We start from the raw sequence: 72,089 nt of genomic DNA, 5'->3' as shown, positions 1-72,089 counted from the left end.
AGCAATGTACGTAGCTGAGTGCATTATGCTTACGCAATGCAATCATACAGTTCCTTGTTCGTTCATTGTTTATGCTGTATTCCTAAACAAGCTTTTATGTAAGCCTACTGTATTTCCATGATTACAGGTAGTAGTCACCGGAAAATTTTGATATAACGTGTCAAAATAATTAATTTTTTGTCCTACATATAACCTAATGAAATTAATATAATTAAACTATTTACTTATTAAATGTCCGGTGGCGGAGGTAAGCGGTGGCGATGGGGTTGGCCCCGGCACTTTGTGAAGAAACCAGTACGTTTGTATTCTATTTCAACTGGCTGAAAGTATGAATTATAGGAATTGTTCTTTTAAAGCAATTGGTACCAGCCCTGTTGTCTTATCAGCTAATTCTTTCCCTTATTTTCTCTATTTATTAACAAAAATGTTAGCGGAATTTCGCATAAAATGTCGTTCGTACCGGCTAACCGATTTGTATAGCGCCACAGCAAATAGTGGACACTTTGCATTGTGCTGTGAGGAAGGGTAGCAGGAGTATATTGTTTTTGCCAAGGTCATGGACACTGAAGTGTGATTCATCCGCTTGCCGCGTGTATTCGTTAGTCTGGCAGTCTCGTGTTCGCTTCTTAGTTTTATAGTCAAAATATTAAATGAATTTTAATTGTATAATCACGCCATACTTCTGTTGTGCTTGTAATACGTGTGTTATACTTTTCTTTCGGTGAACGTTTTATTGTATGGTATTCAATCAATTTCTCTTTCTTTCTTAATCTGTTTACCCTCCAGGGTTGGTTTTTCCCTCGGAGTCAGCGGGGGATCCCACCTCTACCGCCTCAAGGGCACTATAGGTACCTCGCCCAGGCGGCCTCACTTGCTATGCTGAACAGGGGCCTTGTAAGGGAACGGGAAGATTGGAAGGGATAGACAAGGAAGAGGGAAGGAAGCGGTCATGGCCTTAAGTAAGGTACCATCCCGGCATTTGCCTTGAGGAGAAGTGGGAAACCAGGGAAAACCACTTCAAGGATGGCTGATATGGGACCCCGTTCTAGCCCTCGTACCACTTTTCAAATTTCGGGAATCGAACCCGGGCCTTGGGGGGTGGCAGCAAATCACGCTAACCACTAAACCACAGAGGCGGACTAAATACTAAGAATGGGAAAATAATGTGAAGTACGGTATTCAGAAAGAAAAAAAATTATTTACACAGACAACTGAAAATATGACGAGCACAGTTGGAGATTTGCAGACCTAAACTAATGATGTGTGCATGAACTTTGCCATTCCAGCATCTAACTCTTCTGAACAGTTTCTAAGGCTGAATATTTGATTTTATCTAGTGAAGTCTGAGGTGTGTAGCATGCTAAAACTAGACGTGGAGGGTCAATATTACTGTCAGATTCTCAACTTCTAATCTACAGAGGCTGTAACTTGGATAGCAGTACACAGTATATCCAACATATCATCAATTATGAGGCAAGTTCCTGGATAAAATCACATTAATCCCTCTTTTCAGAGTAGCAACTTAGAATATTCATAGCAGAGGTGAATGGATGCGACGAACATTTGTAGAATTGTGGGGGGGATTCGTTGTTACGTGCAATGTGTCTGTTCAATGGTCGTTACGGATGGAATACCAGCTAACACAAGAGACTGTGTTCAAACGAGCTAACAACGACTATTCTTCACCAGTCTATTCATTCTAGCTCGAGCGATACTATTTTTGGATGTATGCAGCCAGTTTGTATGAAAGGGGGACATATCTGTACGGTCTCTTCTTTGTTCCCGGCTACATTCAGCATGAAAAAAACTTCTCTGGCTAGATTGTAAATTTCGCTTCCATTTATATATTGTCGGTCCGAGCCTTCCTTTGACTTCCTATACTTTTATTTATTTATTTGTAACTAATATTCCAAGTTAGGCGTCAACACTAGGGTATTATAATTTGCTTCACGTCGCACCTACACAGATAGGTCTTATGGCGACGATGGGATAGGAAAGGATTATGAGTCGAAAGCAGGCGGTCGTGGCCTTAATTACGTTACAGCCCGAGCATATTCAGGGCTGCTGACAGCGGGATTCGAACCCACTAAATCCCGAATGCAAGCAGACAGCTACGTGACCCAAACCCCGCGGTTTCGTCACGATTGCGGACACAAAATATTTGGGAAGAGTGCCAGCTCGTTCCAGGGTTTTCCCCTTTCAGTTGCATCTTTATTGTGGACAGTCTGGATTGCGGACACGCCATTAGTAGTCTCGATGTGCCTATTTCCTACAGATAAGCCTTCGTGAAATAAAGTATCTATATTGTACTTTTATTACTAGTGCAAGTGCGTAAAGGTTCACTGTTAGCGCTAACTGGGACTGCGATCCCCTTTCCTTTAGAGCAGCTCGCGTATTTTCGAGGTAGGCCTGCCGTGTAGTGTCGTACATGAAGTTAACGGCGTAACGTTGAAATGAAATGGTGTGCGGCTTTTAGTGCTGGGAGTGTCCCAGGACATGTTCGGCTCACCAGGTGCAGGTCTTTCGATTTGACTCCCGTAGACCACCTGCGTATCGTGATGAGGATGAAATTAAGATGAAGACAACACATATACACAATCCCCGTGCCAACGACATTAACAATGATGGTTAAAATTCCCGACCCCGCCGGGAGTCGAACCCGGGATCCCTATGACCAAAGGCCAGCACGTTAACCATTTAGCCATGAAACCGTACGATGTAACAGTAATATTTCATTAAGGAAAGTATAGTTCCGATCCCCAAGTGCACATATTCAGACGAATGGAAAATTATTTCTAGGAGAGAGAAAATCCACTAGGGTAGTCGGCCTAGAACAAGGGGCACCGTACGGTAACCGCCTCACGTTGGTAGAAATTTATTAATGCATTTCCAATGTTTACATTATTTATCTTACGATAAAATGAGCTTACATATTTTTTAATTTTGAATTTCCTCCTTTGTACAGTTGTCCCCGGCTAAGAAAACTTTATTTTCCTTTACATATACCGCATAGGTGGTATTTCATCATCATCATCATCATCTGTTTACCCTCCAGGTTCGGTTTTCCCCTCGGACTCAGCGAGGGATACCACCTCTACCGCCTCAAGGGCAGTGTCCTGGAGCTTCAGACTCTTGGTCGTGGGATACAACTGGGGAGAATGACCAGTACCTCGCCCAGACGGCCTCACCTGCTATGCTGAACAGGGGCCTTGCGGGGGATGGGGAAGATTGGAAGTGATAGACAAGGAAGAGGGAAAGAAGCGGCCGTGGCCTTAAGTTAGCTACCATCCCGGCATTTGCCTGGAGGAGAAGTGGGAAACCACGGAAAACCACTTCCAGGATGGCTGAGGTGGGAATCGAACCCACCTCTACTCAGTTGTCCTCCCGAGGCTGAGTGGACCCCGTTCCAGCAGTCGTACCACTTTTCAAATTTCGTGGCAGAGCTGGGAATCGAACCCGGACCTCCGGGGGTGGCAGCTAATCACGCTAACATAAGTGGTATTTACCTAGACATATTTATAATTTAGAATAAAACTGAAGTTGTGTAAATTTCAAATACTTTTAAGTTCCAAAATTATTTCAATTTATTTTCCTATAAACCCATTTGAGCAATTTTTTTTCCACTGATGAGAATCGCATTTTATTTCTTGAAATTCCCATTTTAAACAACTTATATGATTGGGTTCATGTTTTATTTCTGTCTAATATGTACTTTACATTGTGTTTAAATTGACCACCTGTTCATTTTATTTTAAAATATTGGCAAACTGAAAAGTTCAAGCTATAAAATTACCTCAAACTTCTTAAGAAATGAGTCTGAGTGTGTATAGATGTTAAAACAGAGTAGATTTTTTAATAGTAATAATAAAGTTATTGACTTTACATACCACTAACTACTTTTATGGTTTTCGGAGACGCCGAGATGCCGGGATTCAATCCCGTAGGAGTTCTTTTACGTGCCATTAAGTCTACCGACATGAGGCTGACGTATTTAATCACCTTCAAATACCACTGGACTGAGTCAGGATCGAACCTGCCAAGTTGGGGTCTGAAGGCCAGTGCCTCAATCGTCTGAGCCAATCTGCCCGACACAGTAGGTTTCATTGTAGTCAAAATGATATATACATCGAAACTAAATATGGATTTAATACGGAAGCCTAATTGTCTACCCGAAATTTATATCCATTGTAAAGTCACAAGATAGATTGCACATTCATTATGAAGACAGAACCCCACTGACGGCAACCTTGAAGATGGTTTTCGCCCGGTTACCCATTTTCACACCATGAAAATGCTAGGGCTGTATGATAATTAAGGTCATGACCGCTTCCTTCCCACTCCTAGCTCTTTCCTGTCCCATCGTCGTCATAAGACCTATCTGTGTCAGTGCGACGAAAAGGAACTTGTAAGAATAAAAGAAAAAGTAAGAAAAACGAAATGTAGGTCACTTTGCTCCATGTCGCATAAATGATGTGAAAACAACCACAGCTTATTACCGTACCTTAATTTCGCTGGAGTTCAAGGGGAATAAAGGGCTGCCTGGCCGAGGCGGTAAAGGCGTGCTCGGTTCGTCCAGAAGAACGTGGGTTCGAAACCTCATCAGGAAGTCGTAGAATTCAAGAAAAGAGATTTCCACTTCCGGAGGTGCATATGGCCCTGAGGTTCACTCAGCCTACACCAAAAATGAGTACCAGGTTAATTCCTGGGGGCAAAGGCGGCCGGGTTAACAATGGTGGAAGCCTTTACCTTCCACTCCTCCAAGGGCCTTCATGGCCTGTACGGAGGTGACTTTGCTTTGCCTTTTCAAGGGGAATAGCATTATTATTAAGTTTCAACTTGACTATACTTGGAACGTTCATCAGTCATGCCAGAAACTAATCAATTGTATTTCTAAAGATAATCGTTTTAGGTACAGGTCCGACTCGTTGGCTGAATGGTCAGTGTACTGGTCTTCGGTTCAGAGGGTCCCGTGTTCGACTCCCGGCCGGGACGGGGATTTTAATCGCTTCTGATTACTTCTTCTAGCTACGGGATTGGGTAGGCCTATATGTGTTCGTCTCAGCACTCTCCTCTCCTCATACTCAGACAACATACCACACTACCAAACACCACAGAAACACGCAATAGTGGTTACATCCCTCCATATAGGGTTGGCGTCAGGAAGGGCATACGACAGTAAAACAGGGCCAAATCTACAAGTGCGACGCAGTTCGCACACGTGACCCCGCAGGTGTGGGGGAAAACAGCGGTAGGAAAAGAAGAAGAAGAAACGTTTTAGCTGTAGGAATTTACACTGATTTTGCCTTTAAATATGAAAATGAAAATCTACAGCCTGTTTCCAGTCACTTGACCGGGTCAGGAATGGAATGAATGAAGCCGCCATCTAGCGGCGAGAATAGGAATTGTGCCGACTGCCGAAGTTTTAGCAACAGTGCCTCGCAAAGCATATGTGAATTCACCCGCGAAGTGATCTGATTGGCTAACTTCAGCAGCTGAAAAAAAAAAAAAAAAAACAGAGCGAGATATCGAATTACTTCTTTCATATTATCCATCAGTATGACCAACCCTCTGAAGCTGACATACCTGGTTCTCATTGTTTCCGACTACCCTGTATAGGAGTCAACTCTATCTATACGCAAACAGTGAGCTATCCTCTTCAAGAGAATAGTATTTGAAGTTCCTGTTCATTTTCGAGTGCTTGATTAATGTAAAGAAGAAATTGGAAGCTAGAGATGCCAATTATATAGTTTGAGCCACCTTCCCGTCTGAATATTGTTGTGTTATCCAATCTCAAACTGAGCGTCTTACTTCTCCATCAAGTGGGTGAGCACATCTCTGTTTCCTCTCAGCAGAAAACATCGTACAATCTAAACCACTCGAAGCTAAGAGGAGTTGGTGCCTAACTTCGCGATCTCTTTCACCAACCAAACTTCGAAAACATTTGAAACTGCAATAAATCCCGAGGAGAGAAAAAGTAGACCGAGTTAACAAAAAAGCATCATCCCTAACGAGATCTCCAACAAAAAAACCCATTCAGATTCAAAAAACCGTGCCGTGAAAGTGGTGGAACAAACGTAATTTCTATCTAATTGCCTCTCAACGGATAGTGTTTACATGGGAAAGGGTTTAATCATGTACAGTTGCCAGGATAAGCAACTCAGGCGCTGGTGGCTTTCGTCCCCGTTTTGCCACAAACCAGTGTTGTTAACCTATGTGAATAAAATTAGGTACTCTTGACTGCCCCAAAATTCCCACAAACTTAACCAGCTGAAAATCCTTACAGACTCATATTTCTCCATACATTGTTCTAAAACAGTCAAATAATTTGCAGCAAATTTCACTTCAAATTCTATACTACTACTTTAATAAGCCGTAGCCGTGCTGTAACACCGGATCCCGTGAGATCTCCGAAGTTAAGCAACATTGGGGGTGGTCAATATTCGGATGGGTTGCCACGCGCTGTTGGTGGGGGTATGCGAATGGAGGAGCGGAAAGGAACTGGCCAGCCTACCGTACGTAAACTCCGGCTCAGGCACACCTCTGCCTTACCTTACTGTAATAAAACAAGTTCTTAATAATGTAAGCTGATTGATATATCACAAGTTTTGAACGTTGCATTTCAATAGTAACCATTTTTCCACTTTCTGTTTCCAAATTTACTAATACCCATTTCCTTTCGTTGAGAAATGTCGCCACGAGCAATTGACTGCGTGGTTTGACTAACGTAGCTGTGAGCTTGCATTCGGGAGATAGTGGGTTCGGACCCCACTGTCGGCACGGACGCTTCCTTCCCATTCCTAGCTCTTTCGTAAGCCATTTCCGTCGTAAGACCTATCTGTGTCGGAGTGACGTAAAGCAAATCATTAAAAGGAACCACATTTCCCTTTGCGAAAATCATATGATCATAAATATGTCTCCCGGTCATGGCTATTCATCAACATCTGCTAATTTCAGATGACCAGCTGCCATAAGACATAGTCTGCATGGTTGCTAGGTAACACTGTCTGACCATCCATCTACAGTATACCTTAAATCACTGCCTTCACGGTTACTATGGTTACACTTCCGTCACACAGTTTGTTGCGTTACGTTACACATTTTTTTGGATGATTCCCAGGTATTTGACACATGTATGTTGTGCAGTCAATGCCTTTGGTCTGGAAACTCAACTAAGAGCTTCATCACCAAATGTAGTTATTCTGGAAGGAGGCTACTATCTAGCTTCACTTACCGGAAAAGGCTAAGGCTTCGCAGTTCATTCATTTATCACCAGTGATAATAATTTCAGTTAATTGTAATTAATAATGTACTGTAGACGTATTACGTTTAACATATACTTATACTTTTTTAAATGCCAGAAAACTTAATTTCAAAATTCCCCATGCATTTTAGTTCTCATTCAGGTTCTCACCCTTTTTCCTCATGTTGAAGAAATGTCCTCATTTGTACATAGTTGTGAGAAATTTCTCACACGTTGGCAACGCTGCCGCGAGCTTTTACCCAAACTTACCACGCCAGTATTAAAGGGGCAGTGAATTGAGGTTGGCCATAAGTGAATAATTGTGTATAATTACACTTATGAAATACGCGTAATCAGTATGCATGTCGGTTGCACGCCATGTAGCAAATACGTGCATCATTATTATTATTAAGAACGTATGTTGTATACATGTGTTTGACCCTGTACATATTCTCTCAGAATAGCGGCAATTAAGGACGGGGGCAAGAGGGGGCAGTCACCCTCACTTTTTGGAGAAAACGTTACATTTTTCTTCTATTTTAGCCGGTTGAAACAAGGCATTATGAAATAATTGTACAAGCTCTGCTGTATTACCAGTTAATATTTACCTTTATTATCTTTAATTATTATTAAAATTATTTTCGGAAATACGCATAAAGTGTCGTTCGTCGTGGCTAACCGATTTGTTAGAAGTGGAAACTTTGCATGTCCTGTGAAGAAGGGTAGCAGGGGTATATTATTTTGCCAAGGTCATGGACACTGGGGTATGATTCACCTGCTTGCTGCGCGCATTCGTAAATCTAGCAGTCTCTTTAGTGCCTGTTAGTTTCTTAGTTTGTAGTCACCGAGCTCGATAGCTGCAGTCGCATAAGTGCGGCCAGTATCCAGTATTCGGGAGATACTAGGTTCGAACCCCACTGTCGGCAGCCCTGAAAATGGTTTTCCGTGGTTTCCCATTTTCACACCAGGCAAATGCTGGGGCTGTACCTTAATTAAGGCCACGGCCGCATCCTTCCCACTCCTAGACCTTTGCTCTCCCATCGTCGCCATAAGACCTTTCTGAAATTATTGATAAAAATCTGCTATGCACTTTTTTGGAACACACAAGAGTATTGAACGAAATGCTTGACATATTCTGCATGAAAACGAATACGGGACAAACTTAAATACTTAAAATCTGTATTTGTGGTTTGGAAGGGAGTTTAATTTTTGTAAATCTTTCTACTGCGCCTCTTGTCTATATCTGTGGTTCATTCGCTCCACCGTGTCGAGAGGATTACGGTAATGGACAGTGCACTGCATTTTTTAACCCAGAAGCTCAATTTGAAAGTTAAATAGGAGAACCTAATGCCACGATATTCCTGGGAGAACCGACAAACCTTCAGGATTTATTTAAATGTCGTTTGTTATGAATGAGTTGGAGTGGAAAGTCTGCGTGTTTGTCCCATTCTTCCTTCCTCCTCCCTCCCTGCCCCTCGTCCACCCCAACCCCCTTCCAGATGAGTTTCCTGTGCCTGGCACCATATTCGAGTTGCAAGTGGATTTCGTCTCCCTTTTTGAATCACTCATCTCCCTTCTTCCTCCCCTCGCGGCGCTCCGCTTCTGCTTTTTAATCGATAATTCCATGTCGTCACACGCGACCAAATATGTACGACTGGTGGTTAAAGAGGTAAATTACATGTTTAGCAGTACTGTGCTGTTCCCAGTAATGTGGTACTTACATCTAACTTCCAAATCAATAAGAAGTAGACTAAATTATTCCCTCGTTAATTCATAACATTCATTTTCCACAGTGCAGGAAAGATGATGATGATGATGATGATGATGATGATGATGATGATGATGATGATGATGATTGTTGTTTTAAGGGGCCTAACATCGAAGGTCATCGGCCCCTAATGGTACGAAATGAAAGAACAAAAATTGCAAAGGCATCCACTGACCAAAATAAAAATAAAATATGGCATGAAGAATGAATGGATGGACAGGAACTCAACAAAACACCAAACAAACAAAAACCAGTGGATCGGACGCAATACAGATCGAAAATGACATTATTACCGATCAAGGAACCACTTATAAAGCACAATGATGCTTGGTGTCTAAAGGGGGTGCAAAATCCACGTCTATGGCCCCACAGAATGGTACATGTCACGAGTAAAATAGAACCATGGTATGTGTCATGTTGGGGTATTACTCAGAAGGAGCGAAGACTCACGGTGTTCCACAAAAGATGGTACTACTCACAAGTATTGCAATACGTACAAGTAACGCAGACCTATGGTGTGTCTCACACAATGGCGCAACTCATAGCCAACGCAAACCGAGAAGGTTCCCCACCTAGGTGTACTAAACACGGGCGCCGGTATTCCCGTGGTGTTCCTCACATAGTGGATACTAATCACAGGCAACGCAGACCAACGGTGCTGCTCATATAGTGGTACAACTCACAGGCTACGCCCAGACCCGCGGTGTTGCACACATGAGTACAACGCACGGGTACTGGAATCCACCAGGCAAGCCTTTTACTGCTACTAATCACAAACCTATTTCGTACCGAATTTAGTGGTACTACTCGCAAGTACAGGCAACCTATGGTGTTCGCCGCGTGATAGTACGATTCAAAATTAGTTTCATGGTTCTAATTCAGTCAGCCCTTGGTCGCCCCTTTTAGTCGCCTCTTACGACAGGCAGGGGATACCGCGGGTGTATTCTACATGTGCGTCCCCCACCCGCAGGGGGTGTGCAGGAAAGAAGACTAACTGATACAAACAAGGAAATATTCAGTTTTATATGGCTATTGATATCGTGTTCACAGACACCGGACATCTAGTTTTATGTATGATATTCATTAGCGGCGATTAGGGTGGGGGGGGAGGGCGAGGGGTGCAGCCCTCCACTTTGTGGAGAGAGAAAAATCCATTTTAGCCACCGTAAGTTTTTAAGTTTTGGCAGACTGGAGAATATATCAGTTACTTTAAAAAACTGCCTCAAACTACGAACTATGAGAAAGCAATTTGTACAGTCCCTATTGTGTTTTTAGGTAATTCCTTCATTTAATTTCATTAATTATAAAGAAAAATACTCTGTGGAAATACGCACAAAATATCGTTCGTTGCGGCTAACCGATTCGTACAGAGTCACAGCAAGTAGTTGGCAAGTAAAGGAGACCCGCGCAACAGCATGTAACATGTGCTATGAGGAAGGGTAGCAGGGGTATACCGTATTTTTGGCAAGGTCATGGACAAGAGGATGATTCATCACCTTACCGCGCGCATTCGGCACTCTCACTCTCACTCAGTAAATGTGTGTGTGTGTGTGTGTGTGTGTGTGTGTGTGTGTGTGTGTGCAGTTCTATCTAGTGTCGGTTACTTTGTCGAAGTGTACTTAAATACTAAATGATATTCTAACTGTACCTATAATCATGCCGAAGTTCTATTTAATTGTAATATATGTGAGTATTATCCCTTTGATGAAAGTTTTATTTATAGTACTATGATTACCGCACTGAAGTTGGTAGATTCAACCTTTACGTCGCTATAGAAATTCGCTCAGAGAGAATAAAAACTTAACATTTTTTAGATATTTTTAATTTTGATGCCCTCCCCCTCCCCCCCCCTCCGCTATAGTCCTAGATTCGGGTACTATTTGTTGTCTATACTTCCACCCCTCCACTTCTAACGCCCAATCGGCGCTACTGTGATATTTAATTTAAAAATCCCACTGACACTGCCTGATGTTCGAACCGTAGCCACTTTCATGAGAAACCAGTAGTTATACCACTCAGCGTTCACGCTCTCGCACACCAACACACAATGAAAATGTTTCCAGTATATCATTGCCTTAACTGAAAGATAAAAAACTGATGCTGGTGTGGATGGGTCAGACGGTGGAATTGCTTGTCTTTTGAACTCAATTTGGCTTATTCACTCCCTGCCTAGTCCAATGGTATCTGACGATGCTGAAGTAGTAAGTACCGAGCGAGTTGGCCGTGCGGTTAGTGGCAAGCAGCTGTGCGCATACCTCCGGGAGATAGTAGGTTGAACCCCACTCTCGGAAGCACTGAAGATGGTTTTCGGTGGTTTCCCATTTTCACACCAAGCAAATGCTGGGACTCTACCTCAGTTAAGACCATGGCTGCTTCCTTCCCACTCCTAGGCCTTTCCTACCCATCGTCGCGATAAGACCTATCTCTGTGTGTGTGTGTGTGTGTGTCTGTGCAACGTGAAGCAAAATTGTGTAAATTGTGTGAAATAGCAAGTCTCGTGACGGTTTTTTGCACGTAAAACAACTCCTGAGGCAAAAAGTTTGGGCAATGTGATGTCTCCGTAAAACCGTACGTTAATGAGATATAAAACAATAGAAAAATGAGAGGTAATAGAGTGAGAATCTTAGTTGAGATACTGGTTATTCCATGTGCCGTGTCTAGGCGAGTGGATAACACAATAAGCCCCATGAGCCAGTGATCTCATGGTCTCAGCTAGTGTGCGATAAGCTTACGCATAGCGTACAGCATGATTGCTTCTCATGCAACAGTAACTGATCGATTTAGAGTTAAATATTAACATCGCATTTTCGGTTGCTGTGTATTTTGAAATGAAATTTACACCGAAATTTTGAAACTTAATAGGGCTGAATTGTAGAGAGTGAACAGGAATATCATCACCATCTACAAGAGTAGTATAATGCAGGGATTGCGCGGCCGCCGCCGCCGCACGCCTCCTCCTCCGCCTCCTCCTCCGCCGCCTCCTCCTCCGCCGCCGCCGCCGCCCGCGGGAAATTTGAATTTTGGCGGGAAATTTGAATTTTGGCGCGAGATTTGAATTTGTAAACAAAGCCACGTGCTTTTTGACAGCTGTCATCGACAACAACGCAACGCTAACCTCACTGCTGCCATCTTGACGGGCCTAAACCTCACTAGTGCCAACTTAACCTAACTAGCATGAGGTAAACAAAGCCACGTGTTTTTTGACAGCCACGTGCTTTTTGACAGACAACAACGCATCGCTAACCTCAGTACTGCCATCTTGACGGGCCTAAACCTCAGTAGTGCCAACTTAACCTCACTAGCGCGAGGTAAACAAAGCCATGTGCTTTTTGACAGATTTGTAAACAAAGCCACGTGCTTTTTGACAGACAACAACGCATCGCAAACCTCAGTACTGCCATCTTGACGGGCCTAAACCTTAGTGGTACCAACTTAACCTAACTAGCATGAGGTAAACAAAGCCACGTGCTTTTTGACAGCCACGTGTTTTTTGACAGCCACGTGCTTTTTGACAGACAACAACGCATCGCTATCCTCAGTACTGCCATCTTGACGGGCCTAAACCTTAGTAGTACCAACTTAACCTAACTAGCATGAGGTAAACAAAGCCACGTGTTTTTTGACAGCCACGTGCTTTTTGACAGCTGTCATCCGCCATCTTTGAGCACTGTGACCTGCCCTCTTTTATCACCTGTCATCGGCAGTGCTGCCATCTTGACGGGTCTAAACCTTAGTGCTACCAACTTAACCTCACTAGTGCGAGGTAAACAAAGCCACGTGCAGCTGTCATCCACCATCTTTGAGCACAGTGCTGCCCTCTTTAGCTACTTACCTTTGAAATGTGGTGGCGGATAATTTGAAAAATGCTTTTTTGACAGCAGCCATCTTGCATCGCAAACCTCAGTGCTGCCCTCTTTAGCTAGATACCTGTGGTGGCAGACAATTCCACGTGACAGCAGCCATCTTTAATCAAGAGAGCACCGTGCTGCCCTCTATGTGGTGGCGGCAAATTCCACGTGGTCTTGTTTGGAAACAAACTCACGTGCTTTTTTGACAGCTACCACCCGCCATCTTTAATCAACAGAGTATAGTGCTGCCCTCTATGTGGTGGCGGTAAATTCCACGTGCTCTTGTTTGGTAAACATAGCCACGTGCTTTTTTGACAGCTGTCATCCGCCATCTTTGAGCACCGTGCTGCGGGCAATTTCGTCAGCTGTCATCCGCCATCTTTGAGAACAGTGCTGCACTCTATGTGGTGGTGGTAAATTCCACGTGCTTTACAAACCTATGCGCTTTTCTGACAGTCGTCATCCGCCATCTTTGAGAACAGTGCTGCCCTCTATGTAGCGGTGGCAAATTCCAAGTGCTTTACAAACCTATGTGCTTTTCTGACAGCTGTCATCCACCATCTTTGAGAACAGTGCTGCAATCTATGTGGCGGCGGCAAATTCCACGTGCTTTACAAAGCTATGTGCTTTTTTGACAAAAAAGAATTCTGCTCTCGAGATACTTACCGAACATGACGATACTATACTTACGAAACTGCTCATCACCTTCTTTCTTCTATGAGTAATAAACAAAAACTCTATCTTGCAAATAAGGAGTGGGAGGAAGGTAATACCTAACCTAAAATAAAAGAATATGCCAATTCTACATTATTTATTTACATCTTGTATGTACAAGTTTTATCTCGAATCATTTTACCCTAGTGATGTTTTGCGTACTTCTCGATGCAATTCTTGAATGTACAAGTTTAGACTTGCCGTACTACACTCTCAGCGTACCTCTTTGTGATGTAAGACAGCGTAACGTAAGTACACACACCTCTAGCATAATGTTTATGTAAAGTAGTACCTATCAATACTACTATGCCCCCAGGCTAGCGTGTTGGTAGAATTTGGAATGACAAACCGTTTACAATCATCGCTATTAAGGGCTACCTTACTAATTAAATGTGTGTACAACTGGTGCTTCTTGCTTCTAATGACAGACATTTGCTTATGCAAAACAGGTGGATTACTTTTAATGCAATTGTTATAGTTTTCAAAACTTAGCTGATTCTGAACGACATTCTTTTTAACCCCCTTCAATCTCTTTATTTGTAATTCATTTAAGAGTTTTATGCAATATGACTTGGATTTAGTACCTACAAATGAATCGATAATATTCCCAGCACATTCATCTTTCATTTTACCTAGAACCTTTTTGTTCACTAGCGGTAGATGATATTGATTATCTGCAGGATAGTTACTTGTATCAAACCTACCCAAGTCAGGCTTTATATCATTGTATTAGTCATCAGTTTTGATTTGATAAATAAACGAATCGGTATCTGTGTAGAGCAATTGCGCATTATGCGCGTACTTCTTCATCATATAATCGTAATGGAATTCATACATGAGTGTTTTAGCCAATTCAAGTACTGCAAAGCCGACGTAGGTAGGTTTGTCATACTTAACCTTGACACGATTCATCTGTATAATAACTAAATTCTCATGTATGATGGTGCAGCTGTGGAAATTTGGTTTACTTATTAAATAGTTAGCACCATACCTTTTCTTAATATTATCCCAGTTTGTAATCAATTTTACATCAACGCGTTTTTCAACATTCTCCATAGTCTTACCAAACACACTGTTATTCATGAGCTTGTAGAAATCTTTTTCAAACTCGTTAACCGCATTTGTTCTTAAATTATTGTTCAGATCGATATATGGCTTTAGCCACGGTGACTGATTAAATTCTAGTACGCGATGAATTTTGGATAACTTCAAACCATGCTGCAAACACTGTTTTAAATTTCGGTAATGAATGATATACTTAGATTTATCGCATAAATTAGCAATGAGCATTTTCGTCGTTGATGCAATGTACGGGGGCTTCATATTTTCAGGGCAGAACGGTAGGTCATTATGAGAAGTGTGTAACTCTTTAGGATACTGTAAGTCAACTTCGAGGAAATAACCTTTATCAGCTTCATCACCTAGGGCGTGTAGCTGTAAAGCATCAATTTCGCACTGCGTCAGCCAGCGGAAACCACTCACCGGTAGATGCTGACTCATCGCCCACCCATACTGATTATTAGCATCCAGATAAACGATATACTGAGATTCCTGACTAGAATCGAAACTCGGCATGTACTTATTATTAGCCCTCGAATGTCGGCCGCTGCACTGACTCAGACCGCCTCGAATGGATGCTTTTATAAAGTGCACCATATCGATATCGGTTAGCAGTTCCAAATTCACACGCGTGTATTTTAACATCGCGTCCCAACTTAACCCAGGTGCAGTAAAATACTGACATGGGTCAAGGCTGTAGGTGTTCATGCAAACACAGCGAAAATTTTCAAAAACATCAGCTAACAAAAGTACATCTGTCTTTAAATATAAATCGGAGTATTCACCCAGCGTTTGAATGTGGAACTGCTCCCAGATATGTTGTGCATGTAAATAGTCATCATCACTAATATCTGCTGAATTCAGCGAGCTGTAAAAGGATTGTTTCGATGGTAAGGCACGTTCTTCGAGGCGGTCTAAGCAGTCGAGATATTCGTAACAAAAAACACCCTTACGCCGAAGTAAATTAAACTGCGCTTCTTCGGGGAAAACGCGTCGAATTTCTGTAAATTGTTCAGGCTGTAAATGACTAGAAAGTTTATCGAGGCTACTCGCCATAAAGCGAAACGAGTCAAGGAATCTCAGTTTTATAGAATGCTCAGCATCTACTTTTACAGACTTTGCAAACGCAATGTACCGCTCTTTATTCTGAGGGATTATATCTACTTTTTCATCTGAAGCTCCAAATTGTGAAATGATGAAATGAGAGTCGTAACCAGATAAGTTATGAAAAATTACAGGGATAAATTTAGGAACTCTATACTTAAGATTACAGCTATAATGAGCGGCACATCTGTAGAAACCAGTTAAATGATCATGATCAAAAACTTTAGGGTCATTTTCGGAAAATTCCCCATCACAAATGCTACACTTTGTAGCACGTTCATGATCATTTAACTGAATTTCGGTGAGTGGCTTCATAGGAACATTACTATTCAGAATACGACCGAGACGAACTGCATCACTTTCAAGTCTTTCTAAAAATACTTTAGCAGCATCATGTCCTCGATACAGCTCTAACTTGTTAAGCGTACTATCGTAACTACACTTGATGTAATACGCGAAGCTATACGGGACATGCATGTGCGTAGTATTAGTGAAAGAGTTGTCAGGATTAGGTGAGCATGTGTTGCATGGCGTGAGGATGGCTTCAAAGTCTGCATAAATCACGAACGGTACCCACATCTGCTTGTGAAAATTTGTAAATTTTAAAACATTATTGCCTGTAGTAGGTATCTCTGTACGTACATGATTGCAGTCATTCTTGGAATGCTTCGTTAACTGATCTTCAGTTCTAAAATACTGCAAGCATCCATCACATAGCCACTTTTTACACCTTTCTTTGGATAACTGACTGCCAACAAGTCTACTCAGATTTTTAATCCAGCAAAAGTGGCTATTCTCACTGTTTTCAATATAGAGTAAATTAACGTGAATACTCTTCTTATGACATGTATAATACAGAGGACCTACTACAGACTTTTTCTCTACACCATACACATTAATACTAATGTTATTTAGTTCCTCAAAGCGCTTAATATCTTTTAACTGTACGGGAAATTCTATACTATCGAAATTTAGCTGCGTTGAATAGTGTGGATAGGATGATGTTCTCTTAGCTACGTCTGATTTCGCAGGATTTAAAGCTGACATCACCGCCCATGCAAAACATGCTTCGTCATTGTTTTGGATGTTTACAACAGCTTCTTTTCGCTGAATCCATGTCGGCAGCTCAATGTGCGAAGATCCACGCATAGGATTGTACTTATTGATGTTAACTTCTAGATACATTATCTCAACTAAAGCCCACCCTGATTCCTTTTCCTGAAATTCCTCGCTCTTAGTTGAAATAATGTTAGAGACATCCCTAAGTACATCGCCAAAATTAGTCGACTGACTTATGATAAAATTCTTCGTATTAAATGATTTAATGTCCGTTATTTCGGGTTCATCCGTGCTTTTAATGTACAAGGCGAAAAGTTCAAAATTAACTTTAAATAAACTATGATTGGACAAAGATTTAGCAAGAAGCTGTTGTACATCCGGTTGAACGCAATTTAAAAAGTTTGAAGTGCTCTGAAACTTTTGACTGGTGCGAATTCGGTAACTAGCAATCCTACTTTTAAATGCTGTATTAATTTCCTCGATGTTTGCGTTACTACCACTTCTACACGCATTATTTTTATGCGCATTACTCCGTAAGTGCCCCTGAAAATGCGAAGATGGTACATCAGTGTTACAGTGCTCGCAGTGAATAGTTTGAAGTTCATGATTTTTTCTAGGTTTTTTACTACTAGTACTTTCTACAGCTACATCAGTAGCTGCACGCTTTTCCCCTACTACTACCTGAGGGCGAGTAGATATTTGATGTACCTCTGCTAAGTGATCCTCATATCGCTCTACGTTAGCGAAATACACACTACAAACTTTACATAAAGCAGATGTTATGCTAGGGTGTTTTGATTTCATATGGCGCATGAAGTTATCACGCCTTGCAAACGTTACATTACATTCCTCGCAGCAGGGGGACATCTGTTCATGATTTTTTCTAGGTTTTTTACTACTAGTACTTTCTACGGCTACATCAGTAGCTGCACGCTTTTTCCCTACTACTACCTGAGGGCGAGTAGATATTTGATGTACCTCTGCTAAGTGATCCTCATATCGCTCTACGTTAGCGAAATACACACTACAAACTTTACATAAAGCAGATGTTATGCTAGGGTGTTTTGATTTCATATGGCGCATGAAGTTATCACGCCTTGCAAACGTTACATTACATTCCTCGCAGCAGGGGAACATCTGAAAAGAGAACGACCGATAGAGATTAGGTGAAAGTTACGGAAGAAACCAAGTTTCAGCGTATAGAGGTTGGACATGGCTGTGAGTTAGGCCTATAGCATGAGGATTGAAGAGAACGACTAAAGTTACGATGTTCGGAAGAAACCAAGTTTCAGCCCGTTGAGGATAGACATAGCTATGTGTACGTGTTTGAAATTATACTACGTCTATAGTATGAGGATTGAAGAGAACAACTATTTATCAATAGACTAAAGTTACGATGTTCGGGAGAAACCAAGTTTCAACCCGTTGATTTCAGACATAGCTATGTGTGCGTGTTTGAAATTATACCACGTCTATAGCGTGAGGATTAAAGAGAACAACTATTTATCAATACTCTAAAGTTACAGAAGAAACCAAGTTTCAGCCCGTTGACGGCAGACATAGCTATACCTCGTCTATAGTATGCAAGAACAACTATTTATCAATAGACTAAAGTTACGATGTTCGGAAGAAACCAAGTTTCAGCCCGTTGAGGGTAGACATAGCTATGTACACGTGTTTGAAATTATACCACGTCTATAGCGTGAGGATTAAAGAGAACAACTATTTATCAATACTCTAAAGTTACGATGTTTTAGAAGAAACCAAGTTTCAGCCTGTTGAGGGCAGACATAGCTATGTGTGCGCGTGTTTGAAATTATACCACGTCTATAGCACGAGGATTAAAGAGAACAACTATTTATCAATAGACTAAAGTTATGATGTTTTAGAAGAAACCAAGTATCAACCCGTTGAGGTCAGACATAGCTATGTCTACGTGTTTGAAATTATACCACGTCTATAGCATGATGATTGAAGAGAACAACTATTTATCAATAGACTAAAGTTACGATGTTCGGAAGAAACCAGCTTTCAACCCGTTGAGGTCAGACATAGCTATACCTCGTCTATAGTATGCAAGAACAACTATTTATCAATAGATTAAAGTTACAATGTTTTAGAAGAAACCAATTTTCAGCCTGTTGAGGGCAGACATAGCTATGTGCGCGTGTTTGAAATTATACCACGTCTACAGTATGCGGGTTGAAGAGAACAACTATTTATCAATACTCTAAAGTTACGATGTTTTAGAAGAAACCAAGTTTCAGCCTGTTGAGGGCAGACACAGCTATGTGTGCGCGTGTTTGAAATTATACCACGTCTATAGTATGCGGGTTGAAGAGAACAACTATTTATCAATTGCTTAAAGTTATGATGTTTTAGAAGAAACCAAGTTTCAACCTGTTGAGGGCAGACATAGCTATGTGCGCGTGTTTGAAATTATTCCTCGTCTATAGTATGCAGGTTGAAGAGAACAACTGTTTATGAATAGCTTAAAGTTACAATGTTTTAGAAGAAACCAAGTTTCAACCCGTTGAGGTCAGACATAGCCATGTGTGCCTGTTTGAAATTATACCCCGTCTATAGCGTGAGGATTAAAGAGAACAACTATTTATCAATAGACTAAAGTTATGATGTTTTAGAAGAAACCAAGTTTCAACCCGTTGAGGTCAGACATAGCTATGTGTACGTGTTTGAAATTATACCACGTCTATAGTACGCGGGTTGAAGAGAACAACTATTTATCAATTGCTTAAAGTTATGATGTTTTAGAAGAAACCAAGTTTCAACCTGTTGAGGGCAGACATAGCTATGTACGTACCCCGCGTGAGGATTAAAGAGAACAACTATTTATCAATAGACTAAAGTTACGATGTTTTAGAAGAAACCAAGTTTCAACGAATAGAGGTCAGACATACCTTAAAATCTTCGCGCTGCAAACTGTTACTCGGATGTATAAAATGCGTGCGTTCAAGCCTGAAACTCGAATGATAATATTCTGGTCGTACCTAAAAAAAAAAGAAGAAACATATATGAATGTAGTGTAGGGTGCATCATCTAACCTAATTATCTTTACAACTCAAAGTTCGAAAACATACCTTTAAAAAAAATGCACGTGCTGCAGGCTGTTACTGGGATGAATAAAATTGCGTACTTTCGAACGGTACCTAAAAAAAGAATAAACATATATGAATGTAGATGTCCAGCGTAGAAGTTGCTTTGCAAATAAAAAAGTAACTAACAGTTCTACCTTACCTTAAGATAAAGGCTGAAGAATAATATTCACAGCAGACGGGAGATGTGTGTGTGTACGTAATAAACGCATACAGAGAACTGTGAGCACTTCGCGCAGACTGCAGCGGCTAAATATTCTGCTTGTTACCAAGCGGATGTGGAAAAATCGCTGAGCTGACAACTGCGGTACAGTCGGAACGAATGCAACAAGAGCTCCCACCTGCAGGCTGACGTATTCGAACCTCCTGTTGATGCCGAGGTGTCAGAATTTAAGAGTTCGATCCTTGGAAAGTTAGCGTGTGATCCTCGACTTCTCGAGGGTACATACGCGGTATTCCTTACCTGTAGGTATCGAGCTAAAGCTAGATCATGTAATGACGATCGCGCAGGCCCCTCGCCTAGCATTTACGGCTTCCAGTTCGAACCCGCTATCTTCCGAAGTAGCGAGAATGATTGAATAGTGTTGAGGGTGATTCATTTGTTGGATGGAGGTGTTAAGCTGGCTTCTTCGGTAGGAGTAGGCTATGTCGGGATATCGATTTAAAATCCTAGTCAGGAGGGGCAACCGGTTGTATAAAACTATGGTGTGAGGCGGGGTGTGCAAAAAAGCTAGCAATAAGTAAGGGCAGTTGATAGGGGGTGTTAAACCTTGTGCAGACTCCTTCGAAAATGATTTTTTGAGTACAAGACTTGACGGTGATTCATTTGTCGGATGGAGGCAATAAGCCTTGTGCAGGCTTCTTCAGTGGAAGTAGGCTATGTGTCGGTACCGGGATATCTAGTTATAAAACCCGCTACAACAAATTTATCGCGTATACTGCGATTTAAAATCCTAGTCAGGAAGGGCAGCCGGTCGTAAAACTATGGTGTGAGGCGGGGTGTGCAAAAAAGCCAGCATTAAGTAAGGGCTGTTGATAGGAGGCGTTAAACCATGTGCAGGCTCCTTCACCAGGAGAAGCCTACATGCCGGTACCGTGCAGGTTCTTTCGATAGGAGTAGGCACTGTGTGTGTTTTAACCTCTCCGTACAATCATGATATTTTACGTTAGGAACTTACATAGGCTAAATGCTACACATTCCGTGGCAGAGCCAGGAATCGAACTCGGACCTCCGAGGGTAGCAGCTAATTACACTAACTCCTGCACTACAGAGGAGGACTATTTCAGAATATTTTACAACCTTAATTAGTACTGTGTTTTAAGAGCTTACATGCTACTCAGCTAAGAAGACGTTCGCGAGTTACAAGCACGCCGTGTCCTCGTTCAAGGTCGAGCCGGAAGATACGTGTACAATTTCAGCTAACACATGCATTCCACACAACTCGCTCAGAATGACTGTGCCGATACTTTCAAGGACTGTAGAACAAATCTATAGCCTACAGCATGCATGCCTCTCACCCGGTAGTCTCGGGTTCGATTCTCTTGGGAATAAAAATGTGTTTAAATCACACGAATGTGTTGAGTTGTCCTTCCTGATGCAAAACTAGCAGTATCTAACCTCATACACTATAGTTTTCAACCGGTTGCCCTTCCTGACAACTCGGATTAAGAATCTGTTTTACAACGTCTAACACGGGAATCGGGGATTTACAGCTAGATGCACTTCTTAGATTTTAAATCACGAACTATTGTTTTACGGCCGGATGCCCTTCCTGACTAAGATTTTTAAATCGCAAGAATTTGTTGAGTTGCCCTTCCTGACGCAAAACTAGCAGTATCTAGCCTCTTACATCATACACTATAGTTTTCAACCGGTTGCCCTTCCTGACGTCAAAGAACTCGGATTAAGAATCTGTCGAGAATCAGGGGTTTTACAGCCGAATGCCCTTCCCGACTAAGATTTTAAATCGCATGAATTTGTTGAGTTGTCCTTCCTGACGCAAAACTAGCAGTATCTAGCCTCTTACACTATTGTTTTCGACCCGTTGCCCTTCCTGACAACTCGGATTAAGAATCTGTCGAGAATCGGGGATTTACAGCTTAAAGATGGCGGATGACAGCTGTCTGAAAAGCATATAGGTTTGTAAAGCACATAGAATTTACCGCAACCACATAGAGGGCAGCACGGTGATTAAAGATGGCGGATGACAGCTGCACATGGCTTCGTTTCCAAACAAGAGCACGTGGAATTTGCCGTCACCCGGTAGCACGGTGATTAAAGATGGCGGATGACAGCTGTCAGAAAAGCACATAGGTTTGTAAAGCACTTGGAATTTGCCACCGCTACATAGAGGGCAGCACTGTTCTCAAAGATGGCGGATGACAGCTGTCAGAAAAGCGCATAGGTTTGTAAAGCACGTGGAATTTACCACCACCACATAGAGGGCAGCACTGTTCTCAAAGATGGCGGATGACAGCTGTCAGAAAAGCGCATAGGTTTGTAAAGCACTTGGAATTTGCCACCGCTACACAGAGGGCAGCACTGTTCTCAAAGATGGCGGATGACGACTGTCAGAAAAGCGCATAGGTTTGTAAAGCACGTGGAATTTACCACCACCACATAGAGTGCAGCACTGTTCTCAAAGATGGCGGATGACAGCTGACGAAATTGCCCGCAGCACGGTGCTCAAAGATGGCGGATGACAGCTGTCAAAAAAGCACGTGGCTATGTTTACCAAACAAGAGCACGTGGAATTTACCGCCACCACATAGAGGGCAGCACTATACTCTGTTGATTAAAGATGGCGGGTGGTAGCTGTCAAAAAAGCACGTGAGTTTGTTTCCAAACAAGACCACGTAGAATTTGCCGCCACCACATAGAGGGCAGCACGGTGCTCTCTTGATTAAAGATGGCTGCTGTCACGTGGAATTGTCTGCCACCACAGGTATCTAGCTAAAGAGGGCAGCACTGAGGTTTGCGATGCAAGATGGCTGCTGTCAAAAAAGCATTTTTCAAATTATCCGCCACCACATTTCAAAGGTAAGTAGCTAAAGAGGGCAGCACTGTGCTCAAAGATGGTGGATGACAGCTGCACGTGGCTTTGTTTACCTCGCACTAGTGAGGTTAAGTTGGTAGCACTAAGGTTTAGACCCGTCAAGATGGCAGCACTGCCGATGACAGGTGATAAAAGAGGGCAGGTCACAGTGCTCAAAGATGGCGGATGACAGCTGTCAAAAAGCACGTGGCTGTCAAAAAACACGTGGCTTTGTTTACCTCATGCTAGTTAGGTTAAGTTGGTACTACTAAGGTTTAGGCCCGTCAAGATGGCAGTACTGAGGATAGCGATGCGTTGTTGTCTGTCAAAAAGCACGTGGCTGTCAAAAAACACGTGGCTGTCAAAAAGCACGTGGCTTTGTTTACCTCATGCTAGTTAGGTTAAGTTGGTACCACTAAGGTTTAGGCCCGTCAAGATGGCAGTACTGAGGTTTGCGATGCGTTGTTGTCTGTCAAAAAGCACGTGGCTTTGTTTACAAATCTGTCAAAAAGCACATGGCTTTGTTTACCTCGCGCTAGTGAGGTTAAGTTGGCACTACTGAGGTTTAGGCCCGTCAAGATGGCAGTACTGAGGTTAGCGATGCGTTGTTGTCTGTCAAAAAGCACGTGGCTGTCAAAAAACACGTGGCTTTGTTTACCTCATGCTAGTTAGGTTAAGTTGGCACTAGTGAGGTTTAGGCCCGTCAAGATGGCAGCAGTGAGGTTAGCGTTGCGTTGTTGTCGATGACAGCTGTCAAAAAGCACGTGGCTTTGTTTACAAATTCAAATCTCGCGCCAAAATTCAAATTTCCCGCCAAAATTCAAATTTCCCGCGGGCGGCGGCGGCGGCGGAGGAGGAGGCAGCGGAGGAGGAGGCGGAGGAGGAGGCGTGCGGCGGCGGCGGCCGCCGAATCCCTGCATTATACTACTTACAAGGCTTGCCTACGGGCTGAATGAGAGCATTTTCAACACACTGTAATGAGGCAAATTTTATTGTTTTCTTTTCAAAAATATGGTTAGGCCTATGCATTCATCGAAGTTGACGGGTTTTCTACGTGTGTACCGAAACGGCGCGGCGTGGTGCCGACCACGCTTTCGTTTTCCGACACTTGGTATGCAGGAAGGATGACAACTCTTGAAGGACTTATCCTGCATATTCAACCGTGAGGAGGTGTCTCGGTCAGTTTCGTTTTTTCTTCACCTCTTCTGACCCGAACAGCATGAAATTTAAGGTCTCCTATGACGTTTCTCTTCTCTTCTGGTGGGATATTATTTTATTAGTAGTAGCCTATTATTATTATTATTATTATTATTATTATTATTATTATTATTATTATTATTATTATTTATCGTATAATGAAAGGAGGAATATCAGCTATTTACAAAATATGTAAAAAAATACACACATATACACACAGTCTCAAGTTCATAAAATTATTCACAATACTATGTCCAGATGGTTAATCCACTCAGCGGCTTCTTGTGTTAGGTTGTGGAGATCCTTCATTGAGCCTCTGAGGGGACATTCGAGCACGATATGATCCATGGTTTGCTGTTCTTCACCGCAGTCGCAAAGAGAGGACTTCCATCCCCACTTGTTCAGTATTGCCCCGCATCTTCCTTGGCCGGTACTTATCCTATTCAGTACGCACCACTGTCGTCGAGGTGAATGAAAGCCTGCGGGCTGCTCCCAAGGAGTTTTAATTAAGTAATGATGTGTGAGGGAGTTTTGGCTTTGCCACTGATTGTTCCATGCATCTAGTATTTTGAAGTTATTGTCTTGCAGGTTGATTGCTGTTCGCCAGGATGGTTGTCTGGACTTTAATCGCTGCGATAATGATACTGGACAATCTGAATGTATTGGTAACAGTGGGTTGTTTTCAATTTTCTTCCATGTGTTCAGCAATGACTGAGATCTTCTTAGGGGTGGGGAATGTTACTTAGAACCGATAGCCAGTGCGTGTTAGTAGATCGAATACATCCTGTGATGAGGTGCATTGCTTGATTGAGCTGTGTGTCAATTATTTTGGTGTGAGCACTGTTAACTTCTGTAATATGTTGTTCCGGGTTTTAATTTTAGCAATAACAATAATAATAATAATACCTTATAACCGCCGTAGGTCATAAATAACATAAACATCGAAAAAGAGGGAGAAAACTTTTCAGAAAAATCCTAGGACCAAAATGTGAAAATGGAATTTTGATGAAAAAGAAACAATAAGAAATGTATGAAATCAGTGGAATAAAAGATCACAGATACAACTGCAATAAAAATCCTACGGAAACCAACAAAGAATGGATAACAATAGTTTGGTAGATACTATCCTATTCTACGCAAATTGTCAGGAACAAGTTTATGAACACAACCACAAACAATTACAACATCAGCTCTAGCTGTATGTTACTCTGCAGGAGAATATGTCTCCCCGGTTTGGTACAGGTCAGCTCATACGAAGCAGGTCGATATCGCTCTCAACGAAAGTTGCAGGATCATTACTGGATGCTTGAAACCTGTACCCATTGAGAAGATCCAACTTTTAACTGGTATTGCTCCCAGTGAGATTCGTAGGGAGGTAGCAGCTAGCAAAGAAAGGCTCCGGTCATTTACTTCAGAAGCACATCCTCTCTATGGATACCCAGCCACACAGAGAGAAAAATTTTCCTCCGTACATCAGTTAATCTTGAGAGGAATGCACAGAATGCTAGGATCAAAATGTGGAAAGAGAGAATCAACCACCTTTCCAATTGGATAGATCCGAAGGAAAGTCTTCCATGTGGACACCAGGAGAATTGAACAATCTGGAAACCCTTAACAGACTCCGTACAGAAGTCGGCAGAACAACAGTAAATTTGCGGAAGTGGGGTTCATCAAGCGATTCATCACTTTGTGATTGCGGAGAGCAGCAGATGATCCAACATCTATGTCAGCGTGTTTTGTGTCATTCAATGTGCACTATGAAAGACTTGATTGCAACCTTGCAGAAAGCTATCGAAGTCGCCCAATACTGGGCAAGAATCATCTAGCTCTCGAATTGTTGCTTCATCTGTGATTGTATAGTAGACCTGTATATTTGTATAGTAGGAATGTAGATATCATGTTTTTTTTAAAAATATCTGTATGTAAAGTCGGTGCTTCTGACACGAACAAAGAAAGAACAATAGGCTGACAAAGAAATTTGTAAAATTAGCACTTTTTCAGATAAAACTCAATAGTTTGTTAATAGAAATAAAGGAATACCTACAAGAATACTGATATTACCAACTAACCCATTCAGAAAAATACAAGATGGCAGCCTGAGGATGGTTTTCCGTTGTTTCCCATTTTCACACGAGGGAAATGCTGGGGCTGTACCTTAATTAAGGCCACGGGCGCTTCTCTCACAATTCTGGCCCTTTCCTATCCTTGTGTCACCGAAAACCTTAGTCTTAGTGCGACGTTAAACCAGCAAGAAAAAATAGTTTAATAATAATGTTATTTGCTTTACGTCCCAATAACTACTTTCACCGTTTTCGGAGACGACGAAGTGCCGGAATTTTGTCCCGCAGGATCTCTTTTACGTGCCAGTAAATCTACCGACATGAGGCTGCCGTATTTGAGCACCTTCAAATACCACTGGACTGAACCAGGATCGAACCTGGCAAGTTGGGGTCAGAAGGCTGGCGCCTCAACCGTCTGAGCCACTCAGTCCGGCAAAATAAAAAAAAATTAGGAACCTTATAAGCAAATATAAATTTGCAGAGAAACCTAAACGAAAATATATAGGATGGAAAGAAGAACGGACAAATGAATTCAGTGAACGAATGAATAAATACTGGGAAGAAAACGATAAACTGTGTGTTAAATAAGTTCAGACACGCTCCTTAGTCCGACATCACGTACGGACTTTGGAGACACCATGAGATGAGCACCTTCACAAACCAGTTGACTGAGCTTGAATCGATCCTACCTACATGGTCTCAGAAAGCCACTTGGTCTACCACCTGAGGCATTCAGTCCGCTATTCTTTAACGTTATAGGGGGAGGGGGGGGGAGAGGATAATTTATACCTCCATCACCTGTGTGTTCGGGTTTCTGTCATCTTTCATTCTTTTTTCTCCTTTTTAAGTCCCACTAACACTTCCTGGTTTTCGGCAACAAGCGGATGAATATTAATTAAGATACTGCCGATTCTTTTGTTTGGTGTGAAAATGGGAGACTACAGTGAAACTATCTTCGTTCGAAGTCACCATATCCCTAACGGAAGCTTACATCCTGTAGCCAACTCATTCACTTTTATGGTATGAGTTACGAGGGAACATCTAGCTACATTTTCACCCATATCAAGAATCCTGATTGCTACTACTACTACACCAGATGATGCATACCAAGTTTAAGTGCCACATCTTCATTTGAGAGGACCTTGGAACAGCAAGTTGAAAAGTTTTTTTTTTTTTTTGTTTTTTTTTTTGTTTTTTGCTATTGGCTTTACGTTTCATCGACACAGACAGTTCTTATGGCGACGATGGAACAGGAAAGGGCTAGGTGTGAAAATGGGAAACCACGAAAAACTATCCTCAGGGCTGCCGACAGTGGGATTCGATCGAACCCCCTATCTCCCGGATGCAAGTTCACAGCTGCGCGCCCGTAACCGCACAGCCAACTCGCTCGGTGTTGAAAAATTTAGAAACGCTATTTTCTCTTTTAGAGATGCAAATGCCGGCTCTGTGGTGTAGGGGTAGCGTGCCTGCCTCTTACCCAGAGGCCCCGAATTCGATTCCCGGCCACGTAAGGGATTTTTACCCGGATATGAGGGCTGGTACGAGGTCCACTCAGCCCACGTGAGGAGAATTGAGGAGCTATCTGACGGTGAGATAGCGTCCGCGGTCTAGAAAGCCAAGAATAACGGCCGAGAGGAACCGTCGTGCTGACCACACGACACCTCGTAATCTGCAGGCCTTCGCGACTGAGCAGTGGTCACTTGGTAGGCGAAGGTCCTTCGGGGCTGTTGGGGCATTGGTTTAGTTAGTTAGAGATGCAAATGACTCTAGGGTTCACTCAGAGTGGAAAACACTCAATACGACTTAATACCTGGCAGCAAAGGTAACCGAACATAGAACTTACCACTATATTCCACATAGTATCACCGTGCAAGATGGCCGTGCGGTTATGGTCGTGTAGCTGTAAGCTTCTGGAGATAGTGGGTTTGAACACCAATAAAATAATGATTTTTACGTTTCTGATGGTTTTCGGAGACGCCGATCTGCCGGAATTCTGTCCCGCATGAGTTCTTTTACGTGTCAGTAAATCTACCGACACGAGGCTGACAAATTTGAGCACCTCCATATACCACCAGACTGTGAAAGGATTGAACCTGCCAAGTTGGGGACAGAAGGGCAGCGCCTCAACCGTCTGAGCCATACAGCCCCGCGGATTGAACCCCACTATCGGCAGCCCTGAAGATGGTTTTCCATGGTTTCCCATTTTCACACTAGATAAATGCGGAGGCTGTACCTTAATTAACGCCACGGTCGCTTCCTTCCCACTCCAAGCCCTTTCCAATCACACCGTCATCGTAAGTCATATCTGTGTCGGTGCCACGTAAAGCAAAACTTGTCAAAAGAAATTTTAAAAACAATGCACATAATATCAAGGTTATTTCCTTATTAAGCATTGACGGTTTGATGATGATTATAATAAAATGATTATGATATTAATGCTGAAAGAGAAGTATCCGACCGAGCTCGATAGTTGCAGTCGCTTAAGTGCGGCCAGTATCCAGTAATCGGGAGATAGTGGGTTCGAGTCCCACTGTCGGCAGCCTTGAAGATGGTTTTCCGTGGTTTCCCATTTTCACACCAGGCAAATGCCGGGGCTGTACCATAATTAGGGCCACGGCCGCTTCCTTGCAACTCCTAGGTCTTTCCTATCTCATCGTCGCCATAAAACCTAGCTGTGTCAGTGCGACGTAAAGCAAATAGCAAAAAAAAAAAAAAAAAAAGAAGTATCCGTATGGATTTAAGTGACTGGCATTATCGTGATCAAGTCACGGAACTTTCTATTCTAAGTTGAATATTGAACACATGAACTAGGCTTTTCAATTCATTTCAAAACCGATTAGATCTGTATCCACTTCAAGGAGATGTCAGTGACAAGTCCCCTCAGCTATCAATTTCTTATTGCTATTAGCATGACATTAATAATGATACTGTTACATGTTCTTCATCGACGGCAGGCTACTGTGCCCTCATTTGTACATTGTCGACGTGCCATGACATTCTATCTTTATCTGTTTTCTAAATGAACGTCGGTACACTGGCGTGCCATGTTGACCACATCATGGATGTTCTTGAGGCACAATAGCTCAGCCAAATTGAGTTTCATCTTCATTTCCTCTGTCGGCGCTGACGGAGGGTGCAAATAAGTCCTCAGCGCAACCCTACTGACAACGGTATGCAGTCTCACCCCATGGTTAATGAGTATTGCACTGCTGTGTATGTGCAGAGAAGTAGAAATTATCGTGATGGATCCAGCTTTGTGTATAAAATTACCCTCTGCTGAATTTAAACTTCTGCTTTGAGTGTATTCTCTAAGATACATAATGGATATTGAATAATTTCCTTTAACCCGCAACTGGAACACATATTTTGTAACACTTCCGGAAGACATGGGTCTTCGGGACCCATACTATATTTCAGTTTTTTAATACTATCATTTTACTTTTAAGCGAAGTTATTATCATACTGAATAGTCTAGATCCCTGTCTTGATGAATGATAATTCGCAGTCCTGGGAAGGTCATGGTTGGCACAAGAAAATTCATGATAAGAACTCTAGCATGAAAATTAACTCGTCATAATAGAGGCTTTTGGGTTTATGCCGTGTCAAGAAAATAAGGTGAAATTATTTACATTTTGCAGATAACTTTGCTCTGCGTCATCAGAGGGAAATCTCGACTGTCGACGAGAAAGGCTTCTCAAACAATGAGGTTTTAATTTAGACGTTATAATAGGACTGGAAATGGTACGTTCATTCGTCACCAGATGGCTCTCCGGACACGGTACAGCACTAGAGTTCGCAGCGGAAGCTGACGGAACTATCAGTATCAGTCTGAGAGGGTCACGTAACATAACAGGTGTACCCACATATGAAGGTATGACAATCACGCAAGCCTGGAATGAAACATCTGGCGATGATGATCGTACGAATTTTGAAAACACCGAAACGAAAAAACAATAGTGAAGGGACAGGGAAGAGAACAACCTACGTAAATCCTTAATGGCTGGCAATCCTAATAATTTCAACAGGGACACTGGCTGTCAATTAATTAATATCGCCTAATGGACCACTGCAGAAATTTATGTCGGGCTTTCAAAATGTATAATTGTGATATTATAAGGTTAACTCATGTCTCTAGGATACGTAGATATGAAAATAACTTCTGTAGATTGTAGGTACATGTAGAACTATATATTTCAATGCATTAATAAATAGAGAATTATCATGTTGCCTTTGATGCTTTCACGCCCCGTACTTAGACATGATAATAAACTTATGTACCAAGCATTGTTGGATTAAGGAGAGATGTGACAGGTTGGAGAGATATAGCTAGATCCCGGAGAGACCGAACAAGTTGATACGGCAGTTAAATACGCGAAAAAAGTGCACAAACAATAGTAAAAAAGACGTCAATACAGAATTCAATATTATTATTATTATTATTATTATTATTATTATTATTATTATTATTATGCTTATGTACCAAGCATCAATTGAGTTAATTATTGTTAGATTAAGGAGAGATGTGACAGTTTGGAGAGATATAGCTAGATTCAAGAGAGACCGAACAAGTTGGCCGTGAGGTTAGGGATACGCAGCTATAGGCTTGAATTCGGAAGTAGTGGGTTCGAACCCCACTGTTGGAAGCCCTGAAGACGGTTTTCCGTGGTTTTCCATTTTCACGCCAGGCAAATGCTGCAACTGTACCTTAATTAAAGCAATGGCCACTTCCTTCCCACTTCTAGCCCTTTCCTATCCCATCGTCGCCATAAGACCTATCTGTGTCGGTGCAACATAAACCAACTTGAAGAAAAAGAGAAGATTCCGGAGAGGTATGCCTAGATTGTGAAAAGGTATGAGTCTTTAAGGTGAGAGATTATTTGTTAAGATGAGATATGACTGGATGAAAAACAGCATTGCTGTTGGTTAAGATTCAGACCGACTCGTTCATGTTGAAAGTACCGAGTTATCTCAAGGGGCACGTGCCTCACTGGGAGTGGAAATTCTCAGTTCCAAAATTATCAACTTCCGAACGCTCTTCCTTCAGCCGGCCCCGTGCTGTAGGGGTAGCGTGCCTGCCTCTTACCCGAGGCCCCGGGTTCGATTCGCGGCCAGGTAAGGTACTTTTTACCTGGGTATGAATGCCGGTTTGAGGTCCACTCAGCCTACGTGATTAGAATTGAGGAGCTATCTGACGGTGAAATAGCAGCTGCGGTCTAGAAAGCTAAGAATAACCTCGGAGAGGAATCATCGTGCTGATCACACGAAACCTCTTAGCCTGTAGGCCTTCGGGCTGAGCAGTAGTCGCTTGGTAGGCCAAGGCCCTTCAGGGCTGTAGTGCCATGTGGTTAGTTAGAACGCTCTTCCTTCCATGTGAGCTGAAAACGATTTATTCCTTTAGCTATCCAATCTCCTGTAGTAAAGAAATTTCATTGTGTTTTGTTTATGTCTCCCTTTTACTAAATTCTGTATTAGGTATGTTAAATTTCTATGAATATTTCCAGTTTTATGTAGGCCTACTCATACTCTAATAGAAGGGATTCTGTACACTTCTAGTTTCGGAGTTTTCTGGGAAAGGAATACATCTCAATAGTTCTTCACATCTATAAAGACTTGATTGGCCCTCCTGGGAGATCTAACATCAGAAGTCACTTGCTTGCGTGTCAGTCAGGATGCCCTCGCGTGACACCCGACGACACACGCTTGACGTAAGTTCGCCACCCCTGCACAAGCTAGAATCGCCTGTCGTTTTACGAGACAGGCAACGTCTCCTCTCATCCCATTCTCCACTCTGGCTTTCACGGTCCCCAGAATCCTACCGTCTCTCTCTCTGAAATATTATAACAATGCAAGGCAAGAACTTTTGACTAGTCACTTAGGCTCAGCACGGCATTTAATGCTATTTATTTATCGGGTTCGCAATGCTTAAATCATCTGTCCGAGTCCAGTATAACACTGTCCGTAGGTTTTGAAAATGATGAATACTAAGCACACATACGTAAAAGTTTGAAGATAGTGTAAAGGAGACTGCGGTTATGGGGTCACCATAAGGGAAAAATAGTGCTGCAGTTCGTATTTTAATTTTTGCTTTCTGCTTCTAACATTGCCATTTCAGGGAAGTACCAAAAGCCTATCCTGGTAATGCAAAGTTTAAGAAATTAACATTGCGGTTTCTCTGGAACTATCCAAGGTATTAAAACGAAATTTTTAAAGAATATCTAATGTATTTATTTATCTACTTCCTTGGTGTTCGAACCTGATAGTCGGATCTGAGATGAATCCTTGAGAATTTGTCTTTAAAGGCTATGATGTCAATTCTCTGCGAACTACCGTTTATGGCCAGTCGTGTACGTCCTCATGTACATTGAATCCCTTCTTCCTTCAGCTCTTCGGCAATGAAGGATCTGATATGGTGGTGCCACGTGTTTCTTAGCAGCTCCCCGGGTCCGCAGATTCCCAGAACATGACCAAGAGTTTCTTTCTCTCCGTGACAATGCCGACAGAGTTTGTTGTCCAGGAATCTGCGTGGCACCGAACGCACCGCAGAAACATTAGCAGTCATATCCACTAGTTACAAGACAGTTCTTAAATTTTAAAATTTATTTATTAAAATTATTTATGATTGAACTATGTGTGGTATCTGTACAATTATTGATCCGTATAAAAGCAATGATGATCAGAATTCTATCTTAAGTAGTTTCTGAAAAAATGGGAAACTTTCGCAAAAAATATGTAATTTGTCAATAATAATAATAATAATAATAATAATAGTAATAATAATAATAATAATAATAATAATAATAATAATAATAATGTTATTTGCTTTACGTCCCACTAACAACATTTACGGTTTTCAAAGACGCCGAGGCGCCGGAATTTAGTCCCTCAGCAGTTCTTTTACGTGCCAGTAAATCTACTGACACGAGGCTGACGTATTTGAGCACCTTCAAATGCTAACGGACTGAGCCAGGATCGAACCCGACAAGTTGGGGTCAGAGCGCCAGCGCCTCAACCGTCTGAGCTACTCAGCCTGCCTGTGTAATTTGTCAGAAATCAGACTTGAAAGTATAATTCCACTTACAAGACGTTGATGCTACTATGTTTCTTACTCCATAAACAACAAATATGAAGTCATATCATCACAATCTATGTTTTCTATACATCAACACAAATTACCACCTTATAGAGCAAATAATCCCCGAGATATTTTGTTTTAACTGAAATATAGAGGAATGACTTTTTCAGTAATATAAGTCATACTTTTTCAATTTACGCCTATACATTCTTGCAGTCATTTAAATCCAATGAAACATACATAAAATTAAAGAGGAAACTCTAAACAAGAATTCTCCATAAAAATACTAAAAAATCCACATTTTTAAACCAAAGTCAAAGATACCGGTCTCCCTTAATCTCGAAAACCATAGATTAGGGAGAGGGTATTGTTTATTGTGACCGTTTCATAATATTTGATACATGCAGTATACAAAATTAGGAGTAACTTGAGATAGCTATTGAGAACTGTGTTAATAACTGGTACATTCGATGAATATTAATATAAAACAGATGATTAGAGATTGAACAGAGAAAGAATAATGTAAACTGAATGTTGGAGTTACGTTGATAAATGGCATTTTGAAACAAAAACCGAAACATCTATGGACAATGATATCTTTTCAGATTATAAATGAAACCTCAAAGAATCTCAACATTGCCTTTACGGGCTATTAAGGAAAGGGAAAAAATGAAAATTAGTATTCGGCAATACGGCAGACTAATCGAACTACTGCAACAAGGTAGTTCCATACTAATATTTTTTAACCAATACCACCTTTTACACTCCCCTGAGTTCGCGGTTTGGATCACGTAATAATCAGCTTGCATTCGGGAGATAATGGGTTAGATCTCACTGTCTGTAGCCCTGAAAATAGTTTGCCCTGGTTTGCCATTTTCACCAGACCTATCTGCGTAAGCATGACGTAACGCAAATTTTAAATAAAACAACATTTTTTAAATGTGTAATCCACTTTAAAAATATCTTTTCCTTTAAATTAATGATTAAAATTGTTTATTGGCGTAAAATTTTCTGCAATCAAGAATTATGCCTGCAAAACAACAACTTTACCCCCTGGTCGTGGGTTATATGCTCCTCTAAAATTATATGTTACTTCAAATGAACAATGACAGTACATTTGTAATTTGAGTTAATGTGGCATGACAGTGTTGATATTATTAAATAATGAACATTAACTTAATCCTGAAAAAGTCTGAAAAATAAAACACTGAACCTAGAGTGTAATGCAAGAGAAAATGAAGATCATTGCCAACATTCCTACATAAAATGTATGCCTTAGAGTAAAAACAAAATGAATGTTCTGTAATATTTTATTTTCTTTACAAAGAAATTACATTTGATGTCATTTAAGTATTTATACGCAAATCCAACATACTCCCCGTATTCTAAACATGATAAACATACAATCAAACCTCCACTTTTGGTTGACCTCAGATATGCTTCCTTACAGAAAATCACCTCTTCCTTATTCGCTGCTAATTTCTCCATGAAGGGCGAACTTGGTCATTTTTAATTTGCTCTCCTCATTTCTGCGCAGTTAGGCCCATTTTTTGAATTATTCCTTTGTAATTCCTTTCGGGTGGCCTGACTGTTGTTCTGCGTCTTTTCTTTACCTGCTTTGTCTTCACTCTCTCTCTCTCTCTCTCCCTCTCTTCAGCCAGGAAAGCAAGGGGACCAGTATACCCCATCGGCTCTATTTTTATGAAACAACAGGATGCGCCAAGACCGAAATCTTGTGCGGTTTGTATAGTCATTGAAATATGAAACAGAAAGCTGGTTATTACCAGAATAATGACTTGATATAGCATAGGTTCCAATGACAGGACCCGCAGTGAAATGAAACATGAAGCTTACCTTATAGCTGTTCTTCTCGCTAAACACCTCCAATCACTTCTGCAAACACTCTCGTGAAGGCACGCCAGAGAGAAGTATTTTGAAAATCTACACTCAGATAGTAACCGACAAAACAGTAGCGTTACAAAAATGCTTACAAGTTTGGTCTGGGAAGACTTGGGGGAAAGGGGACGAGCTGCTCGACTAAGTGGTATGTTCCAAGCTGTCAGTGGAGAGATGGCGTCGAATGACATTAACTAACCCCATGGCACTACAGCCCTGAATGGCCTTGGCCTACCAAGCGACCGCTGCTAAGAGCGAAGGCCTGTGGCCAGTACGACGAATGCTCTCGGCCGTTATTCTTGGCTTTCTAGACCGGGGCCTTTATCTCACCGTCAGATAGCTCCTCAGTTATAATCACGTAGGCTGAGTGGAACTCGAACCGGGCACGCTACCCCTACACCACGGGGCCGGATCGAATGACATTAGTAGACGAATGAATTTGAGTTGTGTTTTTAAAAGTACGGAAGATTTGAAAAAAAATGGGGCAAACGTTAATTTATAGGAAGAGGGTTTTGGGACTGGAATAATTCATCAAGGGAGATATTTTATAAATTTCCAAATTCTTTGCAATTATTTAAGAAAATGTTTTTTTTTTTTTTTGTTAGTTGCTTTGCGTCGCACCGACACAGATAGGTCTTATGGCGACGATGGGACAGGAAAGTGCTAGGAGTGGGAAGGAAGCGGCCGTGGCCTTAATTAAGGTACGGCCCCTGGTGTGAAAATGGGAAACCACGGAAAACCATTTTCAGGCTGCCGACAGTGGGGTTCGAACCTACTATCTCCCGAATACTGGATACTGGCCGCACTTAAGCGACTGCAGCTATCGAGCTCGGTGAGAAAAGACTAGGAATACAGCAGATAGGGAATCTGCCACCTGGGCGACTGCCCTAAATGCAGATCAGTGGTGATTGATTGATTGATTGATTGATTGATTGATTGATTGATTGATTGATTGATTGATTGATTGATTGATTGATTGATTGATTGATTGATTGATTGATTGATTGATTGATTGATTGATTGATTGATTGATTGATTGATTGATTGATTGATTGATTGATTGATTGATTGAAGCACTACCCGGAAAGGTAAGCGCAGATGACCACATAACTCAAGGGACAAACATAGACCGTGTTCCTGTATTTGAAGGTGGTCAAATACGTCAGCCTCGTGTCGTTAGATTTTCTAGCACGTTAATGAACTTCTGCGGGACAAACTTCTGGCTCCTAGGTGTCTTTGAAAACCATGAGAAGATAGTTATTTGGATATAAAACTAATAGCATTATTATCATTGTTATTATCATCATCTCTTCTACTCAGTAAGATATGTTAATTTCTTCTTCTTCATCTTCTTCTTCTACTTCTTCTTCTTCCTCCTCCTGACCTTTTCCCAATTCATTTGGGGTCGGCTCTCATATTTTTAATTCGCCAATTCCTCCTGGCCCGAGTTATTGCTGGATTCAGTAGCCCTTCCCAAAATTATTTAATATAGACCTGAGTTTGACGAGGTCTTCATTGACCTAGCGGTTTAGTTTTGATTTCTATTGCTGTCCGAATCATATGTTTTTCTGGCTGGTCGTCAAATACGTTAGAAATAGCACTCAGTTTAGTTTTCTATTTTTTTCTCTGTTTCGCCAGTCTTCCTGAATTTACACTTTTCTCACTCATGGTAGCATATCTAGGTTGTAAATAGCTTTCCTTTAGAATGAAAGAGTAACCACAACACTTCTCCTTCCGTAAGCGTTTTGTTTAGTGTACACTCTTAACTTCTGGCCGTTTCAAATAACACTATTATTATTATTATTATTATTATTATTATTATTATTATTATTATTATTATTATTATTATTATTATTATTATTATTATTGTACCAGGTGCCACACCTCCACGCCGCTAATTCAAACTTTGCGCCAGTTGTAACTCCTCTACTGGAGGAAGCCTGAACTTTATGTACAGTGTTAATTCTCAAGTTTCTCAGAAGATGTCCCTACTTGTAAATTTTGAAGTTTCTGAACTGGGTCGTTTTCGATGTATTTTTGTTTTGCCTGTAGTAAGAAGTGTGGACATTCTCTTCTAGATGGCACTACTGAAGGACTACAATTAGGCACCCTAGTGCGAAGTGAAAGAACTGTGTTTTTGGAGAAATTTTGGGTTCATAAGTTTGTTCTTTGTTAAATTTCTTTCAGTCATTGCTTAAGTTGGCAATATTAACCCTTTATTTCCGCCAGTTTTGAATTTGACCAATAAGGAATTTCTGTAATTAATTTTCCACCAATAAGGTGTTTCTTCTTCGTCTAGTGTAGTAGTTTTTGCCATTATCCAATAAAATGCTTGTGGGCGGGTGTTATCATTCACGAAACGCCTCGAACTTTCCACGAGGGTATATAAACTGCTGATTTTCGGGTCTCCGGGCCACTTCAGTAACATCTATCATTGTGTAAATAATGTAGCAGGGGGCGGGAAGCGCCTCTTTCTTCGGACAGCAGTTCAACCACCAGGTAATGGCCTTTTAATAACTTCTTTTCTTGCTAGCTCAGCAGTTTAACTCTCGGGGCAAGTCCGAAGCCTTTTACCATGTAACTTTCCTTTAAAATGTAAAGACACTTGGTATCTATTCTATCTTTTTAAACTACAAATTGGGATAGAGAGTGCTTAACGCTCTCGAGCTCCCACTCATATTGCTTTGAGGTGAACTTATTTTCACAACCGTTTCTTCCCTTCTAATGTAATGTAAATCGTTTTCTTATATAAGTCACCTCTTTAGTATGGGATTAGCCCTTGCATTAGCGGCCTACTGCCAAGTAGGTTTTAGTAAAGTATATTAGGAGTGCAGTTTCGCCTCCTCTCAAGTTGGTATTTTGGAGGCCACGTAATGGTCCTGTTTCTTCACTGAATAGGCCTCAGTAGGTTGGGTATTTTTACCCCTGTGTTATTTGTGTTTGGAGGTCAACTTGAAAGTGGAGTTTGGTGTGGCCTTTGATAGGCTTGAACTGAAGAGCGGGTCGCTCTTTCTTAAAATTTGTTTCTGAGTGCCTCGAGGAGGCTTTACTGTGTAATTGGGAGCAAGAGCTCCTGGGCATGATTGCGGTCTTCTGCCCCTTTGTTGAATCTTGTATATCGTAAGGTTGGGCTTATACCTCAAGAATTGTGTGTCTGGCTCTCGGAGCCCAAATCCTGTAACACTGTAATTGTACACTCTCGAATTGTTGCTAGGCTACTGAGTACCTGTTATAATTGTTATTTATTGATCTTGAAAAGAAAATATAACCTTGTTAAATTCACTTTAATTTCGTATTTTGGGACCTGTTCACCCCAGCACCTTCTTTCACCTCTGCACATCCACAAAACTCCGTAACAATTATTATTATTATTATTATTATTATTATTATTATTATTATTATTATTATTATTATTATTAGCGTATGGCAAGGAAATTATATACATAATATACAATATATACACAATAACAAAAACATTGATTCACTTCAGGCATTAGTGTTATATATGAATGTCCAACTTTTCAATCCACTGTAGTGCTTCCGCTGTTGCAAATAGGAAGTATTCCAAACTACCTGGATAAGTCCGCAGTTGACACTCGCTTACAATGTGGGGAATAGTCTGGCGAGGGGCTCCACAGTCACATTCTGGAGATGGTACAAAGTTCCACTTGTAGAGTGAATCCCTGCACCTTCCATGACCTGTCCTGATCCTGTTCAGTCTGGATCAAGTTGCACGTGGTAGTTGGGATCCATTTGCAATATTTTCCCCTCTGAAGATGTTATGCAGGGGCACGTTGGGAGAGTTATTCCAGCGGCCTTTCCACTCCTCCAAAGCATTGAAGTTGGTGGACGTCTTCAGAGCAGCATTACAAAGGGGTGGATGTCGTGATTTCAGTCTTTTGAGACTAAGAGCTGGTATGACACTGTGGGGCCGCTATCATGTCTCATAGCAGCGTTGTTAACCTAACAAAAGCAAATAATAAACAACTCTCATTCCTTGCCGGGGAGAGATTGCAATCTTTATTTGTTATGTTCTTTATTAGTTTTGTTCTGTCTGACAGTAGCTTTCTGTTCAGTGTCTGCTAGTCTTGACGCATTCCAGAGACCATGAACTGTCGCTTCATGAACGTAATATTGCCCTAGAGTTGCTAAAAACTTGAAACCGACGTATAACCACAGCGGAAGATCACGAAGTCGGATGCGGACAGGGTTAACTGCTCATTAGGAGATGTTCTTCTAAGGCAATACTCCAATAAATTAAATCTTAATTTGTGATAATTTATTTTTTGTTGGTTCTTTGGCTGTGCGATTAATATGTCGTATAGGGAGTCTGCTAAATGAATAGAATTAGTATTCAGTGAATAAGCAACAGGTATGCTCTCCTTTATTTATAATATAGCAATCTTTACATATTCTAAAGAAAGAGCATATAAATTTTCAATTGCAAAGTATTAGAATTTCTTGTAAAATTAGTGGCTTCACCGATGTACCTTATAATTTTGAAGTTGCTGCATCTAGGGACTAACAGGTAATGGCTGTTTGCTGCATTAGTTGAAGATGCCATGAAGTTTGAAACTAATGATAAATAGGGCAATTAAGCTGCACCAGCAGAGTGATAGCGACGAGCTAGTTGCCTGTCATATGAGGAGAGCTGGCGCATACTTCATTGTAGTATCTCCTTTAACACTGTGATATTAAAACAACAGAACAAAGAAAACACTCAAGACCTTGTTGTGTTGATCCTGCACAGATGAAATAAGAAAAAAAATCAAAACTATTAAGTGAAACTTACTGTATCTGTAGCTGCGTGTCTGAAAAAAGAGCTGCAACATTTCCATTTTGTTTATATTTATATTGACGTTAATATTAACGATACGTTCGGGATCACAGCATAGTTTTTGAATTTGTATATGATGATGCTGGATTTAGAATGTAATATTTTCTTTCCATATAATTGCTTGTTGTACTCTTGTTGTCGTTGTTGGGTAATTATGTATGTTTTAATTTTACTTTATTATCACACTACTGTATGTGATCATTATGACCGGGATATTTCCAAATTGCGAAGTATTTCTTAATAATAATAATAATAATAATAATAATAATAATAATAATAATAATAATAATAATAATAATAATAATAATAAACAGTTGTACAGAAAACACAATATATCACAAAACATCAGTGAATCTCCTGGCCTGGTACACTGCATCTGGAGCAAGGAACGATCAAGAAAACCAACAGGTTTAAGTATCTGCTCGAGTTAATAAGCTAGAACTGGCATACCAATTGACCAAGAACAGCTACAATAAAAAGTGCCCCTCCCGAAAAATTAAAACGAAGCACTACCAGATAATCATTAGCACTGAAGCCTTATATGCTTCAGAATGTCTAATATTCAACAGGAAGGGACCCACAGACAAGCTCGAAATCCAGGACAGAAAAATATGGAGGAGATATTAGGACCATTCAAGGAAGGAAATGAATACAAAACACGACTCAAATATGAACTCTACAAATGCTGTGAAAACATGACGGACATGGCCAAGGAGAGACGGCTAGCATTTTGTGGACTTTTTTTTGCTAGGGGCTTTACGGCGCATCCACACAGATAGGTCTTATGGCGACGATGGGATAGGAAAGGCCTAGGAGTTGGAAGGAAGCGGGCGTGGCCTTAATTAAGGTACAGCCCCAGCATTTGCCTGGTGTGAAAATGGGAAACCACGGAAAACCATCTTCAGGGCTGCCGACAGTGGGGTTCGAACCCACGATCTCCCGAATACTGGATACTGGCCGCACTTAAGCGACTGCAGCTATCTAGCTCGGTAGATATATACTTACAATACTTACAATAGGATATGAATCATGATGGAGAAATGTTCTAACAGAACTGGAGTGTGTATGGTAGAGATGGGATTGTTGCGGGAGATCTCGATTTAACAAATGTCAATCGGGAAAGTAATGCGAACGACAAGAATCATGACCAACAATTGGCAAATAAGTTAATATGGGAAGGACAGCTGCTTCAGAAAGTGATGGAACCAACTAGAGGGGAAGAATATTCTGGACGTGGTGCTGGTAAACGAGATGAGCTCTATAGAGGAACATAAATAAGAGATGGTACTAGTAATCAAAAACGATCTTTTTGTCGTAGTTTTATAAAATGTGATAGAAAGGAAGGTCTTAAAAGTAAGACTATAAGTTAGTACCATACGGCTGATAAAACAGGCACGAGGGAGTTTAAAAACTCTATGATCCGTGGAAAACGGTAAATAAAAATGTAAACAGACTCTGGAATGGGTTTAAAGCAATTATCGAGGAATGTGAAAACATGTTTGTACCTTTAAAGGGGGTAAGGAATGGTAAAGACCCACCTTATTATAACAGAGAAATAAATAGCTTAACAAGGAGGTGCAGACTGGAAAGAAATAGAGTTAAAAATGGCTGTGGAAGTAAGGAGAAATTGATGGAACTTAATAGGAAATTGAATCTAGCAAATAAGTCAGTTAAGAACAACATGTTGGCAAGCATAATTGGCAGTCATAAAAATTTTGGTGAAAAATGGAAAAGTATGTATAGGTTCCTTAAGGCAGAAACGGGTTCCAAGTACATTCCAGGAATCATTAACGGAGAAGGGGAGTGTGTATGTGAGGGTTTTCAAAAGGCAGAAGTATTCAGAAAACATTATGTGTTGGTTACAAGGATAATGTCCAGGTAGAGGAGGTGACAAATGTTAATAAAAGTATTACAATTTACCTATGATACCAATGACATTTACAATCAGATACAAAAGTTGAAAACTAGAAAAACGGCTGGAATTGATAACATTTCTGGAGATATACTAAAGACAATGGGTTGGGGTAGATTAACATATCTGAAGTACTTATTTCCTTATTGTGTGCATGAAGGAGCTATACCAAACGAATGGAGAGTTGCTACAGTAGCCCCTGTGCATACAGGAAAGGGTGATAAGCATAAAGCTGAAAATGAGTTGCCAGTCAGGTTGACATGTATTGCATGTAAGCTTTGGGAAAGCATTCTTTCTGATTATATTAGACGTGTCTGAGAAATTAATAACTGGCTCGATAGAAGGCAGTTCGGGTTTACGAAAGGTTATTCCACTGAAGCTCAACTTGTAGGATTCCAGCAAGATACAGCAGATATCTTGGATTCAGGAAGTCAAATGGACTATCGCGATTGACCTGTCTAGGGAATTTCATAGAGTGGATCACGGGAGACTACTGGAAAAAAATGAGTGCAATGGGGCTAGACAAAAGAGTGACTGAATGGGTTACTATATGTCCAGAAAATAGATCTCAGAGAATTCGAGTATGTGAAGCTTTATCTGACCATTTAATAATTAAGAGGAGAATTCCACAAGGCAGTATTTTTGGACCTTTATGTTTTCTTATGATATGAGTAAAGAAGTGAAATCAGAGTTAAGGCTTTCTGAGGATGATATTATTCTGTATAGAGTAATAAATAAGTTACAAGATTGCGAGCAACTGCAAAATGACCTCGATAATGTTGTGAGATGGACAGCAGGCAATGGGGTTAAAAGTCAGGTTGTGAGTTTCATAAATGGGAGAAGTTCTCTCAGTTTTAATTACTGCATTGCTGAGGTGAAAGTTTCTTATGGGAATCACTGTAAGTACTTTGGTGATAATATAAGGAAAGATCTTCATTGGGGTAACCACAAAAATGGAATTGTAGATAAAGGGTACAGATCCCTGCACATGGTTATGAGGGTGTTTATGGGTTGCAGTAAGGATGTAAAGGAGAGGGTATCTACTTTAGGTCTCAGATAAGACTCCAAAATAGAGTATGGTTCCAATGTATGGGACCCTCAACAGAATTACTTAATTCAAGAACTGAGAAAAAAACAGTTCGTGATTCCCGACAAAAGAGTAGCGTTACAAAAATGTTGCAAAGTTTGGTCTGGGAAGACTTGGGAGAAAGGAGAAAGGAGACAAGCTGCTCGAACTGTCAGTGGAGAGATGGCCTGGAATTGACATTAGTAGACGAATAAGTTTGTGTGGTGTCTTTAAAAGTAGGAAAACCGGGCGAGTTGGCCGTGCGCGTAGAGGTGTGCGGCTGTGAGCTTGGATCCGGGAGATAGTAGGTTCGAATCCCACTATCGGCAGCCCTGAAAATGGTTTTCCGTGGTTTCCCATTTTCACACCAGGCAAATGCTGGGGCTGTACCTTAATTAAGGCCACGGCCGCTTCCTTCCAATTCCTAAGCCTTTCCTATCCCATCGTCGCCATAAGACCTATCTGTGTCGGTGCGACGTAAAGCCCCTAGCAAAAAAAAAAAAGTAGGAAATATCACAATATGAAAATGAGGTTGGAATTCAAAAGGACAAATTACGGTAAACATTCGTTTATAGGAAGGGGAGCTAGGGGTTGGAATTACTTACCAAGGGTGATGTTCAATAAATTTCCAATTTCTTTGAAATCATTTAAGAAAAGTGTAGAAAAACAACAGATAGGGAATCCGCCACCTGGCGACTGCCCTAAATGCAGATCAGTAGTGATTGAGTGAGTGATCGTGCTCCAGTTTCTTATGATGGAAATAGACAATTTTGGACAGTCATTCCTCAAATTATACTTCAGTCTTGCTTACCCCAAGCAAATTTGCACAAACGAGAGCAGTCAAATTACGTGCCAGGAAAGCAACGGAACAAGTGTACTGATTGTACAAGGCATAGCTACCAAACTGCTAATCTTCCCGAGACGTATTTGAATTGACGGGCTTAAGAAGAGTGTGTATCAGTGTTCTGCTATGCGTTAGTGTAGCTACGTATTTCGTCCAGCGAGGTTCAATTGAAGTTCATAAAAGAAACCAGCCACCTGTAACGGAAGTCGAGGATTGATTAGGAAATGGTGTATTTTTACTATAAATGGGAATGAACGCCATCGTTGGAAATATTTCCATGCGTTTATGAACATTCATCAAATAATCCAGCAGATTCCTCCCATTACAACATTTGTATAAAGCTACTAAGCACACATTGAGGACTCTCAAGTATGTTACAACATGTTTGGAAATTTTACTAAAATTACCACATTTGATAAATATTTTTGAAAAGGACAAACACTTGATGGCTGACGAACGCTTGGAGATGGGTGCCAAGGACTTGAGAACATTGAGGGTAAATGAGATGGTTTTTTAAAATTTCATTCAAACATTGATTGAAATGGGTAAAGAAGTATATTGCTCGTTGGATATTAAAAGTATACGCCTTCGAGACACAGTAGGCAGGAAAGTCCAAACATTCGCAAACAAAGTGAGCGGTAAAATGTTTTTTCCTACACAGTGCATGCTGCTCAGTATTTGTGCATGTACCATTGATCTGTGGACAAATAATCTCAAGGGAATGCACTGTATGAATGTAGAGAGATATTTGTGTAAATTCTGTATAATGTAGTGTTCGGCATTCCGTGACTGCCCCAAAATTGTTGCAAATATTCGCTGTGATTTGGAAGTGAAAGGCGTTTGTCACATACATATTTGCAATATTACACTTCCAACAGATCAAAAAGCAATATTATTAAGGACCTAAGCGTATACAAACAACAACTCTCATCTATGACTATTATTAATAAGACGGTCATGAAGCATGTTCTGAACGGACCCTTTTTGAAAAAATATGTTCCAAATGTATTAGACGTCCGCCTCTGTGGTGTAGTAGTTAACGTGATTAACTGCCACTCACGGAGGCTCGAGGTCAATTCTTGGCTATGTCACGAAATTGGAAAAGTGGTACGAAGACTGGAACAGGGTCCTCTCAGCTTCGGAAGGTCAACTGAGTAAAGGGGGTTCGATTCGCACGTCAGCCATCCTCGAAACGGTTTTCCGTGGTTTTCCACTTCACCTCCAGACAAATGCCTGGATGGTACCTAACTTATGGCCACGGCCGCTTCGTTCTCTCTTCCTATCCCATCCCTTCCAATCATCACATCCCCCCCACAACATCCCTGTTCGGCAGAGAAGGTGAGGCGGCCTGGGGGAGGTACTGGTCCTCATTCCCAATTGTATCCCATGTTTATTTTTTAGGAAAGGAGCTGTGCTGTGCACGAAATCAGTGCTAATAGTGTTAATATACTGGGTTATGAATTCGTGTACCTAATGTCAACGTATTATTTGTTTCTCCTAGCAATGTTACAACCTTTTGTAAAGACCACATTAATGTTTCTGATTAGCTCAGTGGCTTCCCACGTGGAAAGATGAGGTTCTAATCCTGGTCTATCCTGGCTCGAGGTTTCTACCTCAAGTATCACGTGGCATCAGGAAGGGCATTTGGTCATAAACCCCCGACCAAAACCAAATGAGTGGCGCCAGCAAACCCAGAAACAAGTGGGATAGCCTCTAGTCCACCTCTGTGGTATAGTGGTTAGTGTGATTAGCTTCCACCACCGGAGGCCGGGATTCAATACCCGGCTCTGCCACGACATTTGAAAAGCGGCACGAGGAGTCAGGAAATTAACTGAGTAGAGGGGGGTTCGATTCACACCTCAGCCGTCCTCAAAGTGTTTTCCGTGGTTTCCCACTTTTCCTCCAGGCAAATGACGGGATGGTATCCAACTTAAGGCCACGGCTGCTTCCATCCCTCTTTCTTATCTATCCCCTCCGATCTTCCCATTCCCCCCACCAGGCCCCTGTTTAGCTTGGCAGGTGAGGCTGCCTGGGCAAGGTACTTGTCCCTCTCCACTGTTGTATTCCACAACCCAAAGTCTGACGTTCCAGACATTATACAGAACACCTAATCTGATGTCAGTTGTCACTGGTCGGTTACGGAGCAGGAAGAAAATTGTATCCTTTTATGTCTGGTACGAGATGCCCGGTAACCTCTCCCCAGGATTAAATGGCGATCACTGATTATGTCACCAATGTCAAGGGAGTGGATATGGCAATAAACTAAAGCCCAGTTAATTTAGGAACCAGTACCCGCTGTTCAATAACTAGAGATCTATCGTTATCTAAATCACCTCAGCACTATTATACTGACTGCCAAGTCATCATCAGACGATATGACTTGCGCGTTTCTACATGCGAGTACATTTAATTACATAATAACACGCAGGTCAAAGGTCAATACGACATATTCCGACGTAGTTCCCGCTAGCATTAAACGTTTATTGATTGTCAAACAGCTAGGGGTATCCATTATGACACAAGTAAGAGGGCTGTATTACTGGAAAGGGCATTCAACATGGAGAGTTAACACCTCTGAATGGGGTCGTTTAGAAATAAAGGTCAAGAAGCTTTCCTTAGGGTCAACAGTGGGAAGAAAAATATTCAGACTCAGAAAGTTAGATCATCTGCACATTGTAACCGTACAACAGGGTTACAGACTCCATTCTGTATTTATTATTATTATTATTATTATTATTATTATTATTATTATTATTATTATTATCCCGATTCATTAGATTTTATATATTCTGTTTCTCATCATTTAGACTGTTATAATTAGGTATCACGTATATTATTGTATTTAATCATAGGGTAAGTGAAATTAATTTGTAATTATTCTGTATTGTAGTAAGTGAGATTTGTTGGTTTCATATTGTCATGCTGTGGCTTGTAACTTTGGCTAGATGAGCTGGCATAGTATTTTGCAATCGAGGCTATGTTTAACTGGGAATGTTGTGTACAAGGAGATTTCCCGGTGACGCATTCGGTATAGTCATTCTCGAACCGCTTGGGTAAGCTTAGACGACACATGACTGATGACATCAGTGCGTGGACACGTGATTGCGACCAAGTGTCAGTATTCGCCAGCTACTGTATGTGGAAGTGGAAGGGATGAACAGGAGTAGGGAGAGGAGTCGTCATCGCGAGGTTATATATAAGTCAAGGCGACGGTGGGGAGAGGTATTCTGTTCTTACTCAGTTCATAAGCAGTTGATATCGTGCAGATCATATGTTACAGTCAGAGGTATCAAATGGAAGAAGTGGTCTTAGTGTGATGGTAAGAGCTAAGAGTTGTGTTTTCAAGAGGTCCGGTAATAATCGAGGAGGTCTACAAGTGGTGCTTGTATCCGAGCAGAGACGGGTACTATGCTGATAAAGAAACATCATCTTCTTGTGAGGATGGACTTCACAAGATGTTTCAATAATATTTTCAAATTTCGTATTATATATTGAGTGGACGTAATTACATTGGAGCTCCCTACACGCGTACATGGTATGTAGGCCAACTCCTTGTTATATAAGAAGATTACAACAGACGGCTCCCGACTTCAGCTCACAGGTTTTCCCAAGAATTTCAAGTTCAACAGCGGTGTATGCAGACAACAGGTAATTAAAGCATCAGACATGTTATGCATTCATAACATGAAGAAGAGTGTAATCAGCGGCGATATCACATCTCACTTCAAGTTCATGCCAATAGCTTTTTTTTGTTTAGATTAAATTTTCCTTTTCTTTGTACCGCAAATCTCACGATATATTTCTTTTGTTAAATTAAAAGACGTAAATGATTGTTCATTGTGACGTAAATTATAGTCATAAACTCAGTTTTATTTTTAATTATAATAAGTGATTCCAGTTCCATGTACAATCCTCAATTGTGGAAATGCAACAGTAATATAATATTGTCCTGATCCATATCCCTGTATATTGCCAGATATGTGAGTTTATCACCTCACGCCTTGAGATAATTGATATAAGAGGTATGCTCTACCGAATTTTGTTGTTTTTCTTAAAAAAGCAACTGGCGCTCAAACAAATGTCATTTATATTGTGTGGAAGATGTGAAGGTATAAGAGTAGTGGTTGGAGTAGCCACAACATGCAGTCTATGCACTAACTGCAACAGTGCAGTTCCCAAAAACGACTCACTGGATTTCATATCACCATTCATAGTAGACTTCACAGATTCTAAAACGTCATATCATCATTTCGACCACTCCCAAATTTGTAAATGAATGTCCATTACTACACGTTCCTGTAATAACAAATATAAATGAAATGGCGCTTAGCTTTTAGTTCCGGGAGTGTCCGAGTAAATGTTCGGTTCGCCAGGTGCATGTCTTTGGATTTGACTCCCTTAGGCGACCTGCGCGTCGTGATGAGGACGAAATGATGATTAAGAGTACACATACACCCAGCCCCTGTGCCAGTGAAATTAACCAATGATGGTTAAAAATCCCGACCCTGCCGGGAATCGAACCCGGGACCCCTGTGACCAAAGACCAGCTCGCTAACCATTTAGCCATGGAGCCGGATTATAACGAATATAGAACGTAAACTGTTATTTTATATGTATTAACATATTTTGTTATTTAATTTCATAATTCAAGTATATTCAACCGTAAAACATATCGATAATTATTACTTGTTTATTAGCGTTGCGAGTTTAGTATTTATATAAGATTGTATTAGTATCAGCATAGACCGACTCCTTGGCTGAATGGTCAGTGTTGAGGCCTTCGGCTCAGAGGGTCCCGGATTCGATTCCCGGCCGGGTCGGGGATTTTCATCGTGTCTGATTAATTCTTCTGGCTCTGGGACAGGGTGTTTGTATTTGTATCAACGCTTTCCTCTTCGTATTCAGACAACACACCACATTATCACTCACCACAGAAACACGCAATAGTAATTATATACCTCCTAAACAAAGGTTGGCGTCAGGAAGGGCATCCGCCCGTAAAAAAGGGCCAATCTATCTGTGTAATTAACTTTTTACATTGAAAGTCTCATAATTATCGTATTTATTTATTTATTTATTTATTTATTTATTTATTTATTTATTTATTTCAGTAATTATTGCACGCTAAAACATTTTTTTTACCCCACTTACAGTGTGTCACTATTAGTTTACATCAATATATTAATATCCGGCTCCATGGCTAAATGGGCAGCGTGCTAGCTTTCGGTCCACGGGGTACCGGGTTCGATTCCCGGCCGGGTCGGGGATTTCAACCTTCATTGGTTTATTTCCTATGGCTCGGGAGCTGGGTGTGCCGTCTTCATCACTATAATTCATCACAGGTAGGATCCCATCCCCATAGACGCGCAGGTCGTCAATATGGCGTCAAATCGAAAGACCTGCACCAGGCCTCTTGGAAGGCCACACACCGTTATTAGTATTATCACTAATACCGTATCAGGGTCGTATGCAATGCAATTTTACACTTTTTTAAAATTTGGTATTAGGTTGGTCCTCTATGGAATGCGTGATACCGACATATTTCATTTCAGTGTCTAGATCTTGTTGTTCTCCCGGATTTGACATCTTCCCAGTATTTCTTGAGCACATCAGCCGGGGCCTCCTTGTGCCCTTCGGGTAGAGATCGTCTCTGTCTTTTTGGTTTTGTTTCAATCTTAAGACCTTGGCACCTCTTTACCCTCTCAATAGTATTTTACGTTCTGCGATATCGATCTGTCTCGGATCCTTTTCATATTCCTGGAACTCTTTAGATGTTATTGACTTTGGTTTTTTGAAATTTCCAAATTCTTTTTGTTAGTCCGTCAGCTTATTTTTATCCGTTTACCCTCCAGGGTCGGATTTTCTCTCGGACTCAGCGAGGGATCCCACCTCTACCACCTTAAGGGCAGTGTCCTGGAGATTCAGATGACCAGTACCTCGCCCAGGCGATCTCACCTGCTATGCTGAACAGGGGCCTTGCGGGGGGATGGGAAGATTAGAAGGGATAGACAAGGAAGAGGGAAGGAAGTGGCCGTGGCCTTATGTTACGTATTATCCCGGCTTTTGCCTGGAGGAGAAGTGAGAAACCACGGAAAACCACTTCCAGGATGGCTGAGGTGGGAATCGAAACCACCTCTACTCAGTTGACCTCCCGAGGCTGAGTGCACCCCATTCCAGCCCTCGTACCACTTTTCTAATTTTGTGGCCGAGCCGGTAAACGAACCCGGACCTCCGGGGGTGGCAGCTAATCACACTAACCACTACACTACAGAGGTGGACCAGTAGAACTCTCCTTTGATAAACTATGTTGTTGTGCCTGAACGTGGCTGCTCATGTAGTGCGTGTTCTTCCTAATGTCGTGAGCTCGTCTAACATCCCTACGCTGACATTAATTGCTTCCTCTTTGAACCCATTCTGCTGGATCACTTCACCCAGATATCGGATAATTTTTCACTAATTTTACTCTACTCTAAACGTGAATATTTTTTCGTCACTAAGGTTCTAGTTGTGGAGGTGATGATTGTTGTTTTAAGAGGAAAGTACAACAGGTCCACCATCCTCTATTAACACTAATCAGAGGAGAAAAAGTAGAAGGGGTTCGGCAAATAAAGACAAGGCTCAGCGCGTCGGCCTCTCACCCCTGGGTTCCGTGGTTCAAATCCCGGTCACTCCGTATGAGATTTGTGCTGGACAAAGCGGAGGCGGGACAGGTTTCTCTTCGGGTACTCCGGTTTTCCCTGTCATCTTTCATTCCAGCAACACTCTCCAATATCATTTTATTTAATCTGTCATTCATTAATCATTGTCCCAAAGGAGTGCGAAAGGCTTCGGCAGCCGGCACAATTCCTGTCCTCGCCGCAAGATGGAGGCATCATTCATTCCATCCCTGACCCGGTCACTGACTAGAAAACAGGTTGTAGGTTTTCGTTTTCATTATACTCATATACAAACATTAGATTCTGAATTTAATTTGGTCGTGACTATTCATGAGAACTTACGCTATCATTCAGCTCATTATCGGTATTATTAATGTTATGGTATTGCAGATCCAAGATAAATTGTTTGTTCAAATGATTAAGCAGATAAAATTAAATGTTCAGAGTCTGAAAAACAGGTCTGCAAAAATGAATGCATATTCAGTAAAATTATGAATACCATATCGATTTTCTCATTCGTGGCGTGGCATTTTTCGAATGATATCCGGGAGATAAGTATCAGAGTTTTAATCCACGATTCCTACACCCATGGCTGGAGCACTCGTAAAGAAACATATTTATGAATGAAATTTCTCTTTCATTGTGGTGAGGTCATCTTACATCATTTACTGTAGTAAATATGATTGTCGACCCTTTGTAAGTTTCTTTCGTAAGATGCATTAATGTGTTCGTTTCAAATTACCTTTTATACTGTAATTTTGGTTATCACAGGGAGAATTTCATAAGCTCACCGGACACTAAGTTAGTCACCTCTGGAGAAATCATTACAAGCATCGTTTAATACCACGTAACACCGCCCCTGGACTTGATAACCACCAGGATTCGGTTAGGAAGCGAGTCCTCAAGATTGTGCAGGTACGTCCCATCCAGAATAAGCCGCTCGGTGAGGATCTGATCGCGCCATTCCACCAAATTGCGGGGATGCTGATGTAGGCGTCTTACTCGCTATTCCAACACGTCCCATAGATTTTCAATGGGGTTCAAGTGAGGTGATTTTGAAGACCAATCAGCATGTAATATGGTGGGGGAGTGTTAAAAAAACAGTGACATATACGTCCAACCCGATGAACTTTGCTGTTGTCATCTTGAAAATTGGTGTATCATTAGCATACTTATCATGCGGATGTTGACTGAGGGATAACAACTGATCATCTAAAATGTTTAAATAAATAGTTTGTTTATGCTAGTGGTGACCTCAGTGAGCGGGCCCAATCCATGACACGAAAAATACCCCCAAAACATCACAGTTCTACCTCCGGCTTGAACCTGACCTCGCACACATCCAGGATGAAGTGATTCATTTGGCACTCGGTGCACTCGACGAAATGCATCAATAGAACACAGGAAAAAACATCATTCCTCAGACCACATTACGTTCCGCCGGTCAGCTACTGTCCACGTTCAATGATTTCTAGCCCAATGATGACGTGAAACTGTATGTGTCTGTGTAAGCAATGTCCTTTGCGAGGTGACTGACTCCAGCTGTTCATTACATGCAGTTCCCGTCGCAATGTTCTCTCGCTAACGGGTTGGGATGGACCTTTGTTCACTGACTTCAGCAATTCCTGTCGGGTTTGAAAGAGATTCTTTTCCCGACCACAATTCTGACGACGTATTTCGTGGCCATGTGTAGTACGCTACTGCTTGTAGTCACGTTGAACAGTTCGCTGGGAAACACCAACAAACCCAGGAACTTCATGCACCGTATGGCCACGGACACGGCCAAACATGATTACCCCTTTATGCCACTCTGTAATATCCGTACATCTACCCATGTTGACGGACACTGTCCGCTTGAAACATCAATGTCTCACATCAAAGAAAAGTACAATAAGTTCCACCTTTTCAATACATTATATTATGTGACAGTTTTACGTTACAGTTAAACCTTCACATTTTTATACACTCGGGACCGGTTTCGACAGTGTCCCTGTCATCATCAGCCAAGAACAATTAATCGAGGACATTAAACCTTACAATATTTCAGGTATGATATAACAGTAAATATAAAATTATACATTATCTATCTACAAAAAGGTGTGAACATGTCCAGGTAAAAAATCACGATTAAGAAAAATCATGTCCTGTAGGGTGTGCATTTATAAAAATTTCTAATTAAAATAACGTGTTAAAAATCTGCTATTATATTATAGCTATAGCAGAGTATGTTTATAGGTGTAAATCTATGAAATTTTGGCACTCAAGACATATAACTATGTTTGACAAGTTAAAGGTGTTCAAACATTTAGTTAAATGGTGTTCCACTTAAAATATGTGATGCAGTTCAGCTGAGGTTGTAGTAAATATGTTTGTAGGCTTGATTTTGGTATTTTTAACACTCGAGACATATAGCCATGTGTGACAAGTTAAAAGTTGATAAAACATTTAGTTAATGATGTTCCACTTAAAGTATATGGTAAAGTTCAGCTGAGGCTACAACTTGGACTTGAGGAGCAGATGATTATATAAAATATCAATATAAGTAGAAATGAACAATTTAAATGGGTCACTGCTTGTTGATGTAGATGATCAGCAAGTCCTATTAAACAAATGTACATGTTGACATGTGGTTGTATATCATCTTGTTGAGAAGTAACAAAAGTCCTGGCTGAAATGGTACTTGTAGATCTTATATTGTAGATTGTGATCGTATAAATTGATTAGAAGGGATCCTGATCCAAGTCGGAACCTATAAGAAATAAAACGCGATATAAAGTTACCGTATTTAAGAAACGAAAGGGAGTTAAATTTCGCGAAGTATTGGTGAATGAGAAACTCACCTCAGGTGCCAAGTTGATGGTAGACGGAACGTAGTGGAACTGACAGGCTGAAGAGAGACGAGGCCTAGAAGGGAGCAGAGAGGGGCGGTGTTACTGAGTTAGGGGAAGGAGGCAACGCGGTAGAGGCGGGACTGTGATCAGGTGGGCGCGTGCGATGGTAGGGGAAATATGTAAGCATGTTGTGTATTGTTTTGAAGATGGATCGGTTTTTTGGTATTTTAAGAGTGTTCATTATTTTAATAAAAGTGTCAAAAAGTATTGTAGGTTTTTCGGAGAGATCGTTAAGGTTAAAATTTGGGTTATTGTATTGATCGAGTGAGATGTAGAATTGTTCAGTGAAATCGAGTATGGGGCCTTTATTTATTATTTCAATGATGTCTATGTCGTTATTCATACCATAAAATTTATGTTTATAATCATGTATATGTTGGCCTATTGCGGAAAATTTTCTGTATTTTATCGCATTTACGTGTTCAGTATATCTAATTTTGAACGATCTACCGGTCTGTCCAAGGTAGGTGCTGAGACAGTCGTTACAGTGGAATCTGTAGACGCCTGATTTGTCAGAAGGGTTAGAGGTATTGATTGAGTTAGAATTGTATAGGATATCTAGATTTCTGTTATTAGTTTTGAAGGAGATGTTAGTCTTCTGTTTCTTAAATATATTTGTAATTTTGTAAATATTACGGTTGTAGGTAAAGGTTGAAAAAGATTTCGATTTAGTAGCTTCTTTAATTAGGTTCGATTTTGGGCGATGTCTGAATTTGCTGACTAACATCTCCTTCAAAACTAATAACAGAAATCTAGATATCCTATACAATTCTAACTCAATCAATACCTCTAACCCTTCTGACAAATCAGGCGTCTACAGATTCCACTGTAACGACTGTCTCAGCACCTACCTTGGACAGACCGGTAGATCGTTCAAAATTAGATATACTGAACACGTAAATGCGATAAAATACAGAAAATTTTCCGCAATAGGCCAACATATACATGATTATAAACATAAATTTTATGGTATGAATAACGACATAGACATCATTGAAATAATAAATAAAGGCCCCATACTCGATTTCACTGAACTATTCTACATCTCACTCGATCAATACAATAACCCAAATTTTAACCTTAACGATCTCTCCGAAAAACCTACAATACTTTTTGACACTTTTATTAAAATAATGAACACTCTTAAAATACCAAAAAACCGATCCATCTTCAAAACAATACACAACATGCTTACATATTTCCCCTACCATCGCACGCGCCCACCTGATCACAGTCCCGCCTCTACCGCGTTGCCTCCTTCCCCTAACTCAGTAACACCGCCCCTCTCTGCTCCCTTCTAGGCCTCGTCTCTCTTCAGCCTGTCAGTTCCACTACGTTCCGTCTACCATCAACTTGGCACCTGAGGTGAGTTTCTCATTCACCAATACTTCGCGAAATTTAACTCCCTTTCGTTTCTTAAATACGGTAACTTTATATCGCGTTTTATTTCTTATAGGTTCCGACTTGGATCAGGATCCCTTCTAATCAATTTATACGATCACAATCTACAATATAAGATCTACAAGCACCATTTCAGCCAGGACTTTTGTTACTTCTCAACAAGATGATATACAACCACATGTCAACATGTACATTTGTTTAATAGGACTTGCTGATCATCTACATCAACAAGCAGTGACCCATTTAAATTGTTCATTTCTACTTATATTGATATTTTATATAATCATCTGCTCCTCAAGTCCAAGTTGTAGCCTCAGCTGAACTTTACCATATACTTTAAGTGGAACATCATTAACTAAATGTTTTATCAACTTTTAACTTGTCACACATGGCTATATGTCTCGAGTGTTAAAAATACCAAAATCAAGCCTACAAACATATTTACTACAACCTCAGCTGAACTGCATCACATATTTTAAGTGGAACACCATTTAACTAAATGTTTGAACACCTTTAACTTGTCAAACATAGTTATATGTCTTGAGTGCCAAAATTTCATAGATTTACACCTATAAACATACTCTGCTATAGCTATAATATAATAGCAGATTTTTAACACGTTATTTTAATTAGAAATTTTTATAAATGCACACCCTACAGGACATGATTTTTCTTAATCGTGATTTTTTACCTGGACATGTTCACACCTTTTTGTAGATAGATAATGTATAATTTTATATTTACTGTTATATCATACCTGAAATATTGTAAGGTTTAATGTCCTCGATTAATTGTTCTTGGCTGATGATGACAGGGACACTGTCGAAACCGGTCCCGAGTGTATAAAAATGTGAAGGTTTAACTGTAACGTAAAACTGTCACATAATATAATGTATTGAAAAGGTGGAACTTATTGTACTTTTCTTTGATGTGAATTCTGCTTCAATACGGAACCCAAATATGAAGTTCTTAACTTTAAATAACATCAATGTCTCACTGATCGCTACTGCCTTATGCTCACGTAGAGGCAGTGCGCGTGCGGTTGAGCATTTGGCTAGTTTGGTGCTTAAAGATCCGTCTGTGCGTGCGTGCGCACTAGGTGTGATGTTTGGGACATCACTGCATGTTTTTAATTATTGAACTATGAAATTAATTGATAAGATGTGTATATTTAATCACTGGTAGGCCATGTTTAAATTAGTATGTATATATATATATATATAGTTTTTATCATCCATTTCAATCATCATTTCATTTCTTTGTATCGCGGCTATAACGTATTCTGAACGAACAAATTATTGGGTAAAGTATTTCAACATCATGCATATTTATAACTTGCAGTCAATTTTCCAATAGCCGTTGTGAGGTGACCAGAGTCAGCAGGCTAACTTCAGCCCAATTCCAGGACGAGAGACCTTACCCTCTCTACCTCATGAAGAGACAGTTGATACATTATTAACACCCACTTTTCAAACTCCGCTTCGGGACGCTTTATTTCAGCGGGAAAGTTCAGCCTATGTGAATGAACGTAATGAAGCAACGTGATGGATTCACAGCAATACATAGGACAAGGGATGAGACCTCGAATCTTACTGGACCATGTGATATGGCTGATGGAAGGAGACTTTTAAACCGATATATATACCACCTGTGGGCCAAGTGGTTGTCTATTTCTTTTTGTCCCGTGAGCTTAATTATAGAAACATAATGTGCTAGTTGTACGTTGGTTCCCAACTGTCAGCAGCCCTGAAGATGGTTTTCGGTGGTTTCCCATTTTCACACCAGGAAAATGCTGCGGCTGCACCTTACTTAAGGCCATGGCCGCTTCCTACCCACTCCTGGGCCTTTCCTATCCCATCGTCGTCATAAGACCTATCTGTGTTGGAGCGACGTAAAGCAAATAATAATAATAATAATAATAATAATAATAATAATAATAATAATAATAATAATAATAAAATCTGCTGTAGAGGAGAGGATACATAAAATGGACAGAGCTTATGGTGTCACCAAAGATATCTACAATAAAAGATGCCTATCCAAAAATGCAAAAATAAGGCATTACAACACAATAGTGAAGCCAGAATGCCTATATGCAAGCGAATGTCTGGCATTAAACTATAATTTAGATAAACTAGAAATACTAGAAAGGCGAATCATGAGGAAATTATTAGGCCCACAAAACACAGCAGAAGGTTGGAAATTACGAAGTAATGCTGAAATATATAAAAAAATAGAAAATATATCAGATGTAATGAGGAAAAGGAGACTTATGTTTTTTGGACATTTATATCGAATGCAAGATAGTAGATTAACCAGTAAGATTTTCAGATATTTGTGGGGTAAGAAATCAACGACAAGCTGGGTCAATGAAGTAAGAAAGGATTTAGAAAAACACAATATAACAACAGAAGAAATAAATAATAGAGAATGCTTTCGGGAAAAAGTATTGAAAATAGAAGGATTCCAAGGTAGGAAAGTAAAAAAGACTGGTTCAAAGTGGTCTGAAGACAGAACGAAGAAACATAGTGAACAGATGAAAGCGTACTGGAAGAAAAGGAAAGAACAAAGAAGAAGGAATTGAAATTGGCACGTGGTCCTCTGGTGGCCGATTCGAAAGAATATTAATAATAATAATAATATTATTATTATTATTATTATTATTATTACTATTATTATTATTATTATTATGCTGTTCCTTTCCCAGGCTCTGCGTTCTCTCGGCTAAACCAATCAAACAAAACTATACTTTCTCGTTTTGCAATACATCAGGATTAGACCACACTTTTCCAATCAAAATACGCGTTTGTTCACCCCTGTTCCCCAGTGATTTAACGAGGGCATTAATCAACAGCCAACTTGTAATATTATCCACAAGAGTTCTTTGGTAATTTTGATCAAACGTTTACGCTAGCCAACGCTTACAACTTTATTGGGAATTGTACAACGGAGAAGCGATCTGGCGAACCGTTCACGTTATCCAACGCTTACAAGTTTGTTGCAAATTGGAAACTAGAATCAGGTACGGAGTGTTTGTTCACTGCTAAATTAATGACTAGGTAATTCATTCCATTAGTTGGCGTGACAAACAAAAGATTTAAGAGCGCCAATCAATAAGTACAGTCCTCTAAAACGGCTGTGAACCGCACTTTTTGTTTCAGCAGAATTAAAAATGAACTACACGCAATTCTCGTTAATAGTCTGCAACAAAGCACTAGGGTATGAATATGAAGACAAATGTTCCAAATTTTAACACCCGAAGGTTCATTGAAAACTATCTGAAAGTTGCTTTCAAAATACTATTTTCAAAACTTTCTTCAGTGGATTAGTGGTAGAGTAACAGGCTCCTCATCCCTAGCTCAGTGGTTCAAATCTAATAGAGGCAATCGGATTATTGAAGCGTGGAGACAATTACATTCTTCACTCCATGCTGCACGATGTCGGCATGTTAAAGATCTCTTGACCGGGCGAGTTGGCCGTGCGGTTAGGAGCGTGCAGCTGTGAGCTTGTACCCGGGAGTTAGTGGGTTCGAATCCCAATGTCGGCAGCCCTGAAGATGGTTTTCCGTGGCTTCCCATTTTCACACCAGGCAAATGCTGGGGCTGTACCTTAATTCAGGCCACCGCCGCTTCCTTCCACCTCCTAGCCATTTCCTATCCCATCGTCGCCATGATACCTATCTGTGTCAGTGCGACGTAAAGCCATTAGCAAAAAAAGTATCTTGTGACACATTTGGAGTTGACATAAAAACAGCCACAATCACCCAATAGAGATCTTCTTTACTCAGTCACCTAGCAGTGTGAAACGAAGCGTCGAAATTGACGCGCAGGCTGTGTAGGTGGCGTCAAATGGACATGCCCATTCACGGTAGCGGAGAACATACAATTACGTTTTACTTAATTTTTGTGTTAGGTTAGGGTTTACTATGGGCCATGTTACACGTCATTCATTTCTGGTTTTTATATTTTCGATCGGCCTAGTATTTCTTCATCCTGCTTACATTGCTGGGGCAATGTGTGGCGGCCCGTTCCCTATCCGTGTGATCCCATAATTTTGTTGATACTCATCCTATAATAATAGCTATTATACAGGGTGTATCAGAATTATAGTGACAAAATAATCAGGGATGCTCTTCGTGTTATATTAAGAAGGATGGTGCAATCGGATTGGCGGAAAAATATTTATTTTCGAGAAAATGAGGTTACTTTTTATTTCCGGGCACGCGAATCAAATTGACGCACTTGCTATATCTGCTGTGCCAGAGTACAAGCCGCTGCTGTGCTTCGGGGAGGGAGGAGAAGTGGTGTGTATGATGGAGGCAGAGATAATTCTCCACGCACAAGTATCCTCGTTCGACTCGTACAAGATTGTCCTTGTTTCTTACAGGCAATATCCACAATTAATTTATTAAACAGTTGTACCTGCACACACAGTACAAGTACACACTCTAATTAAGACATACTTGTCAGTCAAGGAATGCACCAGATCGTTTCTCCCCTCGTCTGTTGGTCGCAATAACGTTCTTTATTATTTAACATGCTCGAAGATGAACGCTGCCACCCCACGATTATGCATCCCTTCACTCACAACATTGTAAATGGAATGAAATACTGAACGAAGGAAACGATCCGCCCAATGGTTTGATTACAGTATATGTTCCTCCTGCTTCGGCGCACAGTTGACAATGGTGTAGTAGTGTCCTTTGGACTCTGTTCTGTGTGTTTTGTTGTGAACGACTTGGAAAACTGGCTGTTTTCTTCATACAAGTTCATGTTCTCTTTCTACGTGGTTCGCTTAGTAGTCAATTTGTGCAGAACAAACTGTACACTTCCTACTGGGTCTGGAAAGCGACTGAGTGAAACTAACGAAAAACTTTGATTTAGTACCGATCATTACCTCTGTCTCCCACTTCCCACTTTCCCTCCCTTCCCTTCGCTCCTCTGACCCACAGCAACAGGCACATTCGTCAATTTGAATCGCGCGGCAGGAAGTAACAAAGTAAATTCATTTTCTCGAAAAGAAATATTTTCTCCGTCAATCAGATTGCACCATCGTTCTTAACCTTGGAGAGGGCACGTCATGGTCTTTACGATCGGGTTCAGAGACAAGTGGTTACAGTTCTTAACGTAGTGGGCCGTTACCTTCCATCCCCTCAGTGTCTTACATTGGACTCATCAGTGTGCGTAAACAATTCATCCCTCGCGCTCCTCAGTTTCAGCATGAAGGCAATGCTCGACTGACCCGGTCAAAACTCATGGTGCGCCCCATGACGTATGCGTGTGTATGAGTTATTTTTTATTTTACTTTTCACTTAATGTAGCAAGAATGTGTCAGTTTTGTTTTATTTTCGTGTAAAATAGTACCTTGCTATTCTACCGATCATTTCTCTATAAGGGTGCAGTATATATTGAAGTCCAACACATCATGGATATAAAAAAGGAAGATAAACCAAATCTAGATGCTGTGTATGTCAACGGCATATCTTAAAAAGAACATTCGGCAGTGACGTGTGTTCGGTGCGGTACGGAATTCGAAGAATCGAGTGATGACGCTGAATGGACGTCAATTGCTTAACATCTAATTTTTGTATTGATAAAATACCTTTGAACATTATTTACAAGTTGGTTGAACATTTTTTACTACTTTTGTAACAATAAAAACAATATCTGCTTAATTTGTGCTATTTTTCCTGACCCAGTCTAAAACACCGTGCGCGCCTCCTCACGGGATTATATTTACGCGCCCTCTCCAGGGTTAACATAACACGAAAAGCATCCTTGATTTCTTTTGTCAATATGGTTCTGATACATCCCCTATATTTTATCCTGCGGTGTTCTTTTTCACCATAGCCGGGTTGAGTGGCTCAGACGGTTGAGGCACTGTCCTTCTAACCCCAACTTGGCAGGTTCGATCCCGGCTCATTCCCGTGGTATTTGAAGGTGCTCAAATACGTCAGCCTCGTGTCGGTATATTAATGGCACGTAAAAGAACACCCGCGGGACGAAATTCCGGCACCTCGGTGTCTCTGAAATCCTTCAAAAGAAGTTAGTGGGATGTTAGAACAATAACATTATTATTACCTTTTCCACCATGTCCTACTTGATTCCATTAACCCTCTTAATTTCTGTTATTATTATTATTATTATTATTATTATTATTATTATTATTATTATTATTATTACAGCGTCTAGAATGCATCTAATTTTCTCGCAATTCATGAGCCTTACCATTATTTTGTAATTTCACTCATTTTTCTTTCGATCTATCGGAACTCCCCATCTCCCCTGTGGCTACTAAGAGGGGAACAACCAAATAATGTGCTCGCCCTCTCGTCTTCTTTACGATTTGCTTTACGTCGCACCGACAGTGAGAAGTCCTTTGGCGACGATGGGATAGGAAAGGCCTAGCAGTGGGAAGGAAGCGGCGCGCCATTAATTAAGGTTCAGCCCCAGAATTCCCCTGGTGTGAAAATGGGAAACTACGGTAAACCCTCTTCAGGGCTGCCGACAGTGGGGTCCAAACCCACTATCTCCCGGATGCAAGCTCACTGCTGCGCGCCCCTAACCGCACGGCCAACTCGCCCGATCTCTCGTCTTATCAGGCCGTAAAAACATATTCATGATTATTTGAGGGTGCGATTTTTTTTCTAGTTTTAGTTAGAGTCAGTCTGATACACAGGAAGGTACAGCTCAATGCAACCCTCGAATTGCTCGAGTGTTTGTGTTTTCGTTGCACACACTGAGTCTTTCGTTATACCCTACAGGAAGAAGTTCTTGTGGTCGGATTGGGTGAATGTGGTGGAACTTCAGTGGCTTCAATAAATCTATACTTGAAGACTTGATCCAAATATAGCCACGAGAAAAAAAACATGAGTGAATGGTATTATAAAAATTCCTCGCATTTAACATTTTATGAGACATTATTTTCAAAATATCATTCAGTACTCATGTTCAACAGTCAACCGTTAATCACAAAATATGGAAATATCGCTCAAGTAGACAAATTTAATTATCTAGGTGAAATTATTGAACCAGTATCAGCAAACTAACAAAGAAGGAACAGCAAAACTTCAGTCATATTTAATATTACTGGCTTTACGTCCCAAAAACTACATTTTTACGGTTTTAGGAGACGCCGAGGTGCCAGAATTTTGTTCCGCAGGAGTTCTTTTCCGTACCAGTAAATCCACCGACACGAGGCTGACGTATTTGAGCACCTTCAAATACCACTGGACTGAGCCAGGATCCAACCTGCCAAGTTGGGGTTAGAAAGCCAGCGTCTCAACCGTCTGAGCCACTCAGCCCAGCCGCAAAACTTCAAGGAACATACAGAATTACTTGGAACAGACATAATTAAAGATAAAAAACAAACCCCATGCGTGCAATACCCGAAGGGCCATGGTCTACCAACTGACCGCTGATCAGCCCGAAGCCCTGCAGATTATGGGGTGTCGTGTGGTCATCACGATGAGTCTTCTCGGCCGTTATTCTTGGCTATCTCACCGTCAGACAGCTCCTCAATTCCACTCACGCAGGCTGAGTGGACCTCTAACCAGCCCTCAGATCCAAGTAAAAGTTCCTGTCCTGGGTGGAAATCGAACCCAGGACCTCTGGGTAAGAGGCAGACACTCTACCTCTACACTGCGGGGCCGGGACAAGAAAAGAACTATAGCTTATCAAAAAAGGCAAAAAGACTATAACACAGTAGTTAAAACGGAAGCAATTTATCAATCTAAAACTAATATAATTGATGGCAAATCTCGAATAAAGACAATCGAAAAACAAAAAAGTAAAATCCTCAGAAAAGTCTTAGGAGCAAAATCCGAAAATGGGATTTCGATGAAAAAGAAATCACACATACCTGCCGAAAACTGCGATTTCAATATTTATGGTTACATATAATGGATCAATCAGTCACTACTGATCTACATTTAGGGCAATCGCCCAGGTGGAAGATTCCCTACCTGTTGTTTTCCTTGTATTTTCTTAAATGATTTCAAAGAAATTGGAAATTCATTGAACATCTCATTTTTGTAACGTTACTCTTTTGTCGGAAATCACCCACAACAAATCGAGCTGCTTTTCTTTGGATTTCTTCCAGTTCTTGAATCAAGTAATCCTGGTGAGGGCCCCATACACTGGAACCATACTCTAGTTGGGGTCTTACCAGAGACTTATATGACTTCTCCTTTACATCCTTACTACAATCCCTAAATACCCTCATAACCATGTGCAGAGATCTGTACCCAGTATTAGCAATCATATTTATGTGATTACCCCAATGAAGGTCTTTTCTTATATTAACACCTAGGTACTTTCAATGACCCCCAAAAGGAACTTTCACCCCATCAACGCAGTAATTAAAACTGAGAGGACTTTTCCTATTTGTGAAACTCACAACCTGACTTTTAACCCCGTTTATCATCATACCATTGCGCACCGTCCATCTCACAACACTATCGAGATCACCCTGCAGTCGCTCACCATCTTGTAACTTATTTATTAATCTGTACAGAATAACATCATCTGCAAACAGCCTTATCTCTGATTCCACTTATTTACACATATCATTGATACATATAAGAAAATATAAAGGTCCAATAATACTGCCTTGAGGAATTCCCCTCTTAATTATTACAGGGTGAGATAAAGCTTCGCCTACTCTAATTCTCTGACTTCTGTTTTCTAGAAATATAGCCACTCGTTCAGTTACTCTTTTTTCTAGTCCATAGCACTCATTTTTACCAGAAGTCTTCCATGATCTACCCTATCAAATGCCTTAGATAGGTCAATCGCAATACAGTCCATTTGGCCTCCTGAATCCAAGATATCTGCTATATCTTGCTGAAATCCTACAAGCTGAGCTTCAGTGGAATAACCTTTCCTAAACCCAAACTGCCTTCTGTCAAACCAGTTATTAATTTCGCAAACATGTCTAATATAATCAGAAAGAATGCCTTCCCAAAGCTTACATGCAGTGCATGTCAAACTGACTGGCTTGTAATTTTCAGCTTTATGTCTATCACCCTATATTTAAACAAAGAGGCTACTATAGCAACTCTCCATTCATTTGGTATAGCTCCTTCAACCAAACAATAATCAAATAAGTATTTCAGATTTGGTACTATATCCCAACCCATTGCCTTTAGTATCTCCCTTGGTAAGTTATTCCAATCCCTAACACCTCTTCCTATAAACGAATATTTGCCCAAATTTGCCCTCTCGAATTCCAAATTTATCTTTGTATTGTGACCTTTCCTACTTTTAAAGACACCACTCAAAGTTATTTGTCTACTGATGCCATTCCACGCCATCTCTCCACTGACAGCTCGGAACATACCACTTAGTCGAGCAGCTCGTCTTCTTTCTCCCAGGTCTTCCCAGCCCAAACTTTGAAACATTTTTGTAACGCTACTCTTTTGTCGGAAATCATCTGGAACAAATTGAGCTACATTTCTTTGGATATTTTTCAGTTCTTGAATCAGCAGACTTGAGAGCCATACCGATAAATCAGCGTCAAAAACAAACACACCGTTGATTTCAGCCATGTCACAGTAGCGTACTTGCTTTGGCGCGATCCTCTCAGCTCGGAGGTCCGTGTTTAAACCCCTCCCGTGTTGACATTTCATTCGTTGACCGGTGCTCTCATGCCGATCTCAAGCCAAGTGAAGATCTAGCAACACTGTCACGCAAAGCCCATTTGAATTTGCCAGCCAAGTGATCTGATTGGGTAAAGTATACTTGTTACTCTCTTCAGTAAGTTCGCAACGACTACTGCCTACGAATCCGGGCTCTGCGTGATAACGTTACACACTTACCAGATGTAACTGCAGTATGCTAAGATTATACCACAAAATTTTTCATATTTAATTCGACATAAACTCGAATTTAAAACCCAGTGCTCTCAAATATTAAATGTCCATCGTTAGTCGAGAAGCATAACCTCATAGACGAACATTTTAGGCGTAATTACAAAGTTATTAGGTTAGTGATCCAATTGCATCAGTAAATTTTCGTTTCAATATTGAAATGTGACATTATGATTCGATTTAAATTCGACCATGTTTACGAGATGCGAGGGAGATCAATATAACTTGACATGTCATGGAAATCGTCAAATTGGAATTATGTGGAAGCTTCCACATCAGCCATGGTGATGAATATATCATAGAAGCAAATGTACACGCTTCGCTCTAGATTAACAACCTCATAACGCTCTAGACTAGGGCTGTACAAACTCAGACCAGATTTGATCAATAATATGTGTGCAGTTGTTAAGAAATAATCAGCTTCAGTTGTAACTGCTGTGAAATGGTATAATAAGGAGAGTCTTACCGATACAGTGTGCAGATCTGACAGTGGTGATCTGACCTTACATGGTTGTTGGGCAGCATTTTCATCCTCAGGATAGAGGTATTCTCTCCAGTGCTAACTTCTATACTGTCGCATAAAATCGTCCATTCTTAATCTCTCTCTCTCTTAATCTGTTTTCCCTCCAGGGACGGCTTTTCCCTCCGACTCAGCGAGGGATCCCACCTCTACCGCCTCAAGGGCAGTGTCCTGGAGCTTCAGACTTCGGGTCGGGGGTTACAACTGGGGAGGAGGAAAAGTACCTCGCCCAGGCGACCTCACCTGCTATGCTAAACAGGGGCCTTGTGGAAGGATGGGAAGATTTGATGGGACAGGCAAGGAAGAGGGAAGGAAGCGGCCTTGCCCTTAAAGTTAGGTACCATCCCGGCATTTGCCTGGAGGAGAAGTGGAAAAACAATGAAAAAACAACTTCCAGGATGGCTGAGGTGGGAATCGAACCCACCTCTACTCACTTGACCTCCCGAGGCTGAGTGGACCCCGTTCCAGCCCTTGTACCACTTTTCAAATTTCGTGGCAGAGCCGGGAAACGAACCCGGACCTCCGGGGGTGGCAGCTAATCACGTTAACCACTACACCACAGAGGCGGACTCCATTCTTAATGTGCGTCATAAATTTTCTTGATCTTCCTCATCTTGTTTTGGCCTCCATCCTTCCTTCCATCAGATTGGTTCACTAGTTTGAATGTCTTAGCAGGCGACCCTAGAATATGTTCCTTCTACTTTCTAATCTTCTTTACCAGCTAGTATTTTTCATTAAAAGTTTTCAGCATTTCTTCGTTACTTAACTTTTTGCTCTAGGGTAGTTTTAGCATGCGGCGCCAGCACCATATTTCAAAGGCCTGGATTTTCTTTTTTACCCGTCTGCATGAGTAGCCTCCGTGGTTCAGGCGGTAGCGCGCCGTCCTCTCACCGCTGGGTTCCGAGGTTCAAATCCGGGTCACTCCATGTGAGATATGTGCTGGACAAAGCTGAGGCGTACTCCGGTTTTCCCTGTCATCTTTCATTCCAGCAACACTCTTCAATATCATTTCATTTCATATGTCGGTCATTAATCATTGCCCCAGAGGAGTGCGATAGGCTTCGGCAGCTGGTACAATTCCTTTCTTCGCTGCTTCATTCATTCCATTCCTGACCCGGTCGAATGACTGGAAACAGGCTGTGGATTTTCACCCCTCTCCGTGAGCGCGGTGTAGAAGGAAGGAATACCTATTCCTTTGTCACTGACTTCTTCTTATTCTCATCTTCTTAATAATAATAATAATAATAATAATAATAATAATAATAATAATAATAATAATAATAATGTCATTGTTTTTTCATCCCACTTATATGGTTTTCGGAGACGCAGAGATGCCGGAATTTAGTCCTGCAGGTGTTATTTTACGTGCCAGTAAATCTACCAACACGAAGCTGATGTATTTGAATACTTTCAATACTACCGGACTGAGCCAGGATCGAACTTGCCAAGTTGGGGTCAGAAGGCCAGAGCCTCAATCGTCTGAGCCACTCACCCCGGCCAGGAACCGAACCCGGGACCCTGTAGACCGAAGGCTAGTACGCTGACCATTCAGGTTAAAAACTGCACTGGAAATAAATTAAACCGGGCTGAGTGACTCAGATGGTTGAGGAGCTGGCCTTCTGACCCCAACTTGGCAGGTTCGATCCTGGTTCAGTCCGGTCGTATTTGAAGGTACTCCGATAATACGTCATCCTCGTGTCGGTAGATTTACTGGCACGTAAAGGAACTCCTGCGGGACAAAATTCCGTTACCTCGGCGTCTCCGAAACCCGTAAAAGTAGTTAGTCGGACATAAAAATAAAAACATTATATTATTACTATTGGAAATAATTTAAATGGAAACATTATATTGAAATATTTAATTTCATTTCTATACTTCTCAAAGTTTCACGAACTGTACGAAGTTTTTCAGTTTCATTTGAAATGTTCTGTTTCTTCCTCCTTCTAAATGAATAGTGTAAAAGGAATTATTATCTCGTTAAATTTCCCCTCAAAACAATAACCAAGAGTACCACTGTCAAACAGATTTAAATGAATTAAATTGAAAGCACGAGCACTTGTAGAAAATGAGTTTTATCAAGACTACTTGAACGAACTGTCATAGTACTGTTCCATGACTATTGCAGTGTGAGCACACTCAGACATGTGATGCTGTGTGGTGATCACCACCGTCAACATTCTCTCTTTTTCATGAAGTACAATGGCTTTCAGACTGGTGCTAATTTTGTATTGACGCTGTAATTCTGTGCCCGTCTCTTGATTCAGGTCAGAGCAAAATATAGCTTCAACTGCAATCTCAGTCTCTCTTAATGCTGTAAGAGCACGGGAGTTACTGAGGTATGGTGGTACTGAGTAATGTCATTCGAGCACGATTATTTCATCTGCTTGTTATGAAAGACATAACTCACTGAGCCCGTTGTGCTGGAATAGCACTTCCTGATACAGTAAGGAAAGCAACAGAAATCATAATGCTTTGTTTATTTAAATGGTTTACCATCCAGGGTGTGCCTCCCCCGGATCAGCCAGGGATCGCACTTCTATTCCCTCAAGGGCAGTGTTTTGGAGGCAATCGGCGGATTCAGAGGGGTTGTCCGCCCACAAGTGGCCACTACTGGTCCGTGGTCCGACAGCTCTGCACTCCGACCGGCCAACCGAGCAGAGGAAGGGGACCACGGCTCTACCGTGCCTCTAGGTCTCTGCATTCGAGAGGAGAGGGGAAGGTCCCCACCGTCGACTCTCCTGAGAATGGTTTTCCGTTGTTTTCCATTCTCCTGCTCTAAGGCGAATGCCGGAACAGTTCCTATGATATACCACATGGCCGCCAATCCTCTCACCTTCTCTGCATACCCCCTTCTCCTATACAAGTCTCCTGGCCTGAGAGACGGCGTCACCGTCTAGGAGATCCGCCTCCCTCTCCAGAGGAGGAATGAAAATATTTAGTAATAGTAGTCCTGATACGTAAGATATTTGGTAGGGAATACAACTGGTAAAGAGGGCCAGTACCACTCCCACACGTCCTGACGTGCTATGCTGAATTGGGGCCTTGTGGGGGATGGGAATATTGGAAAGAATAGGCAAGGGATACGGGAAGAAGCAGCTGTGGCCTTAAATTATGTACCAGGCATGAGCCTGGCGAAGAAGTGGGAACCACGGAAAACAATTTTGGGGATGGCTGAGGTGGGAATCGAAGCCCCTCTACTCAGTTGACCTACCGAGGCTGAGTGAACCCCGTTACATACCTCGTACCACTTTTAACATTTCGTGGGGGAGCCGGGAATCGAACCCGGATCTCCGGGGGTGGCAGCTAATTACGCTAACCACTACACCACAGAGGCGGACATTATAGTAACTCCATCACTAGTTTTTGCGGTTTACCTATAACTACACGAACTTTCGTGTTATTGCATGAGCATCCAACTAGCCTCTGCGTTGATGAATTAACACACACAGTAGTTTTTGTCCAGATATTGTAGCGCATGTGACCAGAACAGAAAAATCCTAGCAGAGAGAAGTGAGGAATTCAGGCTGTGGCAGGAAAATCATTATGCAGATGGGGAATGTGAGTGTAATTTTACTGGCTCTTCTAATGCTATGGAGATGGCAGCTGCTGAGGTTCTGTGGAAACGTTATGTGGATACATATCAGGTACATATCAGTTTTGTCAGATGGAGATGCCAAAACCCACAATCATCTCCAAAAACTGGCAATGTATGGTCCAGACATTTCTATTCAAAAATAAGAGTGCCTAAATCATATTTCTAAAATAGTGAAGACTGGCTTAAAAACATTGTGAGTGAGTGGAGGGTAAAGGGGGAGACACTGAGTGGTAAAACGCCTGGCAATATCAAAGAAAAAACAATAGTGAAGCTAGGTAACTACAATCGTAGTGCTGTAAAAAGGATATTCCTAATGCACAGCAGATGAAATCAGCTGTTTATGCCACACTGTATCACTGCATGTCCACCGATGAGAAGCCTCAGCATTTCAAGTGTCCCTTCGGTAAAGAGTCATGGTGCTTCTATAACCGAGCTCTAGTTGCTGGAGAAGACCCACCAAAACATGACAATAGCAACATGAAGACTATGTAGTCTCCACAGGTAGTATGTAAAATAATACCTGAGTATCAAAGACTTGATGAGGTTTTAGAGCTCTGCGCAGTAGGTAAAATACAGAATGCCAATGAATCTTTGCATAGTGTATTTGGGCTAAGTGTTCGAAGGAAGTGTTCGTGTTAAACGAAAAACTGGAGATTGCTGCAATATCAGCAATTACTGAATTCAACATGGGTTGTGAAGCAAGTGAGAAAATAAAAGCTAGTGTTAGGGGTGTTAAAGTTAGCAGCTCAGGACAGAAAATTAGTGTAATGAAGGACAAGCGTAGAATTGACCACAGTGGAGTGTCTGGGTGACAAGGGTTCAAAACAGCCCGAAGGAAACCAAAACTCTCAAGAACTGCTAGTGAGGCCAAGAAGAAGGCATCAGAGAGTCCAACATATGGTGCTGGGGAGTTCTAAGTCAACTAGATTCAGGTACTGGACTATCGTTCATCTCTAAAATTTAAATGTTTTTTCTCAGAATTTATTTTCCAGAAATTTTCAAGATTCAAAATTCCACAATTTTCAACCAATCTACCTGAAACTTTTAGGACAGTTTCAGATGCAACATAATAACAAACTGATGTGCAAATTTTAAAATATATGCAATAGTTCAGTGGCGTTCTAGTTTTTCCTCATCATGATCATCATAAAATATATTTTAAAAGTTATGCCTATGTGAAATAATTTGGTCCTTTCAGTGCAATTAAAATTTGTCAAAACCCACACATCACTTCTTTTACATTGGTCTTTTAAAACCAAGATTAAATTTTAAGCCAGATCTGTTGAATCGTTTGGCATGAAGAGCATTTTATAAATACATCGAAAAGTGTTAAAAATATTGATAAATTTATGAATATCTCAAAACCTGTCATTAATAGAAACTTGAAGCGTTGTATGTTGGATCATACTGATACTGACATTAAATGATAAAAATTCTAAGGTGATTGGATGAAAACTGTAGATTGTAGAATTTTCACAGATGCATTGCCTGTAAAGAGGTGCACCACCTCGGGATGAGGACATGAATCCCGCCCTCCCAGTGATGGCCACGTCTGTAAAGCGGCGTAAACACATACGAACATGGTTCGGCAAACTTGATCTTTTCCAAAGTTCACGAACCGCGATCGTTTGTGTGTGTTGACTCACGAACCATGTTCGGGCGTGTGTGCGAACATGGTCTTCCTGTCAACTGTACGAACCGTTTTTGATCGGCTGAGTTGATAATATGAGACCAGTCATCGGCAGCGACCGGATGATAAGTACAGCAGTCGGGATGACAGACACTGCGAACTCCATGCATCATAGCTTCTTGATAAAGTTTATAGTCCTTCAGAGGCTTTCCTTGTCTTTAAAAAGTGAAGTCAGGTGAATATAAAGACAGATATAAGCGGGAGGAGGCATTAAAGGAGCTACTGGGAATGACGCGAGAGAAGATACCCGAGGCAGATTTAGCGTTTTTAACTGCGAGAGTTAATTCGTTGAATCAAAGTTTCCGTAAGGAAGTGAGGGAAGTTAGGAGTCGAAAAGTAAAACGGGTTCGTCGCAAGAACGTGTCCTTGTACCAAAATACTCACTTTTAGATGCTAGTCCTTGACGACCTCGTAGATAGCTTTGCAAGTTTCTGTCGCTGAAAACTTTAATTCCTCCTACTTCTTCCTTTGTGACCAATGGCTCAACCATAGTTTTTTTGCATGTTGTTTTACGTCGCACCGACACAGACAGGTCTTATGGTGACGATGGGACAGGGAAGGGCTAGGAGTGGGAAGGAAGCGGCCGTGGCCTTAATTAAGGTACAGACCCAGCATTTGCCTGGTGTGAAAATAGGAAACCACGGTAAACCATCTTCAGGGCTGCAGACAGTGGGGTTCGAACCTATTACCTCCCGAATACTGAATACAGGCCGCACTTAAGCGACTGCAGCTATCCAGCTCGGTCAACCATGTTTAACAAATTTCTGCATTCTATATCTGGCATTCGGAGAACCTGCTAAGTTGGCATCAGAAGGCCAGCGCTCTACTGTCTAAGCTTATCAGCCCGGTCCCTGGTTAAAGATAACGGAACATGAGACCAAGTCAGTCACAGTCTGTCCAGATAGTCTACAACAGAACACAGCGGTCTGAATGAACGAGGGAACAAGTGAGCCAGAAGCGAGGGGTAAGAGAAGGAATGCTGGAATGTGGCAACATCGTGAAATGGCACGTGCAATGCTCACTCTCTCCAACCTTACCTGTCAGAATTCATCTTTACATTTAGATGTATAGTGAGGCATATGACGCTGTTGACGGTGATTCATCGCTCGGAGAAGACGTTAAGCCTTGAGCAGACCCCAAGATGTTATCCAACAGGAATAGGCTATGTGCAGACACCGGGTTTCATTTAATTTCTTAACCATCATGGCCACGAGACGGGTTTTAACCCATCCGGTAACAAACAAGAAATTAACACTTTGCGTAACAGAATGTTAAGAACTTGGCCTACCGCCCAGATATATGACCTATATATACTAAAAAGTCACCTGATCAGCGTAATGAGGTCGTCAACCGCATTGTTTGGCTTTATTGACCATATCCGCTATCTTTCGCAACAGATAGCTCCTCAATTGGTCTCAGGAGTGGAACGAGCCCCATTCCAGTCCCCAGTTTAGAATTAATTTACCGAGCTCGATAGCTGCAGTCGCTTAAGTCTCCAGTATCCAGTATTCGGGAGATAGTGGGTTCGAACCCCACTGTCGGTAGCCCTGGAGATGGTTTTCCGTGGTTTCCCATTTTCACACCAGGCAAATGCTGGGGCTGTACCTCAATTGAGGCCACGGCCGCTTCCTTCCCACTCCTAGC

This window comes from Anabrus simplex, chromosome 9 (genome assembly GCF_040414725.1).
Source record: "Anabrus simplex isolate iqAnaSimp1 chromosome 9, ASM4041472v1, whole genome shotgun sequence".
Classification (NCBI taxonomy): Eukaryota; Metazoa; Arthropoda; class Insecta; order Orthoptera; family Tettigoniidae; genus Anabrus; species Anabrus simplex.
This window is presented reverse-complemented; position numbering follows the sequence as displayed.